This window comes from Ochotona princeps, chromosome 4 (genome assembly GCF_030435755.1).
Source record: "Ochotona princeps isolate mOchPri1 chromosome 4, mOchPri1.hap1, whole genome shotgun sequence".
NCBI lineage: Eukaryota > Metazoa > Chordata > Mammalia > Lagomorpha > Ochotonidae > Ochotona > Ochotona princeps.
In genome coordinates this window covers 82,358,472-82,430,560 of record NC_080835.1, presented here as the reverse complement: position 1 = coordinate 82,430,560, position 72,089 = coordinate 82,358,472, and the positions used below count along the sequence as shown (strand labels likewise).

The window sequence follows — 72,089 nt, the reverse complement described above, 5'->3', positions numbered from 1 at the left end:
ATGAAAAATCCCATTTCACTGCTTCTTAAATAAATAAATAAATATTTAAGGTTACTAATCAATGATCAATCTGATACTATGTCACACGATTCCTAGCTCTTGAAATGTATTATCTCAACTATGTCATACTTCAAGAGCTGTGTTCTGCTATTTAAAATAGCATTGTTCTTCCCTATCTTTGTTTTTTCCAAAGAATAGCAACTTCAGAAACAGGACACACACACACACAAAATACAAGAAAATATGTCTCTGTTTATCTTTTCCTAATTCCTCCTAATTCTTCCCATTTTGAAGAAAAATACTATGACATTTCTTAATTTAGACTTATTAAAAGTACTAGAAATTGTGTCACATAGTTTAGGCAATTTGTCTCTTCTCCTGGACTTAGAGTCGAGGGAACTGAGGCAGCACTTATAGCCTATGACTATTTTATGAGAAAAGGAAGAGACTTGCAAAAGTTAGTGTCTTGCTTAAGATAGGGTCGTAAGGAAGTGGCGAAACTTAATATCGTTCTGATTTTAGCCCCCATGCTTCATTGAGCATTGATGAATATGTTCTCTGTAAACAACTCTTCTAAATTGATGGAGATATATAACCTTCCAAAAGTCATTGGGGACTTATGAGTATGTAGCTGTTGGTAGCCGATGTAAAAAAAGTTGATATATTAGTAAGCCATGTAACACCAAAACACCTGTCTCAGGACTTTTGGCTTTACCCTCTTCCACATTTGCTTATTTAAAAAAATTTTTCCTATACTACCCCCTATCTCTACTGTGTTATAATACTAATTTTCCTTTTTAATATCTTTTTTCTTTGACCCCTCCTTATTACTTGCTCCCCAGCTATGCTTTCTAATCCCTACATATTCTAATAAAAAAATGTGAATCTGAAGTTGTGTTCCTACAACGGTGGGAACATATAATTTAGTAATAATATAAAAATTGGTAATATATTTAAAAGTGAATTAGTACATCATATGACATTTTACTAAATACAAAGGTTTTAAAAACTCCAAGAGACTTTAAAAAATAATTTTTGTGGATTTCTGGTTACCATTATTTTATTCTAGTATTGGATATTAGATTTTAAACTGTCATTAAACTATTTTACATGTATTTAAAATAAGTCTCATTTTTTAATAACAAAGAAATTACAATTGTTCTACTTTCTTGTTTTTCCCCTTTTTATTTTTCTACTTTTTGGATGTGTTTTTCAATGGTTAAAGTGCAGTTTGCTCACTGCATCTTGTACATTAAGACCACCGTCCTTCCACCCTGCTTGGGAGAAGAGTTTTATTTTAATAGAATTTGGAAATGGTGTCAGAATCCAGGCTTTCATTACTATAGCAACAGAGAATAATGGAAATACTAGATGTCAAACATAGTCAATGTTGCCATAGTGATGGGCAGTTACTTTACCAAATATGTTTACTGTTCCATTCTGGTCAGTTTTTTTCAAATGTGCTATCATTATGAGTATTCAAATGGAAGAAAATGTTCAAAATCATTTAAGAAACAACAACAACAACAACAAAAAAAAACCTTTAAGAGATGAAAGCAATTTGTTCCACTGTCTGTTATTTAATATGAAATGCATGGTACACCATACACACACACACACACACACACACACGCACGCACAGCTAAAAGGGAAATCAAAATTCTCATTTCTTTTCAAGTGACTATTCTTATTGACAGGCAGGGAAGCTGAAGCAGGTAGTCTCGGGCATGTGTGGATATTTTTATTTCACACAATTTCAAGCCACTTTCTCGGAGCTGAAAAGAAAGAATTTGGCCATATTGAAATGGGAAAGGCTTCCTTTCTAAGCGGTAACACTTCACCTGAGGATGCCTGCCCGTCAGGCAACCGGGCTGGTCCTTGACAAAACCCTGAAAGCAGGCTAGAGTTTGTATTTTGGTCCCTCCGATTGTCTTTCCTCCCCCGAGAAGATGCCTCCTCTTACTGACAAAACTTCTCATACATTAAGGCCTTCCCCACCACACAATTCGCTGGTGTCATTATTTTGTATCTGTCTCTTTCTCTTCCCATAATTATTTCCTCTGGAGTCATGTTCATTTTTTACACTTCAAAATTAAATCCCTAGTTAAATGGCCAGCATATTATGGGTTACAATAAATAATTGGTTGAATTAATAAAATTCCATCAAACAAAATTCTTTGTTTAATCTGAAATTCCTGACAAAAACTGAAATATGAAATTCAAGGTGATGTGTAAATTGATGGCACTTGACTAAGGGATCACTTTTAAAAGAGTACAGTTCACTTTTTAATAAATTTTATTATTAGTATTATCATTTTATGATAGTACAATTCACTTTTGAAATAACAAGTATTGTTAGTTCATTTGGGAAGTAGAATTTGGAAGATTAAAATGTGTTAAATCTGCAGTTACAATATGCCAAATGATGCATTAGATTCTGAGTTGAATATCATGCATACATATGATGCAAATTGTGCCTAGACTACAAAATTAATAGTAATACTTCCATATTTCGAAATTCCTTTCATAAACTATTTCAGTCACTCAAAATTAACTTCCATCTCCAATTTAGGGTTTCAGCAGCTTATCTGTATGAGTCAGTAATGGTAGCTCTGGCAAAAGGAATCAATGATACCGTTAACTGTGACTGTCTTGTGACGGTTAACGTAATATTCCTTTAATGATGCTGAAGTTTGTGACCAGCATGGTGGCTAAAGTCCTCACCTAGCACATTCTGGGGTCCCATATGGGAGTCCAGCAGCCCCACTTCCCATCCAGCTCCCTGCTTGTGGCCTGGGAAAGCAGTGGAGGATGGCCCAGGCCTTGGTACTCGGCATCCATGTGGGAGAACCAAAGAGGCTCCTGGCTTCTGGTCAGCTGAGCTCCTGCTGTTGCGTCCACTTGGGGAGTGAATCAGTGGATGGAAGATCCTCCTCACTGTCCTCCTCCTCTCCGTATATCTGACTTCCCAAGAAAATTAAATAAGTCTTTAATAAAATTATGCTGAAGTTCCAGTTTCCAAAAATGTATAACCACATTACCTCAAGTGGCAGTAGAGATTGTGGTTTGTGGTTAAGAAGCTTGAGATGGGAAAATTACCCTCGATTATTCAGTAGTGGCTCAACTTGATAATTAGGGTCTCTCTCAGTCAATGAAGTGTGATAAAAAGTGAATGTCAGAGGGATGTCAGCATGATAAAACTCGATCATCCATTGCTGGATTTGAAAAGAGCACAAGGAGCCAAGGAACTACAGAGGCGGGAACAGTAAGGAAACGAACACAGTGCACCAGATTTGGCATTCTGACCTCCACAAGTGTAAGACAACGCATGATGTCATTTTAAACCAGCAAGTTGGTGTTCTTTATTGCAACAGCAATGAGACACTAATTTAACTTCAATCACTAGACAGGTTCTGAACATTTTGATTAGTTCACTGAATTTCAAGTTAAAATAGGTGATCATGCAGAGTAGTGATAAAGCCACTGCTGCAACACTGGCATTTCATACTAGCGCCGATTTGAGTCCTGGTTGCTCCAGTTCCCACCTAGCTCCCTGCTAATGACTTGGAAAAGGCAACGGAACATGGCCCAAGTGCTTGATCCCCGGCACCATTGTAGGGAGACCTGAACAAAGCCCCTGGCTTCTGTCTGGCCTACCCTTTTCTGTTGCAACTATCTGAGGATTGAACCAGTGATTGGAAGATCTCTGTCTGTCTCTGTTAACTCTGACTTTCACACATATAAATAAGTAAATATATCTTAGAAGAAACAAAAAAAAACTAAGCTTGCCCAACCACTCACTTTCCTTAGTTTTAAGTGTACAAAAGAACACCAGTAGTGTTGAAGCAGAGCCAAATGCTAACAAGTCCTCTACCTGCAGAAGGCAGTGGAGGTTGGCTCGAGTGCTTGGGCTCTGTACCCACATGGGAGATCCAGAGGAAGTTCCTGCTCCCGACTTTGGATAGGCTTAACTCCAATTGTTGTGGCCACTTGTGGAGCAATCCAGCAGATCGAAGATCTTAGAGTACCTCTAAGACAAGTAGGAGAACAAATTTAAGGACAGTGCATAGTCATTCTCGTGCAAGCCCTGTATTTTGTAAATAAAATGAAAAAAAAAAACTAAGAAGGAACTGAAGAGAAGTAGAAAAAAAATCATTTGAAATTAGGATTCTCAGGTGATGATCCTATTTATTATGTGTGGATCACTAGAAAGTGATTATTTTTCTTGAGGTAGTTTGTTCTGAACTTGCAGTTTTCAGTCTTCAGTTTTTATTTTTAAATGTTTCAATATATGTCTGGGAGATGAGGGGAACCAATATTATCATAATGCTTTCTATAAAAAGTAACAGTTGTCACAATCTAATCTAGGTGTTAGATTACCAATCCAAGTAAATATAATGTAGCTTTGCTATAATTTATGCATTTTATTTTCTAAAAAGCTCCATAGGCAACTGAAAAGAGATGTCCCCACAATTAAGTTGGGAACCACTGGCTCACAGGAGAGAAAGTGTCGTTATAGGTGATCTAACTCAAATAATTGAGTGTTTGAATCCTACCTACATGCCACCACTAAGGATTTTTTCATCTAAATTTCCCCAATTGTTTTGATTAATCCTCATAATAGGAATTCAAGATTTCTCACAGTGTTCCTTCTAGTGTTCTCTTTATTTTATTTTTTAAAAGATTTATTTTATTTTTAAAAGTCAGATATACAAAGAGGAGGAGAGACAGAGAGGAAAATCTTACGTCCAGTGATTCACTCCCCAAGTGGTCGCAACAGCCAGAGCTGGGCTGATCTAAAGTCAGGAGCCAGGAGCCTCTTCCAGGTCTCCCAGGCAGGTGCAAGGTCCCAAGACTATGGGCCTTCCTTGTCTGCTTTTGCAGGCCCAAACAGGGAGCTGAAGGGGACATGGGGCTGCCAGGATTAGAACCCACGTCCATATGGGCTCCCAGTGTGTGCATGGCAAGGACCTTATCTGTTAGGCTACCATGCGGGGCCCTAGTGTTCTCTTTTTTAAAAAGTGAATGGGTGTTTTGGTATAGTGGGTTAACTGAGTACAACCCATAGGAGTGTCATTCCTCTAGTGATTGAATCCTGCCATTCCTCTAGTGATCCAGCCGCCTGGGATTTTTTGTTTTGTTTTGTTTTGTTTTTACTGTTTATTTATTTAGTTGAATCCATAGTTATAAAGAGACCAGTGCTGGATCCTGGAGCTTCACCCAGGCCTCCCATATGAGTACAGGGGATCAAACACAGTATATCTTCCGCAGATTTCAGGGCGCATTATTAGAAAATTGGATTGAAAATGGAGCAGCCAGAACATGAACCTCTCTTCTTATAAGATACCAGAATTAGAAAGGATTGCTTAACTCTCTGCATCACAATGCTGGCCCACAGCTTTCTATTAAGACATCCTGGGAAGGGGCCAGGGTGGTAGCCTAGCAGCTAAAGTCCTCACGTTGAATGCTCCAGAATTCCATGTGGGCACCGGTTCTAATCCTAGCAACCAGCTTCTCATCCAGCTCCCTGCCTATGCCTCGGAAAGCATTAGAGTATTGCCCAAAGCCTTAGGACCCTGCACCCTCATGGGAGACCTGGCAGAAACTCCTGGCTCTTGGTTTTGAATCGGCTCAGCCCTGGCCATTGCTGCCACTTGGGTAGTGAATCAGTGGACAGAAGATCTTTCTCTCTCTGCTTCTTTCGCTACGTCTTTCCAATAAAAAACAAAATACATCTTAAAAAAAAAAAGACATTCTGGGAGGCAGCAGATAACAACTCAAGTGTTGGGTTCCCTCCCTCTTATCCTCATGGTAGGCCTGGATCAAGTTCTGGGTTTCTGGTCTCAGCCCAGCCCAGATCCGACTGTTTTGGACATTTGGGGAGTAAACCAGTGGGTGCAGGATCTCTCTGTGTCTGTTTCTGTCAATCTGTCAGTTTCTGTGCCTTGTGAGTAGTTGGAAATAAATAAGAATTTAAAATATAATATGTAATATTCTAGATATGAAAGCAAAATCCTCAATGTAATCTTAAGGCCGAGCAGCCAAATCATCATTTTCTTTTTCCTAAATGTCACACTTCTTTTAGTGAAGTCTACAGTAAATAATCTGTTCTTTCTTTTGGTTGTCACTTCTATTCATTCAGGAAAAATGTATGAAAGGCTACTCTGTGAACAAAAATCTCTTTCTGATGGCGTTTACATTCTGTGACCTCTATCATTGACTTAAGAGCGTGTAAGCCTGAAACTTGTTTTGAATTTATCCTGAAAACAGATTAATGCAGATGTCTAATCCAGAGTCTTGCCAGACCTTATCCCATGTGTGTATAAGCGCTGCCTGTCCACAGGGTGTCTGCTTCCCCTGTGGTCTGAGAGCATTTCCAAAGGTTTTGTAGCTTCCTATGCGTAGGCATGCCAGGCTTGTAAAGATCGCTAAGTGGAACTATTTTACCTGTTTATTGTTCTTGTCATGTAACTCAAAATTATGTACTGTTTCCTTTCCTTCTCAAAAACTATAACAGATAAAAATAGGCAGAGCTATAGTGAGATATCTTAAAAAACAAAGCTCTAATAACAATTGTTTAAAAAAAAGGACTAAAAGATGTAACATTAGCACTTTGAGAAACAAAAACCGAAGAAGTTATGCAGAATTGCAGAAATGCAAACACTGCTTTGTAGCTAGTTGCCAAAATGCACTAATGTCCTGTGAGGACAATTACCAAGATGCTCATCACTTAGTGTTCTAGGTGGGCCATTTGATTACACCTGTTTCCATCAGTGCATGTAGACTCTGAACATTATTTTAAATTATGCCATGAAGAAATGTGATCATGTTATTTGGTTTGCACAGGGAACAAAATGATTCTTGCAGCATCACTGACTAACATAATGATTGTTATTTCAAGGCACTTTTTTTTTTTTTTAAAGATTTATTCATTTTATTACAGCCAGATATACACAGAGGAGAGACAGAGAGGAAGATCTTCCGTCCGATGATTCACTCCCCAAGTGAGCCGCAACGGGCCTATGCGCGCCGATCCGAAGCCGGGAACCTGGAACCTCTTCCGGGTCTCCCACGCGGGTGCAGGGTCCCAATGCATTGGGCCGTCCTCAACTGCTTTCCCAGGCCACAAGCAGGGAGCTGGATGGGAAGTGGAGCTGCCAGGATTAGAACCGGTGCCCATATGAGATCCCGGGGCTTTCAAGGCGAGGACTTTAGCCGCTAGGCCACGCTGCCGGGCCCTTCAAGGCACTTTTTAAAAGAAATTTTTATTTTTATTACAAAGGCAGATATGCAGAGAGGAGAGACAGAGAGGAAGATCTTCCGTCCGTCCGATGATTCACTCCCCAAGTGAGCCGCAACGGCTGGTGCTGCGCCGATCTGAAGCCGGGAGCCAGGAACCTCTTCCAGGTCTCCCACATGGGTGCAGAGTTCCAAAGCTTTGGGCCGTCCTCGGCTGCTTTCCCAGGCCACAAGCAGGGAGCTGGATGGGAAGTGGAGCTGCCAGGATTAGAACCGGCGCCCATATGGGATCCCGGTGCATTCAAGGCGAGGACTTTAGCCGCTAGGCTACTGCGCCAGGCCTTCAAGGCACTTTTAAAGATTTATTTTATTCTTATTGGAAACTCAGATACACAGAGAGGAAGATCTTCCGCCCACCGATTCACTGCCCAAGTGGCAGCAATGACCAGAGCTGAGCTGATCCGAAGCCAAGAGCCCAGAGCCTCTTCCAGATCGCCCATGCAGGTGCTGGGTACCAAGGCTTTGGGCCATCCTCGACTGCTTTTCCAGGCCATAAGCAGGGAGCTGGATGAGAAGCGGGATTGCTGGGATTAGAACTGGAGCCCATATGGGAACCCTTCATGTGCAAGACAAGGACTTTAGCTGCTAGGCTACCACGCCAGGCCCTCAAGGCACTTTTAAAAGGCAAAAGGTACTGCTTCTGGGATACAAGGGTATTTAAGGTGATTTGATTCAACCTAAAAGAATCCATAAGGAGTTTCTCATGATAACAAAAAGAAACAAAAAAGGTTCAACATTCTGATAGGACTCGTTGTACAATGTCTCCATTACCCCCCAGATTTAATCCAGTCTTTATTTTCCTTCTTGAGCGTGTGCTTTTAGACTCTCCCATCCCATCACGGTGTTCAGCTTCTCAACAGCTTCTGCCTCCGAACAATCTCCGTGCTCCAATCTGTCTTCTTCATGCTGCCCAAATGCTCGCTATCAAGCATAGGCCCTATTTTGTCCCCATCTCGTACCTTGCTTCCTATTGTTCTTCTTCCATTTCAAAGTCTCATTTACAGCTTGTAAGACCTCACTAGGTAATTTCTGTTTATGCCGTTACTCAACTCAGTTCTTTACACATCCTGTCCATCCCTTTTATATGGAATTTTATGAATGGGAGGGTTTTTTGGTCTCCAGTCCGCTTAGGGGAGAAACCAGAGGAATGTTGGTGGATCTTCTGGGTCTTCAGGCTGTGACACATTCTAAGGAATGAATGTGTTTTGTCTCCAAGGTAGGGTATAGTATCTATTCTAAGCATTGAGAGTTGATCAGGAGAGTAAAATAACAGTAGAATACCCGGCAAGCAAATGAAAGAAAATCCACCAGGGTTATTACAAGAGGAAGAGATTATATAGGGACTGGTTAAGGAAGAACAGGACGATAAATGGTGAGTAGTCAGCCGAGTCTGGTTAAGCATATACTGACAGATCATAATGACACAAGGATCTGTAACAGAAGTTTTACAAAAGTTTCATTCTGTTTCTCTAGTATAATTCTATTAACTTGAAAACAAAAACAGTTCAAGATATTCCCTAGTCGTGGCTGAATCATGGCTGAATTAGAAAGTTTATAATTTTAGACATTAATATACATGCCTAAAATCATACGCATTGATTGATTTTTTTTTAATTTGTGTTGAGATTAGGGCATGATGTTTGCTTTATACACTGAGCAGCAGCTTTCACATTTCGGTTTAGTGCCTTTTGCTAAAAGGAAATCATCAAATTATGTTATCCTATTAATCGTCTAAGAAACTGCCAACATTTTTCATCCTAATTATATTTTATATTTAAATTTTTTTAAAAAGAACTGTATTTACTTGAAAAGGAGATTCACAGAGAGAAGGGGAATCAGCAAGAGAAAGATCTTGAATCCATGGGTTCACTCCCCAAATGGCCACAGTGGCCAGAGCTGCGCTGATAGAACGCTGGGAACCAGAAGCTTCTTCCAGATATCCTACATGGGTGCAGGGTCCCAAAGCATTGGGCCATCCACCACTGCTTTCCCAAGGAAATAAGCAGTAAGACGGATGGAAAGGGGGGCAACCAGGACCTGAACCAGTGTCAATATGGGATGTTGGTGCTTCAGGTAGAGAATTAGCCTGTTGAGCTACCACTCTGACCCCTTACTTTAAATTCTCTGACTGGAGAGCAACACTATATTTTTTTAATTATGAAAATTATTTTTCAATCATTGAACAAATAAAAAAATATTTCAAGGAATTTCATGGCTTTTTTTTTAATTTTAAAGATTGATTTATTTTCATTTGAAAGGCTGAATTTTAGAAGAAAGAGAGAAAGGTCTTCCATAAGCTGGTTCCCTCCCCAAATGGCCACAACAGCTAGAACTGTACTGATCCAAAGTGGAACTCAAGAACTTCTTCTGGCTGCCCATTTGGGTGCAAGTGTACAAGGTCTTGGGCCATTGTCTATTGCTTGCCTAGCCCATAAGCAGAGAGCCAATAGTAGTGGAGCAGTTGGGACACAGACAGGTACTCATATGGCATGCTTCATGTGGAGGATTCGCTTGTTAGGCCATCACACAGCCCCAGTTGTCTTTAATAAGGTTCTTTGAAAGAGGGCATAAACATCAGTTCTGCTTTCTCTAAGTAATAGAAAAGCTAAGGAGACATTTTTAAAAAGCAGTGAAACCATACTGTATTTTTATTTTTATTGAACAAGTATATTTTAAATCTGGTCAGCTGAGAGACTCTTCATGTGCAAAATATGTTGATAATGCAGTTCAATCACTCTCAAATTTTGAGACATTCTAGTTAATGAAGAAAGGGCCTAGTTTTCCATTATAATCCCCGGTGATAATGACCTTGTATGGATGAACAAAATCTAACTATGTATTTTCCCACCAATAAAACAGAAAACATTGAACATATGACATTGCAAAATTGCAACTGCCAATTATTGTGTCTTGGAATCGAATATTCTAGTCAGTTTAATAATCTGGTTAATTAAAAAATTTCACAGAGGCAATGTCGTGTCAAAAATTGGTTTCTAGGATCTCTTCTAAGTTTATATTCTCACTAATCTTTGGGCAAGGTATTTAATCATCCAAATTTCAGTTATTCATCTGTTAACTCATAAAATGGAGATCATTATATCTGGATGATTAGTTACAATGGCTGAATTACAAATGTATGTGAAGCACCTATTATTATGCTTTCTATCACAGAATTATAATTGGATTTGTCACTTTAGTACCTATCTTGGAGGCAGAACTGGCCACCTTCCTATCTGTGTAGTGATAACAGCTGTCACTTCTATAATCCATGTTGTCAGCTTTACTCCCCTATCTGTTATTTCTCTTACTAGGTCAGCAGCAAGCCCTCTCTTCACCAGAGGTTCCAGAAGGAATGGCCTCATATTTCAGGATTTCTTATCATCTTTACTTTTTTTCTAAATATACGTTTCCCTTTAGCTTGGTTGGGAGAAACTTAAATCTTGACCCCAACCCATTTCATAACCTGCCAACCACCAGAGTACCATGAGAGATCTAAGTCCCAGGTGATTAGGGTAACCATGACTGTTTCCTCTACTTTACCCTACAATATTCTTTTTCGGACTAATTCTTAGCGTCTCTGGTTTGTGTCTGTGTCACTGGAGTACGTGGTTTCCTATCCTTCGTAATACTGAACTTGTCATTAGATGCAATCACTTTCTCAAAGCCTGTTGATACATTGCATCTAAAGATCTGGATGACTGATAAGCAATTTTCTATTGACAGTCTCACCTTTGTCACCTGCTGGTCTTTTACCAGGCTTACTTTGAGAGTATCATTTAGCCATGTGCTGACTTAAGCTAGGTTTAAAAAAAAAAGTATCTCTGATTTGCATAATGCTACTTAAAGGAATCAGGATGAAAATGGGAAAGAAAGAATAATCCCCTGAATTCTATTTCATTTGGAAAAAGATATTTCAGCAAGTAGGCCACAGATATTTGAATCTTTATGATTATATCAATACAGTAATCAAACAGAAATCCATTAAGCTACGAAACAACAGAACCACAAATCCATGTTGGTTTTAATGAATACATTTAATAGACAAGGGATAAAATGTTCAGAGGAAAGGCGAAATGAATCCTTGGTTTTAAATAGATCTTAACTTGCAAATGCCATTTGGACTCAGTTTCTGCTTATAAAATGAGAAGATAGTAAAAAATGCAACTTCCTCTACCGAAGACATAGAACAAAACATTAAATACTGTTTTTTTCAAATATTACCGTTAAACATTCATTCAGCATCCGTGGGATGGATTATGCTGTCTTAGATATTTTGGAACTTCTATAATTTTAGTTGGAGCAGTTGGTTTTAGAAACCTTAGAATTAAATATAGAGGTATTTAGGTATTAGGTATAAATAGGAAAACGATTTAGTTAATATTAAATAAAAATTTATTAGATCACTGAACCAAGACATTCTTTCAGAATTTTACCTCATACTATTCCATATGCTTTTTTTTAAAATTATTTATTATTTAACTTCATTAACTACATTGTATTATGTGACACAGTTACATAGATACTTGGGTTCTCCCCACCCCTCCCCAAACCCTCCCACCATGGGGATTCCTCCACCCTGTTGCACAACCACAGCTCAAGTTCAGTTGAGATTCCCCCATTGCAAGCGTATACCAAACATAGAGTCCAGCATCTTATTGTCCAGTCAAGTTCAACGGCTTCTTAGGTATACCCTCTCTGGTCTGAAGACAGAGCCAGCAGAGTATCATCCCTGTCAATTGAAAGCTCCAACATACCATCAGCAAAAATCTACATCATTATGGAATTAATTGACATAGTAATGAGTAACCAATATGTTAAAAGTAAATGCGAGTTCCCAGCCACCTTCTGTGACCACCTCACCTATACTTCAATTTTAGTTTATACACAACATATAACATTCAAAACATAACATGTTATACATAACATCATATCATCTTAAATTAAGGCAAACATGTGGTATTTAACCTTTTGGGATTGGCTCATTTCCCTTAGCATTATGGTTTCCAGTTTGGCCCATTTGGCCACAAAGAACTGCATTTTGTTTTTTTTAATAGCTGAGTAGTATTCCATGGAGTAGATGAACCATAGCTTTCTTATCCAATCCTCTGTTGATGGGCATTTTGGTTGCTTCCATGTTTTTGCAATTACTGATTGTGCTGCTATGAGCATAGGAGTGCATGTTGGTTTCTCATAAAACAATTGTTCTGGATATATTCCTAGGAGTGCTATTGCTGGATCATACGGTATGTTGAATTTGAGTTGTTTGAATATTCTCCATACTGATCTCCATAGAGGCTGTACCAGCCTGCAGCCCCACCAGCAGTGGAGTAGGGATCCCTTTTCCCCACAACCTCGCCAACAAGTGTTGTTGGTGCTTTTATTCATGTGGGCCAGTCTTACTGGCGTTAGGTGGTACCTCATTGATGTTTTAATTTGGATTTCCCTTATTGCCAGGGAACTTGAGCATTTTTTCATATGTTTATTTGCCATTTGGGTTTGTTCCTTTGAGAAGTGTTTTCCCATTTCCCGTGCCCATTTCTTGAGTGGCTTGTTTGTTTTGACATTTTGGTTGTTTTGTAGCTCTTTGTATATTCTGGAGATCAGCCCTCTATCACCTATGCTTTTAAATATGCAACCTAACAAACAAATAGATTAAAAACAAATCCTTTTGTTATATATGTGTATTAAAAATCTGGGCCAAGCGTGGTAGCCCAGTGGCTAAAGTCCTTGCCTTGCACATGCTAGGATCCCATATAAGCACCAGTTCTAACCCCAGCAACCCTACTTTAAATCCAGCTTCCTGCTTGTGGCCCAAGGTCTTTGGATCCTGCACCTGCGTGGGAGACTCAGAAGAAGCTTCTGGCTCCAGGATTCGGATCAGCACAGCTCCAGCCATTGTGGCTGCTTGGGGAGTGAATCAGTGGACAACGGATCTTCCTCTCTGTCTCTTCTCCTCTCTGTATATCTGACTATCCAATTAAAAACAAATAAATCTTTTTAAAAATCTGATCATTATGTGTTTTTATTATGGGCCTGGCAGTATCCCATGGCTCCTGTAGATGTATTTACACTGAATTCTCACATTGACCCTAGGATAGAGACACTAAAAATATTGTTAATTTTCAGGCAAAGAAATGTAATCACTAAAATGCTAAAACAGTTTTGAGGCTGAGCCATCTAGCTTCCTAAGCCAGATTCTTACAGGACAGAATGCAAAGTAAAGGAATATTGACTTGTTCAGATAAATTTTACATTCCAAAATTGATTTTTAAATTTCACGGGCCTGGCGCAGTGGCCTAGCGGCTAGAGCCTTTGCCTTGAACGCCCGGGATCCCTTATGGGCGCCGGTTCTAATCCCGGCAGCTCCACTTCCCATCCAGCTCCCTGCTTGTGGCCTGGTAAAGTAGCCGAGGGTAGCCCAAAGACTTGGGACTCTGCACCCACGTGGGAGACCTAGAAGAGGTTCCTGGCTCCTGGCTTCAGATTGGCATAGCACCGGCCGTTGCGGCTCACTTGGGGAGTGAATCATCAGACGGAAGATCTTCCTCTCTGTCTCTCCTCCTCTCTGTATATCTGATTTTCCCATAAAAATAAAATAAATCTTTAAAAATAATAAATTTCACAAGTATTCGTAAGTATAGGACAATGATAGTACAAGACAGAAAAACTCATTGAAAGGAAAGTTTTGAAAATAAAATTTCTGTTAACAACATTTTCCTTGTGAAGTACCTACATTAAGCCATTATGGACTAGTGCTTTACAGCAGTTAGTTTATATAGCACAAAAAGAGGGAAGGCAGGTAGAAGGGGGAAAGGGTAACTAATGGACAACATGAAGATTAGTTTTGCTTGGCACTTTCACAATCTGGCCTAGAATTTGCATTAAATAAGAAATGAATTATCTTCAGGTCACCAGACAAAAGCTAATCTCATTACCTGGAACAGTTCATATTGGCTGTCAACCTGCTTTATAATGCATTGAAATTGGTTTTGGCATGGAGCCTGAAACAGATAAAATACGTACGTTTCTAAAACCTCTGTCATCCAGTTATTCAACAAATATATGTTAGGATCTTTTGCTATTCCAATCACAAGGTACTTGAGGTGTAACTGTGAAATGAATACAATCTCTTCCTCCATATGAGCATGAAACAAAAAATGAATTTATGAAGTATGTGATAGAAGATGAACAGTGCCATGGATAAAGAAAGCAAAAAGAATGTGAGAGGTTGGGCGTTTTTAAATAGGATTATCAAAATAAGAATCATTGGAAGGTGATGTTTAGATTGAGCTTTGTGGGAAGGGCAAGAGGAAGGGTATCAATGTGAGTAACTGGCGGAAGAACATTTCAAGCAAAGGGACTATCTAGTGCAGACATTGGGAGGGGCTGCCTGTACTGGGTGAAAGAGCAGGAGTGTAGTAAGAGAGGGTTGAGGGAGAAGAAGAAACAGGTTCTCTTCAGTGACTTTGGCTGTTCTTTCACAACTTTGGAGGCACTGGAAAGTATGGAGCATAAGAGTGACATGATTGGACCCATGCAATGTGGCTATTGTGTTGGTGACAGACTATAGACGTGTTCCAGTGTGGAAGCAGGGATAAGCAAGAAGCTGTTGCAGAGTGTGAGAGAGATCATGCCAGATAAGTCTAGGATGTATTAAGGAATCTTTATTAACCAAAATGGGTGATAACAGGGCCCACTAGAAATTAGCAAATGACAAGTCCATGTGACAATCCAGTCTGAATTAAAACTCTGATAGGAACAAATGGTCATTACCATGAAACCCATTCATTAAACTTAAGAATATGTCTCAGCTTCCCCAATAATATAAATCATCCTAAGAAACATGCAGCAAACAACCTGGACACATAAAGCTACAAACATTCACCTTTTGCTGCCTTCTCTGTCCATTTTCTATTACTGCTAGGCCTCACCTCTCATGGAACTCTTGAGAGTACACAAATTAGAAATATAAAGCATATTAGCATTTGCGTCTTCACTGGCTAGCCCAAGCAGTGAACAGAGGGTGAGGAATACAGACATACAGGTGCATTCTTAGGGGTTACCTGTCCTTGGCATCTTTTCATAAGCACCGGGGAGGCCAAGAGTCAGAATGCAAGAACCACGGAAGCATGTGACCAGTGAGAAAGCCCCTCCCTGTCATAGGCCTTTATGGAAGCTTGTGAGGGGAGTGGTTACTCAACAATGCAATAGCATCCCCTCTCAGATTCCAGGTGATGATAGGTGAGCATCACAGGAGAGCAGAAAGGACCACTCAGACAGGGGAAGTGTGGCTTTCAAACTCATAACCCTGAACCACAGGGCCTAAGACCACAACAAAGCAAGAAGGTTGTGACAAGAATCCAAATAACAAATGATGATATTTGAGGTGAGGGCAAAGGAGGTGAATATTCTGATCATTTTTATGACTTGGAAATCTATAGGTATTCCTGAGAAATAAAAATAGTATGAGCAGGAGATGTTAAGGATGTCTACAAATTCTTTGGCCTGAGAAACCAGAAAGATGAAAATACTGTTCAATAGTGTCTGGGATGTAAGAGAGTCAACTAGGAGATTAACACTGGGTAATGTAAGCTTTTGATATTTATTACATATTCAACTAAAGATGACACATAGGAATTTTGATATATAAGATTACAAAGTATGGATGAATCAGCTGTCTGTTTGGAGGGCTAGAACTGTGGCATGGAGGGTTGAACCACACAGCCTGCTAGGCTGGTATACCATATTCAAGCAACAGTTTGAATCCAGGCTGCTCTGCTTCCAATTTAGCTCCACACTAATGTTCCTTGGAAGGCAGGAGAAGATGGGCCACGTATTTGTGCCCATGCCATCCACATGGGGAACCCAGATGGAATCCCAGGCTTTGTCCTGGCTCAGCCCTAATCATTGTGGCCATTTGGGGGAATGAATCAGTGGATGGAGAATCACTCTCTCTGTCTCTCTGTCTTTCAAATAAATTTTTGTTAAAAAATTATATATATAAATAATATCAGTAGATACATGGCATCTAAGCCCTTGAAGTTGAATGAGATCTCCCAAGAAATTGGTATAGATGGAGAAAATAAGATCCAACTGAATCTTGGATCACTTTAACATTAGGAGTTTGGGAATAGAAAAGGAACCAGCATTGGAGACTGAGAAGGAATGAGGCAGAAAAAAAAACAGACTTACTTGCTGGTATGATCTCACAGTTTAACTGCCTTGTGTTGGTGTCAACTACGTGATTGTCATTCTACAAGCACTTGACTGAACTTATTCCCACCTTAAGAAATCAAGAGAATAGTAGTAGTAGGTGTCTGAAATGAAATCTACTTCCATTTATTAAGGCTCAGGTTCTTTGTGTGCAGGCTTCTCATCTCTGCTCAAAGGGAAATGATGAGAATGGAAATTCGTAGCCAGGAAGCCTCTGAGGCCCTGCTGCAAGTGTGTTTCTTGTTTGGACTCAGCACACCCTTTCATTCTGGATGCTTTCTATTCCTAATATCTATGTCCCAAGATATAACTTTCCGTTAACCCTTGGCCATATGCAACCGTAACACACTCAAGACCAGAAGTGTCAGCTGAGATGCAAAGGGCTGATGAATTCTAGTCTGCAGCAGCTGTTGTTCCAACTACTGTTATGGAATTGCCAATTGATTTCCCTTTGATGTCCTCTTTTACTGAGGTTCTAACTGATGTGTACAAATTCTCATGATGGTTTTGGTCACATGGAATTTGTATTACTTCTATCTCTTTTTTCTCCTTCAATGCACATTAATTATATTACCAAGATCAAAAAAGACTCTTAAATTATTAATGAAATGGATCACTGTACATGTCAACTATTCCATGGCTAGCAACCTCATTTTTTTCTAAATATCAATAAGATGACCTCTGCTTGCTGTTTCACATCTATATTATTTTGATGAGGATTTATGATGGGAAACTCATGAGAAATGGTATTCAATATCATGTGAAATCATGCTAAAGAGATGCTTGACATAGTATATGAAGCTTCAATAATTAAACACATTATTTGGGTTGAATGCATAATTGGTGTAGGAGACAGTTGAGAAAAAAATTTCTTTTGAATTTTATTCACTTAAAATTGTATACATTTCTTCTGCATTGCAGTTTGTAAAAATAAATTATCGAGGAGATTCAAAATTACCTGCAGACTGCTTAGATTTACCCATGTTTTGAAGATTTCTTTTTATTGGAAAGTCAGATATACAGAAAGGAAGAAAGACAGGAAGATCTTCCATCCACTGATTCACTCCCCAGGAAGCCTCAATGGCCAGAGCTGAGCTGATCCGAAGTCAGGAGCCTCTTTGGGTCTCCCAGCCAGGTGCAGGATTCCAAGGCTTTGGGCCACCCTCGACTGCTTTCCCAGGCCCCGAGGAGGGAGCTGGATTTGAAGCAGGGCTTCTGGGATTAGAAGTGGTGCCCATACGGGATCCCAGTGTGTGCAAGGTGAGGACTTTAGCCGCTAGGCCACCGTGCTGAACCAGATTTGCCCATTTTACAAGACTCTCCAGGTCTGTGACTTGGTTTTGTGACTCCTTTGCTCACAGGAATGTAGGTAATCTGGGAGTCATTCTTCATCTGGACTAATGATATCTGTACCTTTGGAGCTTGAGAGCTGGGGTTAAGGAATACCAGGGATGTGCATTCGGACATGGCAAATGTGAAAGCTTAGGAATTTTCTAAGGTCCATGGCCTTGTGAGAGCATGGAAAACAAAATGGAGCCAGTCTGAAAGTGTCAGCAATAGAACTGAGGCAAAACCAAGAGGGTGATGGAAGCAGCAGATGCTCAGTGATTCAAACGGAACAAGGTTTTCTTGTTATACCTTCAAACCTTATACAGTAACAAGACTTAGTGGGAGATCAAGAAATGCTGGTTGAATCGATACATGAACAAATGAGAAACTCTTGGCTCGCATCTACTATGGGAAATGAGAAGTTGTGGCAGCATTTGGAGGAGCTAGAGCACAACGGTGTAGCATTTGGAGGCGCTTGAGGACAAAGGTGTTTTTCAAACATACAAGGAAAACAAGGAGGAGACAGAGACGTTTGTTGAACCTTTCTCATCGGCTAAGCCCTGTGTCAAGCATGTAACACACCTTTTGAATTGTCCTAAAGGCTTCTTAGAAGGTGCACTAGTGGCCATTGTGGTGCTCATTAGACCAATCCTTCATCCTGTAACCAGCATCCAGTATGGGAGCCACTTCCCATCCAGCTCCCTGCTTATGGCCTGGGAAAACAGCAGAGGCTAGGCTAAGTCCTAGAACCCCTGCACACATGTGGGAGATGTGGAAGAAGCTCCTGGCTCCCAGCTTCATATCAGCTCAGCTCTGGCCATTGGGGCCATTTGGGAAGTGAACTAGAGGATAGGTGATCTTCTCTGTCTCCTCCCTTTGTATAATCTGCCTTTGAAAAACACTTAAAAAAAAGAAAAAGAAAAAGAAAAAAAAACTTGCATGGCTTGAAAAGATAGGGGTTCCAAGCTCTGCAATTTAGAATTTATTAAAGTCAAAATCTCCAAGGTCCGGATCCTAGATTTAGAACTTTTAACGAGACACTCCTTGTGTGATTACTTTAGCTTTGAATCAACTTTGAGAACCACTGATTGACATGGGCATTAATGAATGACAGCCTGTCACAAAAATACTGGTTAGACAGTTAGACCTTCAGTATTTTACCTACTTAAAAAAGTAAATGCTTTATTTTAAATATTGCATTTTTTTCCTAAAAATCTTAGAAGCAAGAGCGCGTATTAATTTGTGCTTATAAGAGAAATGTGAACTGTACTTCAGTGGAAGAATGTTGTGATAACATTTTGTTCCTTTAGGAATAGATTGAAAGTGAATAGTATTTGTATAAGAAATAAAAAATTGCTGATTCATTAAAGGATTATTTTAGAAAAGTTATAAATGGTTTGAATTCCAATTAATGTTTCATAACATAAACATAAAAGGGTGGTTAATCTCTAAAAGGAAAAACACTAAAGCTAATTGGATTTTAAAATCTGGAAAGCCCATAGGGATACGCTTTCTTGATTAAAAAATTTAAACTCATTTTGCAGCATACATTTTTGTGTGAGTTAGGGAAGAGTAATTAACTTCATGTGGAAGATCTACTAATTATTAACAGAGTAAAATTAGTTAAACTAGCCCTGAATAAAAGCAAAATATTTATCAGGTGTAGCAGGATAGCAGGATCTAGCCTTATAAATAATAGGAGGATCTTTTTAATATTTATGTTTATCTTGAGATAGCTTCCGCAAATTTCCAAGGTTTTCATTAACATTATTAAGTTGCCTGTCTTTGGTTTTACACTCATTATGCCTTATGAATTACATTGTTTAGTTATAAAACAAGCCACTCAAGAAATGGGCACGGGAAATGGGCAAACACTTCACAAAGGAACAAACCCAAATGGCAAATAAACATATGAAAACATGCTCAAGTTCCCTGGCAATAAGGGAAATCCAAATTAAAACATCAATGAGGTACCACCTAATGCCAGTAAGACTGGCCCACATGAATAAAAGCACCAACAACACTTGTTGGCGAGGTTGCGGGGAAAAGGGATCCCTACTCCACTGCTGGTGGGGCTGCAGGCTGGTACAGCCTCTATGGAGATCAGTATGGAGAATATTCAAACAACTCAAATTCAACATACCGTATGATCCAGCAATAGCACTCCTAGGAATATATCCAGAACAATTGTTTTATGAGAAACCAACATGCACTCCTATGCTCATAGCAGCACAATCAGTAATTGCAAAAACATGGAAGCAACCAAAATGCCCATCAACAGAGGATTGGATAAGAAAGCTATGGTTCATCTACTCCATGGAATACTACTCAGCTATTAAAAAAAACAAAATGCAGTTCTTTGTGGCCAAATGGGCCAAACTGGAAACCATAATGCTAAGGGAAATGAGCCAATCCCAAAAGGTTAAATACCACATGTTTGCCTTAATTTAAGATGATGTGATGTTATGTATAACATGTTATGTTTTGAATGTTATATGTTGTGTATAAACTAAAATTGAAGTATAGGTGAGGTGGTCACAGAAGGTGGCTGGGAACTCGCATTTACTTTTAGCATATTGGTTGCTCATTGCTATGTCAATTAATTCCATAATGATGTAGATTTTTGCTGATGGTATGTTGGAGCTTTCAATTGACTGGGATGGTACTCTGCTGGCTCTGTCTTCAGACCAGAGAGGGTATACCTAAGAAGCCGTTGAACTTGACTGGACAATGGGATGCTGGACTCTATGTTTGGTATAGGCTTGCAATGGGGGAATCTCAACTGAACTTGAGCTGTGGTTATGCAACTAGGTGGAGGAATCCACCATGGTGGGGGGGTTTGGGGAGGGGTGGGGAGAACCCAAGTATCTATGTAACTGTGTCACATAATACAATGTAATTACTGAAGTTAAATAATAAAAAATTAAAAAAAAAAACTTAATAAACACAAAACTACTTCATCTCACAACCATGGGTTTTATATAAAACTTGATAATTAAATTAATAGTTTTAAGTAATTAATGTTTATTAAATAGACTTTTCTAGTGCCCATATTAAAATTAGTATTTTATATTGGTTAAAAGTTTTTCAAAATACTTAATAAACATTTGGAAACTTTCTGGACCCAAAGTAGAAAGAATCTTCCTTTCTAAATATTTCCTCCTTTGAAAAACGTGTATATATAAATATGACAGTTAAAATGTGTAAACTGGGGCCCAGCGCAGTGGCCTGGCAGCTAAAGTCCTCCTCTTCCACATGCCAGGATCCCATATGGGTGCCAGTTCTAATCCCGGGGGACCCACTTCCCATCCGGCTCCCTGCTTGTGGCCTGGGAAAGCAGTCGAGGACAGCCCAAAGCTTGGGACCCTGCACCCACGTGGGAGACCTGGAAGAATTTCCTGGCTCCTTGCTTCAGATCGGCACAGCACCTGCTGTTGCAGACAGATCTTCCTCTCTGTCTCTCCTCCTCTCTATATATCTGACTTTGCAATAAAAATATAAAAAATGTGTAAGCTGGCTAACTTTTTATGAAAAATTTTTGACATGATATATTTTGTAATTTATACATAAAAGCTTGTAGCCCAGTGTTACATAACTCGTACTTAAAGTCTTTTTCAGTTTATTTTCTAAAATGGATATTGAAATTTATCCATGAAAGGCTACTGTCCTTTTTTGCTTCCTTTTTTTTTAAGATTTATTTTACTTTTTATTGTAAAGTCAGATATACAGACAGGAGAAAAGACAGAGAGGAAGATCTTCCATCTGTTGATACACTCCTTAAGCAGCCACAATGGCCAGAGCTGAGCTGATCTGAAGACAGGAGCCTGGAGCCTCTTCCAGGTCTCCCATGCTGGTGCAAGTTCCCAAGGTTCTAGGCTGTCCTCCACTGCTTTCCCAGGCCCGAAGCAGGGAGCTGGATTTGAAATAGGGCTGCTGGGATTAGAACCAATACTCATATGGGATCCCGGTGCATGCATGGGGCCCTTAACCATTAGGTTACTGTGCTGGGCCCCCTTTTTGATTCTACTGTTGGAAGAATGTGGCTGATTCAGGTGGGTTCTGAATTTAGGCAAAGAACTTCCATATATCAGATTGTGATGATTAACCATCCGGCTTGTTGACTTAGAAGGGAAGCTGCACTTGGTAGGGGTGTGATTGTTAAATGTTGACGGAGAGGAGACCTCTGATTTCAGAGAAGCATGCCTAACCACCTGGTGACTGGTCTTTTCCCTATGAGACCCTTAGGATTATAATGACTCCGTTAAAGGCATCTGTGTATATATGGTTAAAAGGAAGGGAATGGGTCAATGTTTGAAGGCAAAGTGAACTATACAAAGCCAGAGAAAAAAGCGAAATAGGAGGTGATAAGGAAAGAACTGTGGAGCAATAAATTCAGGCTAAGATTAATGAGTGAACATTAGAAACTTTCAGAAATTCAGGGAAGTCAGTTGGCTTTATGTAAGCATAATGGATGGAGGCATCCTTCATTTTTCAAAGATTGTGTTTCTACAAAGTATCTATGTTTCAGTGTAGACCACTGCCGGTAAGGACTTGGGACTCCAGGACATTTAGTAAGTAAATCACAACTCTTCACATAGGAACATGGGAAACTTGGGAGAAATTCATCCATTCCATAAAGAAGAAAAATTACAAGAACCTGGGACAAAGGTGGCATCTGTCCAAACACTGAAAAAGACCTTGCATGGTAGTGCCTTGTCAGTTACAGTTTAGGTGCCTTTGTTAGCTCAGAATTTTGTAGTTTAATTATGACACGGAGCACCCGGCGATGTCAACTGCAGGAAAGCGTGCAAACTCTGACAGCTTTGTGCTTGGTGTCCTGTGAAGGAAGCTGTCCCTTTCTGGGCTTTGGACGTTCTATTAGTTCCACTGCTGTCTTCTTAAGGTCATGTGTATAAATGTTCTTTCTTAGGTCAGTCATGGGAGGTGTCTCCATATCTATCACTTCCTGGAAGACTGTAGCTGTCGCTCTAATAATATCAGAGCATGCTGTCCAGCATAAAGTCTTAATTGCTGATTGCATCCCAGCTACGGAATCCCCTCCTGGCAATCTCCCCACTCCCACCATCATACTATCAGAAGTTCTGAAACCCAACAAAGCCATTCAAGAACTGAGAATAACTGAGAAGGAAAAGGCAAGAAAAACGAGAACCCTAGACTCCATCTCTCTCACTGCTTTTATTTCTAATAATAGCAAGTACAGAAAATATATATCTTTTCTGATATACATTTTAATAAATTATTTCATGGGTGGAAATGTTTTACTATGTTAGTTGGTTGCTATGGACCTGCAGAAAAATGCTAACTTTATAGTTCATAGCATATGGCACAAATCCAAATTCCATTAGTGGAGGTGATGTATGTAACACGTGGACCCTCTGCCCTCACCTCCCCCTTCCAAGTGGGAGAACAGTCATAGAAGTAATGAGGCTATATAGGAGAAATGAGGCTGTGTGTATACCAATGAAACTTAGAGTCATAATCTTATCCATTACTGTTTTTCAAAAAAAGAAACCAAAACATTATAACCAAAATTCATTTAAAACAAATGATTCCCAAGCTCTTAAAGACTGGGTAAAGAATTTCAAACTTATAATTTTACTTTCAGTAAGCAACTATATATATACACTATACAATCAATTGCATATGCTCTCCAAAGATGGATACTATATCATATAATGCAATTTCACTCTTAAAAGTGTTTCTGGTTAGCGTTTACATTGCTAAAATAAACCCCTGAAAACAATTTTCTTAGAGACTTTGAAAATAAGCATGTTATAAAATATTGCCAAAATAATCAACGCATATATTAATACATAACTACTGTACAACATGGTGACTTTCTAAAATGTAAAATTCTAAAATAAGATAATTTTCATGTACTTGAAAAATTTGCAAATGTACAGATGTATTATATCTAAACCCATTTGGTAGCAACATATATATTTTGCTTCACACATTGGCTTGGTAGAATATAGATTTATTGGATGTCTAATTATATGACAGACACTGTTACAACTGCTGCATCTAGAAATCATGAATATAGATCCTAGCCTTAAGCCTTTTCTGTGAAATGAGGAAGACACACATGAAAAGAAATATTCATACAACAATGTGGTAATCATTAACAGAAGGTGACATGTTATGTCTTTTCAGCAGATGTTACCCTTGAGACCAAGAATAATAACTTGCCTTGAGACCAAAAATAATAAGCTTTGTGATTGCAGTGTTGTCAAAGTTGATGAAATGAGCAAAGCTGCCTGATTCATGGTTATTTAGCTATAGCCTTTTTAGAAATTTGGAAATTTACTGTAAATAACTGTATTCAGATGAATATTTAAATTTATTTTTACCACAAATTTTTTTACCATAAAATTTGATTTGTCGATCTGTGAGAAAATTATTTTCCCATTAACCACCAAGGACTGTTCTTTCTTCCTCCCTCCCCCTCTCTTTCTTTCTTCCTCTTCCTTTCCTTCCTTCCTTTCTCTTTCTTTTTCTCTCTCCCTCTCTCTGCTTTCTTTCTTTTCTTTTTTTTTTTTTTACTTTTTGGATTCTAGAAAGTAAAATTCTGAAAAACATATCCAATAAGCAACTTATTAAATTTTAGCTTTTCTCCCCCAAAATAATACTTGTCATTGAGGGGGCTGGGGAGTGGCCTACATGGGATTTATAAAGCTAGAGTGCTGGATGGTGGGACTAGATGTATTTAAGTTATTAAGTACACTGAGAATGGATAATGCAGCAAGGTTCCTACATAAAACTGATTGCAATGCTGGGCAGACTCAATGCCCTCCAAGATGACAGAACTGAGCCAGATTTTCTGTAGTAATTATGTAAGTACAAAGCCTCTAATTCCAGTCGTTGTGGAAGATGTTGAAATACTCAGCATTTAAATGTGAAGGAAAATGAGGTCTTAGTTTTGAAGGAATAGGTGATATATTCCTGTATCAAAAGGCTGAATGACTGGCATGTAGCGATGGTAAACTAGGACTTAGAATAGGAAGTTATTCAAGGAGGCTAAGTTGTGTTCAATGTTAAGACGTTTCTAATAGAACTGCTAAAAATTAGACAGTGATTTTTTTTACCTCTGAAGTAGAAATCAAAACTAAAAATACAACATTTAACAAAGAAATGTATTAAAACTTAGAGACTTCCTATAAGAGGCTGGAAGCTGCATTATATTCCAATTTTGTTTTCAAAATTGCCTATGAACATAGGATTTAGAACAGTTATTTTGGGTAAGTGTATCAAATAGCTTATGATCCAATCATCCTTTGTTATTTAATTTGACCAGGTATCATAGTGGTATCTACTGTGGTTTATCAGTATATGTACTACCGGTAAGTGTTGAAACTGGAGGTTGTGGCATCTGCATCCCATACAGATGCCTGGGCTTGATTTCTGGCTCCGACTCCTGACTGTACCTTCTGCTAATGCAGACCCTGGCAGGCAGCAGGAATCACTGAAACATTGGGTTCCAACCACCCACGTGGGAGACCTCCCTGGATTGTGTTCCTGCTTTCCTGGTTTCCAGGTATTTGGGAAATGAAGAAGCAAATGGGAGCTCTCTTGAAAACAAAAAACAAAAAACCAAGCAAAATAACCCTATATCTAGATTTTCAAGATATATATTCTTGCCAATTAAATGGCTAAAATTTCTACATTTGGCTATATAATGACATTTGCCAGGGAATACAGATAATAATGCAGGAGAAAAATTTAGCACTTTAGATTTTATTTACTAAAAAAGAAACATGTACCCATGGCAGACAGAAGGAAAAAACAAGGCCCAATTAGCAGCCCATTTGAAATGTCAGCACCATTTAAGACTTCCTGAGTGATTTAAAAAATCCCTTTCAATGAAAATGTCCTAAATTGATGCAGTTTCAAAACTCAAGTGCTATTAAAAATGTTTGAGTATGCAGAAATATTCAAGTTAAGTTATGTAGAATGCCTAAAATGTTAAATAACTTGGAAGAGGAAGCAATTAACAATATATCAGAAAATGGTTGAGATAAAAAGTATAAATAGAATGCAAAATTCTTTGGTTGTGCATCCTGTGAGGGAAATTATTAGGATAATAATAATCTGCCACATGCCAGTATTTAATAGGTAGTCTTATTTTAATGCACGACTTTCATAAATGTTGCAAGGTCTTTCTTATGCTGAACAGACATTTGCTTTCCTGTATATTTCAGCCCTTGTTTCTAGATTTTTTTTTCCTAGAGCTATCTGTCCCTTAGAGGGAATTTTTGAAACATATACTTTAAATCTAAATACATGAGTTTCCAGAACACTAAATAGAATGTTCTTAAAGTAACATATATATGTGTATATACATACATAATATGTAGATATATTTATGCATGTATTTGATCATAATAGTATTTATTCCCTCCAAATACCAAAATGTAAACAAATATATCTTTCTGTGCTTGACTGATTTTCAAAGGCATTCCTTTGTGCTATGAATACTGTACATGTAATTCAATTGATCATCTTTGTATCAGGGAAAGATTGAATCATTACAGTATACAGTAACTGTCAAGTAATATTCTAACTCTCAAGGGGAGCATGTAATGAGTATTGCTGTGATACAGCTTACATTCTCTCCCAGTGTAAGAGTACCAGAGTATTATGGGGATAATAATTTTGATTAGACAGATATTCTTCATCCTACTTAGTATCAGAGGCTGTAGATGAAAAAAAAGGTGCTTCACAATTTAACTCAAGTTTGTGGGCCACTCAAGAGGTGTACATTAACTTTGGATTAACCTTATGATAATCACTTTACATTTAATAATACCATATATTTACTTTGAATTTTAGAATACATTGCAATATTCAAATAATTTGCATACATTAATCCCTATGTAGTAGAGCAAGAAAAATAATGATCGACTTAGAAATATTAAACAGGGGTAACATCAACGCTACACAGTGGTGCATCCAGTAAAGCTGCGACCTGCAGTGCCAGCATCCCATATGAGTCGCACATGGCTCTACTACCAGTCCAGCTCCCTACTAATGCATTGGGGAAAGCAGCGAAGTTGGCCCAATGCCTTGGCACCCTGCACCTACATGGGAAACCTAGAAGAAGATCCTGGCTCCCGGCTTTGGACAGGTCCAGCTGCAGCTGCTGTTACCATGTGGAGAGTGAACCAGCAGATGGAAGACTCTGTCTCTATTTCCATGTGTTCTGCCCTCAAATAAATAAGTCTTTAAAACAGAAATATTAACAATTTTTTCCAAATGAATGACAGCAAGAAGAATAATGAACACGATTATCTTGTCTGTTATACTGTAGCATTGGCTAAAGGATTTAATGAAATGAAAACAGACTTTAATTAAGAAAACTAACAGGCCTAAAGGGAGCTTATTTTCTCTTACCTAATCTTTCAGACAGGAAAGCAGCTTCTTCTATAGGCACTGAGTGTGGTGGAGCTCAGGGATCCCTGAGATTTGCAAGTCAGAAATCCAGAATGGAGTACGAATCTAGAATGATGTATAGGATTAAATAGCAAAGCCACAGTGATGGGCAAGACCAGAAGATATAACCTCTGTTAGTCTGTTTTGTTGAGTTCCTTGAAGACAATACTATTTCTCAATACAACAGACAAAACAAATGAAAACACCACCTATATAAGGAGATGCAAAATTGGAGAGATTAGTTAATGGAATCAAGCCCAGAACAGACAACTACTGAAACAAGGAAATAAGGAAACAATAACAACAGCAAAAAATTCATTTAAAAGTAAATATGGAGCTTTCTGACTCCTACAGAAACTTTTTTTTGAACTGTTGACAGGTGAAGAACATAAAGGTGCAGATGGCAAAGGCAATATGTGAAAGTCATTGAACAGGTCACAGGCTGTAGGAACTTAGAAACTCTTGCCTTCTAAGAGATATTTACTCAAGTGCACCCATCCTTGTTATCATCTCCAAATATTGCCATAAATCAATGATCAATCAGAATAATGCAGGAAATCAGGAGGATGAAACAGGTTTAGGAAGGGATTAGAGTTTTAGTTTCTAGTTTTGGAACATATAAACAATTCCTAGAGCCAGTGATTAAAAAATTTATTGAAAATAAAGTCTATTTACATCTGCTTAGCATTTCAGTAAATGCACATGTAAGTCACTCCCTGTATTATTCTCATATAATTTTCTTCCAATGTTATATACACATAAAAGCCTCCACAAATTTTTCTTTCTTTTTAAATACACAACACACAGAGGAGAAAAGGTGATTCAACTAATTATGTGCTTTTTTTAAGGCCACCAATTCTACACAGTAAGCTTTATGCTGCTGTCATTTGATCTGGGATGATTCCTGATTCTGGAATGCACGAATATGTACTCTAATATTCCATTTAATTTTGAAAAATAAGACTTATGATTGCATAATTTATATAGTAAGATAAAACAATCTTCATTGAAATGCATGAGGGTGCTTCCAAAAGTTCATGGAAAATGGAATTAGAAGGTAAATTTATTTTGATGCAATAATCTTAAAAACCATGCATAGATATTTTAATAATATGCATTTTCTTGAACTTGGTGAAGACCCTTCAATTTTTCACTTAGAAACACACTTCTACAGATTCAATACATTCACATACATTTGCTACAGATTAACACTTACTAGGGAGTGCAGGGAAGTACTTTTGGTTCCAGAGAAACACAATTATGCATTACCTGATATATAAATCAGGAATCTTAAAACACCGACATAGTTCAGATTGTATAAAGAAACATACCATTTTGCCGACAGAATCATCTAGCTGAGAACAAGGATAATTTATATTCTTTTATTGTTTGGGTTTAAGATTAAACATGTAAACAAATGCAAGTATTGAATACTGTCAATACTAAGCCTAGTCATTTTTTTAGAAAGTAGCTCATGAATAATTTAACTGTAGTAAACTAAAATGATGCCTTATAATTGGTACATATCATTATTGAACACTGATGACAGTAAATACCTTACAAATTTTGCCGTAGCTCAAATTAGGACAAGTTTAGGAAATATACCAATGATGGGCCACCTGTACAGAAGTCAAATTTTTCTACAAGCCCTATTATATCGGAGCCTGAAAAGGATACGAAGAAAGTATTTGACTACCTTCCCAGAATCCAAAAATGTCACTCAGGGGTTTACTTATGATAGAATTCAAGCCAGACTTAATACAGAACTACTCATCAAATCAGGAATGTTAATTTGCTAGGCTTGAGTCAGAAAATAGATGATTTTGCTAGAAATTTAAACCAATGGATACTAAAAACTAACAGAATCAGCAATTTTATGCAAAGCGTTTAAGTAAGTTCCACTGGCATTTTACATTATGCTCTTAAGAGGGCAATCTTCAAAAAAAGAAAATTACATTTACTGTGCTGTTGAGAAGACTGAAGAAGTACACACACTGCATTTTAGAAAATTTGTTAACCCCCAAATGGTACAAATAATCAGAAAGGATATGAATTCAGCAACTCTTCCCCTCAAGTAACAAGTTGGAATTCTCACCTATTTTATAATTGATTTTTTCACTTCTTGTATATTCATTTTTACTCCAAGAGATTTCCCCCATCTAGATAGAACAAATGTGACATTTTGATGTTTTTAATATTCTTTCATGGATAAAGTATGTCAAAAACAGTGTCTAAAGCTAATGACTGACTTTTACTTACACATTAGAACACCAAGTATTCTGGATTTTCCAAGACTAAATTATATTCAATATAGTTTTTGGTAAAATGCATTTCCTATTTTAAAGTTTCTGGGAACTGTTTATTCATCTACCGTGTACATACATAGTGATTCTCTAAGAGCAGTAACACTTTATTACTCTGTAAAGAACTTCTAATTCTATGGTAAACAAATTTACTGTAGGTTACTAGAACTGGTATATTATAGAATGTCTAAACACATTCTGACGTGCTAATTTTAGAAATGATTAGAAAACCAAGGATCCCTGTATTTGTTAAACTGAATCACTTGGCAGTAAAATTCAGTTAAGGCTCTTGGCATCGGCGAAACTTCTTCCCACTCAGACCTGCTGCTGTGGTAGACCTGAACTTCATCTGTGATTTCATCTGGTGCATAATCACCACCTAATATATAAATTTTATCTTCAATTCCAATTGCACCCGCATTAAAGCCTGCACATTCAAAAGACCCCTCCCCCTTCCAAACACAAGTATCTGGACAAAAACTGTAAACTTTATAGGTCGATAGGTCACATATATATAGTGTGCAGTTTACTGGGACAGCTTTAATTAATGTTGCATGGAAAAACTGCCCAAACTCTGCTACTAGTTCAGACCACTGGTCAGTTACAGCGTTGTATTTGAAGAAGCAATCGAGTGATGGGTTAAAGGCATCTGTAATCTCTACCTCTGATCCAAGAACATAAATCACATTTTGACATGCACTTGCTTCTGGATAATATATGCCTCTGGGTAATGGGCTAACAGATATCCATTCTTTGGAAAGAGGGTTATAAGATTCAACATCTAAGAGACTTTTAATGTCCTGAGATCCTCTGGTCTTTCCACCTATGACAAATAATCTATTGAGAGCCATAACCGAGGTGTGCATGGTTCTTGGTGTTTTCATAGTTGATACCAAGAAGAAATCATTTTTGACTGGACAGTAGCACCAGGTCTGATCGGTGGCATCATGATAGGACTCAGCAATATGAAGTCGAACCTTTCTACAGCACTTGCCTTTGCAACCCCCTGTCAAAAATATTTTCTCTCCATAGCTAGATAGGCTAGATCCTGGCAAATCAATTAAGTGTGACTGTGGCAGTATTTTCCACGAATCAGTTTTGATATTATAGCAAAACGTATATTGGTTTTCTCCATTCTCTTCAGTTTTATGTATAAAAATGTATTTTTCAGTTGTGGATGGTCGAGCATCAGGAAAAAGTCCACTAGAACCTTGCACACACTTAATTGCATCCATGATTATGTCAAAACAGTTTGTACTTTTGAGTAAACACTCTTCATTGAGAAGATAATCTTGAAGTGTCTCCTCAGATAACTGGTGCAATCTTACTTTTTTAATTAAGTGAGGCAGGTGCTTTTGCCTTGATTCTAAGTTATGTTTAGTCCAATTAAGGACAACCTTCAGAACCGTTTCTTCTTCAGGAACATTTAACTCATCTGATTCCAGACATTTTTGCAGTACTCCAAAATTCATCTCTAGGAAATCACTGGATTTAAATAATAAAGAAAAGTGATGTTGTACAAAGTACAGTGCATGATCAAACAGACGGGTAGAGCCATAGCTATCTGATATAGATAATAACTGTAAACAATTGACAAGATTAATATTTTTTATTAAAAAGTCACTGCAAGCTTTGGATAGAAAGGAAACTTGAAGAAATGACGACAGCTGGAAGAACATTTCCACATTATCATCTGTTATTTTTGCTTTTCCAGTATAGGCATAATCAAGAAATGCTTTTACTGCTTTGGAGGATAAATTAGTAATGGTAACACTTCCATCATCTCTTTCTTTCATGTTTACTTCAAACATAGCCCTGCAAAAATAAAGAACATGAACAAGTAAACAGGAATACTTTATTCCACACTTATTTTCAATATACCCTAACACAGTTTCGTTAGCCTTAATTTAAGAATATAATCATAAAACATATTTAATAGCATTCTAGTAAGTTATCCAAATGTGTACAATAACATACCGTGTTACTTTCTGCCAACAGTAACCTCCATTATAGCTGAGATACAGTGATTAATCTAAAACAGGACAATAAAAGTGTTCAAATTTATATACTGATCTGTTCTTACATATTACTCATAAAATTAGGAAAAGCTTTCGCTATTGGCAGAATTTCTTTAAGGGTTCATTAGTATAAACTATGCTGCTAACTAAATGTACATAAAATATGATGGTTTGGGGTTTAGGATTTAGAATGATTTTCAAATTAATCTTAGATTTGACACTTATGTAACACGAAAGGTGGAGCACAGTGAAATGTCAGATCCACCGAGTAAGAAACACATGTAAAAAAGCACATTGATCCAGCATCTTGGGGAAAACAGAATGTAATTTCTTGAAACTAAATAGGTGCAGCGCATCACACCAAGACAAAATGCCAAAACATGAGTAACAGCTGTTGACAGAGATATAGCCTCAATTTTGAAAAATGAGGCCAGCTTGAAAGTTTGTCACAGTAAATTCTCTTTTATTCCCACATAGTAAGATTGGAGTCTAAAAAAAATTGGACATTTCTTTGGCTGAGTTTAACATGGAAAGACAGATTATTTGGAAACTGTGTGGGTAAGGATTAAAATGTATTTTGCTGTTGTTTCTGGTTAATAATAGTTTATATTTGTGCCAGTATTATATAAGCCATGTTTGTGAGAAAGGTCACCAAGTGCCCAAGTACTTTGGGTGAAAACCAATTTACCTAATAGAGTCTAATTCAGAAGGCAACTAGATGGGTTAAAGCAGCACAGATCAACTGAATAATATGAGGTGCCTGCCAAATAAAGAATACTTTCTCAAGAAAAGAAAGGGCGAAAAGGTACCTTCACACAATAACTCAGTTGTGACACATAACCAAACATACATTGTTATGAAAATTATGACTTGTGATACATAATGCAAGGCTTTTCAGATTTGTGTATCAATTTATAAATGTTAACCTGTCATGGTAGTTCTATTCATTATCAAAACACCTACAATCAGTTTAGTATAATATTAAGCGTATGGCTGCCAGAACTAGCCACTTGGCAGGGTATCTAGTCTCTGCTACTTATTAATTGTGTGCAAGTAGGGAGAGAACTTAATTGCATTGTACTTCAAATTCTTCACTTGAAAATGGGAATACCAGTAATATCTTTCCCAATGGATTATTGGGAGGAACAAATATTAGCTGTTAGTGTCATTATCTCAAGAAATCAAATGTTTTCTATCAGATTCCATGTTTCAATTTATCTTTTGAGAAGGCACATATAAGATTTATTTCTATACTTCATCTTCAAAGTATTCAGTCAGAACTCATTTTAAATTTATCTTATCAAAGTTGTTTCTATAACATATGTTTGATATCTTTTTCATTTTATCTCCATTTTTATGATGGACTATACATAGCTATCATAATTTTCAGTGCCCCAAAAATGTTTCATAAATTGTGTATGTTTTTTAAACATTGTCCTTCTAATTTTCCTAACACAAATATGAATTAGTGGTCTTTAATAAATGTATGCATGTTGTTAAATTCCTATCTATTTTTATACATATTTTTATGTGAACTCTATATTCATTTGCCAAATACCAAATATAACAAAGGACTTAATATTTTTGGTATTTAGAAAGTAGATATTTTGTTTTGTCAGTTTTAACAGTAATTTTAAAAATTAAAAGCAAACCATTAAAAATGAGAATGTTGAACAAATTGTGACAGGCAAAAATTAGCTATAGATACACTCAATAAAAACAACCTCATCAAGAAGGCTATAAATTCAAATGCTTATATGAAACTCTTTTTAGCAGGAAAACATGACAGAAAAATCAAGCTATCTGTTCACATGCGATATTTTCATTTAGCTAGATTTGAAAGTGAGAATAAAGCCCATAATAGATATTAATTAAATATAGTAGGCATTGTGCTAATCATTACTTAAAGAAACTGAACCCTGAAGAGGTTAAGCAACTGAACTAAGGTCACATGCCTATTTGAGGGTTGTAACTGAGATTAGGGTATATGCATTAAGAGATTAAGCACTTAACCATTAGAATGTTTTGCTTGCAATGATGAATAGGTAACATGAAGGAAAAATGAATAGAAAGGAGTTAAACATGGAAGAAAAACTGGTTTAGAAGAGAAGAGGAAAGACATAAGTAGAACCTGATTGTGGTAGGGTATAAAAACACTTGGGAAGGCTTTGTGCTGTAGCCTAGCTACTAACGTCCTCGCCTTAGAAACACAGAGTTCTCATATGGGTACTGGTTTTAATCTTAGCGGCTCTGCTTCACATCCAGCTCCCTGCTTGTGGCCTGGGAAAGCAGTGGAGGATGGCCCATAGCCTTGGAACCCTGCACCCATGTGGGAGACCCAGAAGAGGCTCCTGGCTCCTGGCTTTGGATTGGTTCAGCTCCAGGCGTTGCGCCCACTTGGGGAGTGAATCAGTGGATGGAAGTTCTTCTTCTCTGTCTCTCCTCCTCTCTGTATCTGATTTTCTAATAAAAATTTAAAAATGAATCTAAAAGAATGCATTTAAAAATACTTGGAAATTCAAAGGAATTGAAAGTAGAATAACTTCAAACTATCTGACAAGACAGACAAAGTCCAATTACACAAACAACCAGTTCAAGACGGTTGTAGCTGACCTGTTTCCAGTAAAGTATGGTGTGAAAATTGAGCAAACGTTTCCACATTCAGTCCAGAAATCCTATAGATTTGGAGTATATAGTAAACATCAATAAATGTTAGTTGATTGAAATCCAACTTGTAAGGAAAATAGAAAAAATCCAACTTGGTAGGAAAATAGAAAAAAAAAATCCAACTTGGTAGGAAAACAGAGGTTAAATTATAAATTAAAACAGTATAAATACTGTATTTATATCTCTGTTTTTATCAAGTAAATTACTGGAGATTTTAAACAATTTTCCTTAACTTAAAATTGTTATAATATTGAATCTAAACTAAAATATTGAAGGCCTGGGTGATACCAAGACAGGCTTAGTCTGTGGCTTGTCAGTTTATTAAGAGTCCTCACAGGATGGTACCAGCTTGGCAAAATTATCATAGCACTAGTCTTGTTATCAAACACACAGTATTGTATTTGAGCTTTAAACTGTGGAATTGGAAACAAGCTTGATCATCGTGCATTCTTGCAGTGTCATGACCAGGAAATTTACTCTAGGGTGATCTATAAGAGAAACTAAATTATATTTAGAAAGTTGTTTAATTTCAGAACAAGTTGAAAGCGCTAAAGAAATGCTTTTTAGCTACAAGAACTTTCCCTAACATAGGAATATATTTGACAAAGAGCAAATTAAAAATTCTATCCTGTGTATTAAGATACAGCACATGACTGATATTCGTCTCCTCTGTGACTCATTTTCTTTTAAACGTATCTGTTTGCCCAACTTGTTCTTCTTCTTCTAAAGTGATGCAGCACAGAAATCCCTCAAACAAAGGTGATCCGGAGCCTGGAGCAGTAGCCTAGCAGCTAAAGTCCTTGCCTTCCATGCAGCAGGATTCCATATGCGTGCCGGTTCTAATTCCGGCAGCTCCACTTCCCATCTAGCTCCCTGCTTGTGGCCTGGGAAGCAGTCGAGGATGGCCCAAAGCCTTGGGACTCTGCACCCAGTGAGGGAGACCTGGAGGAGGCTCCTGGCTCCTGGCTTTGGATTGGCTCAGCTGAGGCCATTGTGGCCACTTGGGGAGTGAATCAAAGGACAGAAGATCTTCCTCTTTGTCTTTCCTCCTCTCTGTATATCTGTCTTTCCAATAAAAATAAATACATCCCCCCCACAAAAAAGGTGATCCGACATCAAAAGTAGTATTTCCCACTGGAATATTTCAATGACTAATGCTCCCAGGACACTGTGAAATGCTGCTGGTGTTGAGAAACTCATGATTTGTTTTTTGTTGTTGTTGTTTTTTTAAGATTTATTTATTTTTATTGGAAAGTCAGATATACAGAGAGGAGGAGAGACAGAGAGGAAGATCATCCATTCACTGATTCACTCCCCAAGTGGGCGCAATGCCTGGAGCTGAGCCAATCCAAAGCCAGGAGCCAGGAGCCTCTTCCTGATCTCCCACGTGGGTGCAGGGTTCCAAGGCTATGGGCCATCCTCCACTGTTTTTCCAGGCCACAAGCAGGGAGCTGGATGTGAAGTGGGGCAGCCAGGATTAAAACTGGCCCCTACATGGGATCCTGGTGCGCCAAGGTGAGGACTTTATCCACTAGACTACTGCGCTTGGACCGGGAGACTCATGCTTTGAAAAATGCTGTTTTAAATTATGTGGCTCAACGTTACTATTATTGTTTCTAGTATATTTTTCTTTAAGACATAAAAATCACATTTGAAAACTCCTGTGGTGTAAACTGTGAACTAAAACAATAAGAACATTATAAAATGGTGTAGTTTACTGATAACATGTCATATAATCTGAGGCATATACAAGGTAAAGTACCTGAAAAAGTCGCTGCATGCTGCTAACACACAGCGATGACAAGGGACTACTTCATCCTTCAGGATTATTTTGAAATCATAGAAGATATTTTGCTCTCTAAAATTCTGTAGTACACTTAAGATTTTCTGACCATGGTCTTCTGACACAAGGAAGTTGTTTTTCTTCTCATTTGGAATTCCATTGCATGAGTTTCGCTGACTGACGTCATACGAATTCTCCATAGCCAGTTTCATCTGTTCTTAGAACTAGAGGGGGAAAAATCACCAATATAGTAGAGAGCTAATGAAAATGTCAAACTCCAAAATCTGTCATTAGTGTCAGTTATACAAAAATATTGCGAATAATCATAATACAGTAAATCTAGTTTTTAAAGACTTGTTTTACATGACATTGAATAATAAATCTCTTCACATGAAAGTTGACCTCATTAGAATAAAAACCATATTATGAAGGTCTAACACTCAAGGCTATAGAATCGTGCTAAACCACCAACTTCTTAAATTGTACAAACACACTGCTCACTAAAAGATTTCACTACAAGATCTTGTCACACATAAGAAATAATATTTCTGTAGTTAGTATTTAAGTATATATCCCAGAGTCCCATTCCCTTGTAATCCATTTCTTTTGGTAACAGACCAACTGTTACTCTGCCGATCTAGAAGCACAGCCTACATGCTTCACAAAGGAATTAGCTGAAAAAGATCCGAGTTATGTTGAATTAGGTAGTCATGGCTTTCAGTAAGGAAGAAGGCAGCAAGCATTGGTACCAGCTGGCCTGTTTGAACGCAGGAAGGAAAATAGCACAGAACTTCATGAAGAAAAACTTTTAAAATATGAGGTTAATCATGATTCAGATAATCAAGAGTTTTTCAAACTGCAAATTTCAGCTATAAACACAAAAGCAAGTAAGTTGGGAACAGAAACGATGACCGGAGAACGAGGGGGAGCCAGGGTAACAGGGGACATTGATTCATCTCTATCCTGCTGTTTACTGCTTTGACGCCATCCCCAAAACTTAATGGCTTAAGAATTTGCTAAAGGTTCTGGTATGGGGATTTTCATATGGCCACAATCAGATGACACCTGTGGCTGCAGTAATCTGAAGGCCCACTGGGTTAGATGCATAACATGGTTTCTTCATCACACTGCACTGAAAGATTAGGTAAGGTAACGGCTGAAAAGAAGTCACTGATGATTTATGGTTAAGTTCAGGAGGAAATTGATTATAGATTAAAGAGGGCATAGCAGGCACAATTTGCATAAATCATTCCTTTAAGAAGTTCATCAAGCTGGGGGCTTAAGGAGAACATTGATATGGGAAACATGCTTTGCTTTAAGGGAAAACTTAAGCATGTTAATATACTGAGGAAGAAAACTGGGGAATTCTGACAGTTACTACACAATCTAAATTTTGCATGTACAGAGCAGGCATTTGGATTAACAGTTAGGATACAAGTTAAGATACCCACACCCCATAAGAAGATGTGTGGGTTTGAGGTCTGCTTCTACCTCCTGAATTTCCTGTTAGTAAGACTGGGAGTCATGGCTCAAATAGGAATGGTTCATGTAATTGGACCCTTGCCGCCCTATGTGGGAGATCTGGGATGGGTTCTTAGCTCCCAACTTCTAATCTGATCTAGTCCTGGCTGTTTCAGGCATTTGGAGTGAGCCAACATATACGGCATTTTCTGTGGATATGTCTCTCTGCCTCTCAAATAAATTTCAAGAAATACATCTGTGTGTGTGTGTGTGTGTGTGTGTCTATTCACATCACAAAGTAGGGGGTTTTGCTTTGCAGTTTTTTAAACTTTTAAATCAATAAATTGAAAAACAATGCTACAAAGTAAGACTTCCAACTGGTAAACTGGTGAACAAATGGATGGAGACTCTGAACATTTAAAGTTATTTCATAAGATAATAAGCCTGAATGTAACAGAATTTATAAAGAGTAACTTATACAGTGATCTTATCTAATGCTTATAATAATTCCTAAAGATTAGTATTGCTTATGACTTTTTCAATACAGCAATGGAGACTCATAGGTTCAATAATGTGCCTAGGAACACAGAACTGGTAAACACATGCTTATTTCACTCAATGTGCAATTTTCATTAACACTACATTACTTGACAGACTGGACTGTATTAGTCTGCTGTACACACTGGCATGCACAGGAACCAGGGCTGGGGGCAGGGCTGGTGGGGGTTACCCCAAGTAGGCTGCAGTTCCCACTGGTGCGTGAGGGCCAAGTGTGTGGTAGCAGGTATGAGCTGGGCTGCAGCATCTATTAGTTTATGTATGAGATGGTGCTGGGGACAAAACCCTCCCCATCCTAATCAGTGATTCACATGGGCATGCATCCATCTTAACTAAATAAACATCATCAAAAATAAAATAGATTTATTATTGGAGAATTGTCACAGAGAAGTAGCATCTGATGTAGTGGCAAAAGGCGAAGTAGTGAAGTTGAGTTTCTGACAACAACTTGTGTTCTGTGAGGATAAAAATGGTGACAGTGCTCGCTTCAGCAGCACGTATACTAAAACTGGAATGATACAGAGATTAGCATGCCCCTGCGCAAGGATGACATGCAAATCTGTGAAGTGTTCCAGGTTTTTCCACGGGGATGGGGGTGTACAGGCCGCACACCAGGTGAAGAACCAAAGCTCAGTACTGGCTGGATGTGTCACACTGTGTGCTCTGCTGCTGCTGCTCACAACTTTTTTTTTCTATTAAAATGATTTAATTGTGAATTTTAAAAAAGGAGCACAAAAGAAGGAATAAATAGGGGACTTAAGTAAGGATGTCGATACTTGCACTAAATGTAAGTGGCCTATACAAATCTATTAAAAGAAATTATGAAAGTAGATAAATAACATGACCTAACTTTATGCTTCATTTCAAATACGATATAAGTGTTAAAGGCAAAATGATGAAAAAAATGTACTATGTAAACATTAACTGAAAAGAAGCTAATTTTAATAAAAGTGGCAATTTTAATAAAAGACAAAGTACATTTTATCAGGGAAAGTAATCAGGGACAGAAAGGAATATTACATAAATTCAACCCACCAAGAAGACTAGCAATCCTAAATGTGTACACAACCAAATAACTAAAGGATACTTGAAGCAAAAACACATAAAACTGAAAAGAAAAAAGATAGACCCACTATAACAACTGGAGATTTAAATAGCCTTTTCTCAAAATCAATCAAGCTAGATAACAAAAATTGTCAAGGATACAGAGGAATTCAACACGACTGAACAGCAGAGTCTAATAAATATTTATACAAAACTCCTCCTAAAAACAACAGAAAACAAACTGTTTTCACGTCCTCATGAAACATCTAAGACTGATAATATCTCACCCCCAAAACAAACTTCAAATGACTTAAAAGAACTTTACTCACACAGACTATGTGCTTGGATCATAATGGAATATAAAAGGAAATCAATAACAAAAAGATAACACGGCCATCTTCATGCACTTGCAGACTAAATAACACATTTACAAATAGTCAATGCACCAAAGTGAAAATTTCAAAAACTAGTTTAAAATATACACTGAAATAAAATGAAAATAAAAGATGATCCAACTGTGATATTCAGTTAAGCAATTCTGACAGGAAAATTTATAACACTAAGCATTTTATTACCATAGCTCATCACGAAAGATTTTGAAATCTGTATAATTACTATCAAATTTAAAAGGATAACATTTCTGTAGAGGTTCTCCAGAAAATACAAAAACCCCACCATTTTCCAGTTGATTTTAAGCTGGTATTAGGTAATATTAGCATGCACGTACGAATGAGCCACAACAACAGCAAACGCTACAGTCACACAGCAAGAGCACCCATAAGTAGAGATAACAAGAATTTCTAAAAAGATTGGCAAAAGAGAATTCAGCATTATCTAAAAAGAATTATACACTAGGATCAAGTAAGTTTGTTCAAGATGTAAGACTAGTTCAATGTCAGAATATGAATTACCTGTGTTAGGCAAACTAAGGCAGAAAAATCACAGGATCATAACAGGATCATCACACACACACACACCCCCTCAGGCAGAATCTAAAAGCCATTTTTCAGAAAACAAGGGAAAAGTTCCTCCTCCATTTGGTAAAGAGTATGCACAGGAAAATGATGGATAAAATTATGAGAAAGGATTCAATAGATGCTTTTTTCTTAAATGGAACAAAACGACAAGGAGTTTGTTGATTTCTAAAAATTTAGTTTCATTTTTTTTTTCAAAATGGAGAGAGAAAAAGAGAGACAGAAGGAATGAGAGTGAGATTTCCCATGTGCCAGCTCACCCCCCACCCCCATGGCCATAATTGCCAGTGCTGGGCCAAACTTGAGATCAGGAACCTAAAACTTGATCCAGGAAAAAGGCAAGAAATATCATACCAAATAGAATAATGGCAAAAAAAAAAAAAAACCCACATGAAAAGATGTGTGTCATTATTAATTAAGATCACAAATATCACCACTCATCTCTAAGAAGGACCAAAACTTTAAAAACAAACAAAAAAACCTGACATCAAAGGTTGGAAAAGATACAGCGATACTGGATGATCTATCCAAAGATGGTGGCAACAGTTGGGCAATTTATACATTTTATATTTTTACTTCAATATAAAGCTTCCATCTGTTGTTTCACTCCCCAAATGTCCACAACAGACAGGGTCAGCCAGGCCCTAGCCAGGAGCCCAGAGTTCATTCCAGGTCTTCCAAATGGGTGGCAGGGACCTAAATTCTTGAGCTATAACAAACTGTCTCCAATGGTAGCACTAGCAGGAAGCTAGATTTTAATTGGAGTTGCTAGGATTTGAACGAGGCACTCAGATATGGGATTCAGACAAGCAAAAAGCCTTTCAAATTCTGCATCAATGATTACCCAGGCAGTTTCTTAAAAATAAATGCACCTTGGGGCCTGGCATAACAGCCTAGTGGCTAAATCCTCACCCTGCCTGAGTGCCAGTTTGTGTCCCTGCTGCTCCACTTCCCGTCGGCTTCCTACTTGTGGCCTAGGAAAGCAGTCAAGGATGGCCCAAGGCCTTTAACCCTGTGCCTGCGTGGGGAGCCAGGAGAAAGCTCTTGGCTCTTGGCTTTGGATTAGTTCAGTTCTGGCCGTTGTGGCCACTTGTGGAGTAAACCATCGGATGGAGGAACTTTCTGTTTCTCCTTCTCTCTGTAAAATCTGACTTTCCAATAAAAATAAATACATCCTTAATAAATACATACATATATACACTGGGTGGCACAGCATGCTAATCTTCTACCTACAGTGCTGGTATCTCATTTGGGTGCCAGTTCTAGTCCCAGCTGCCCCATTTCTAATTCAGCTGCCTGCTTATGGACTGGGAAAGCAGTAGAGAATAGCTCAGATCCTTGGGCCTTGTAGGGTATCTGGGAGAAGTTCCTGGCACCTGGCTTTGGATTGGTTCAGCTCTGGCTGTTTGGGGGCCATTTGGGGTGGTGAACCAGTGGATGAAAGATCTGCCTGTCTCTCCTTTCTCTAAATGTATCTTTCAAATAAAAATAAATAAATCTTAAAAAGAAATAAGTGCTTACTACCTTATCCAACAGTCACACTCCTGGGCATTTATCCTACAGAATTAAAAACTTCAGTATGAACAAAATTTTGTTTCATAATAGCTTCATTCGTGTTATCAAAGCTGAAAACCAAAATGTCTCTTAGTAGGTGATTGGGGCACATCCATCATATGAAATGCTACTCACTATTATAAAGGAACAGACTAGTAATAGATGCAACAACCTAGAGGACTTTCAAGGATATTGTGATGAGAGAGAGAGGGAAAAAAAAAGTCATATATTATATGGTCCCATCTATGTAATATTCTTAAAATATCAGAATTATAGACATACAGAACAGGTTACTGTTTTCCAGGGATGGAAGGTGCTGGAGGATGGGGAAGAGGAGCAGTTATACGCACAAGGGAGGCATTTTTATTGACCTATTGCATCTTGATTTTGGTGAGACTACAGGAATCCACATCTGTGAGAAAATGACACAGGGCTACATACACTTCACCGGCCCACCAACAGCCCTGATTTTGTAATATAATTATGTAGGAAGGCACCACTGGGGAAACTGGGTAAAATGATAAGGAAGTTCTTCATAATATCTGGCAACTGTGTATCTATATATAATTATAAATAAAAACAAAAAATCAATTTCAGTCAAAAATTATTGTGATAATCTATTTTGTTCTTGCTAAAAATGCTTAGGAAATACAATGAAAGTATCATTTCATTTTTTCATGAAGTGGTTCCTCAGTGTTTTAAATTAAGTGGAAAGTAAGGGACAAGTGACGTGGCAGGCTAAGTTACCAGTTGGGGAGCCTGCATGGTAAATCAGAGTGCCTGGGATGGAGTTCCTGTCCCACTGCCGGTTCTGCTTCCTGCTAATGAGCACCCTGGAAGGTAACAGGAGAGGGCTCAAGTATATGGATATGGGGCCCTGACACCCATGTAGGAGACCTGGACTGACTGACTTCATGGGGCTTTGACCCAGTCTGCTATTATCATAGGTGTTCTAGGTATTCGGGGAGTAAAGCAGCACACTGGAATGGGAGTTCTTTCAGTCTGTCTATATAGCAGTTTCTACTTCACAAATAAAAAATTAAACATAGAAAAAGAGCAAAAAGAATGAAAATGTACCCAAACCAGAGGCTCTCCAGAGGATTAAAAACCATAGTTTTACAATGATGTTGGTATTCAAAATAACCATTTTTGATCACTCAACCCAAACCACTGATTTATTTTCATTAAGACACAATTTAGGTCTTGTGCTGTATTATGTCAATTACTGAGATTGACAATTTATGAATAGGAATTGAATCCAGTGATGTAAGCATAAAATAATTTTTCTTTCTTTGAACAATAATGAACAAACTTTACTAGAACATTTCAAGAATTGCAAACTGTGTTGAAGATGATGGATTTACTTCTTTTATTTTACACACTTGCTCTTTTATAAAGTAATTAAAAAATAAAATCCGACATGTATACTTTATACAGCGTAAGTAAGCTGAAAGTTTCTATTTCTTCTATTTGTTTTTTTAATCTATTTTTTTTTTATTTTTAGGGGGTGGAGGGGAGAGGATGGCGGGCGGGGGGCACCTTGTGTATACATGGGGAGAAACTGGGGAGGGGGGGAGGGTGGAAAAACAAGCACTGCTGAATGCTGATCAACTTTCACTTGGTTTTAGTAACGCCGTAGTTGTACAAGTGCACTGTGCAAGTAACAAAGGAAGAGGGTTCTAAATAGCCCATCACTTACCAGTGACTCATAGTTCACCTTTCAGAGGCTGCTTTGGCTTCCCAGAGTGAACACAGCTCACTCACGGGGTTATTATGATATTTGATGATATCATGCATTTTTAATATTGTCAAGTGGTACGTAAATAGTAACAGTTGAAATCAGTGTTATGAAATGATTCTTAGTCCTTGGCAGAAGATCTGTAATCTTTTTTTTTTTTTTTACAAATACTCTCTAAATTCGATTATGATATTTCACACAAGTTAAGACAAAGTTTTGCACACATACCTGAAAATGACAGGTGTCTTATAATTACTTTGGTTGGGTACAATTGTGACAAATCTATCATTGTATGATCAGTAAATCTGAAGCAGGAATATCAGGATCATGGAAGAAAACCCTAGAGGTACCAATGCAAACTTGTTTCAGAAATGATATGTCATTAATGCTCTAAACAGAGAATGATATTTTATGGATACAAAAAGGATTGGAAAACGGAACTGAGTTACATTTTTCTACCCAGAACACTGAACTGTCATAACCATTTTTTTTCACTTTTATGTCTCCCCCTAGAAGATGCTACAAATGTTTAAATCAACAAAAGTATAAGAATCAAGCTTGATATAAAACAATACAAAGAAAAGCCTATTCCACTTATCAGAATTAGAATCTGAAACTTCTGTTGTGACTGACTTGGTTGTTGATTTCATTGGGTCATGGGAACAGGAGTTTGGTCACTGACATTAGCACATACCATGACTTGTGACCTATTCTACATATGTTAGAGTGTTACATACACATATGTAGGAATGTTACGTATTATGAGTGTTAACTATGGCAGGCCCTGATGGACAGTGGAGAAAAGAAGCAGATATGACCTCTGCTTTTTTAGCTCTTTAGCATCTAGTAAGGAAGACTAGAAATTGTACAAGTAATTCTAAGCTGCTATAAATACAAGCGGGAAACAGAAATAAAATCAGTAGGCATTCAACTTCAGGTAACAACGGCTAACAGTGAATGCTTGCTCGCTGTGTGCTGGGTTTTGTCCCAAATGCTACAAATACTCTTTTCATCTTCAAAGCAATGGTATAAAGCAGAGCCTATTATTATCTCTAAGTGACAGACAGGGAGACTTCAGTTCTGAGAATCTAATTTGCCTCAGGCCACTCAGCAAGTAAGTGGGGAGCTGGGATTTAAACTCAGGTAGTCTAGCTTAAGAGCCCTTTCTGTCATCTACCACATTTGGGAAAGCTTTTCCCAGGTGACATTTGAGACCTGAATCACGGGGAGTGGTTTTTGGTGGGTGCCATCATACACAACAGGGCTTCCAAAAGTTCATGGAATCTCAGGATTTCCTCATCCTTGGAGCAGCACTATCGGCAGCATCTCAGAACTATCCAAAACACGCGAACAGAACCCTCAGAAATTGCTCCACAAGGTGGACCCTGGGGGGACATCGGGCGGCAATTCCCCATCTCCCGGCAGTCAGTGCGGCGGCTGGGAGGCTGGGCGTTTCTCCTCTTGCATCCCCGTTACCCGATGTAAAAGAAGAAAAAGAAAACGTGTAAACCATGCTCTCATCCACTATCCCCTGACCCTCAACCCTTCTCACCCTGACCAACTATGTAAACATCATCACTAATAAAATTAAAAAAAAATTCATGGAAAAGGTGAAGTTAAAATATTACAAAATTGTCTTGAACTTTTAAAGTCCTGTTGTATAAAGTCCTAAAATGAGAAAGGAGTCCCTCAGTATCAGGAAATTAAAGGCAGCCATTGTGGCTGCAGTATAATTCATGAGGGCAAGTGTCAGGAGCTGGCTGCAACTGTACCACCTCAGGCAGAATCTGTGAGTCCACAGAGCTGGAATTTTTTCCCTGAGAGTAACAGGAACTACCGATGACGTGAAATTGGACAGTGACATGTTCTGACATTTCAGAAAACTATCAGATACAGGAATACTGCATTAGAAGAGTAAAGTTCAAGCCTTTTTAAAAAATGATTATTTAGCAAATGTTTAATGAAAAAGAATTAAGAACAGGAAGAGATTATTCTAGATACTAGGAGAAGAGCTAAACATAATACATACCAGGTCCTTTGTCCTGAAGTACATTTTAGAGTGATACACACACACAGATATATATAAAACTATCCCCCTCACATACACATATTGAAGAACCTGTGTTTTCTGCTTTTGTGATTTCTGCCTTACTTGCCTGGCTGGGTGCTGTGTGAACTCCAGGCCTGACAGTCCACGTGACACGTAGTGTTAGATAAGACTCCTCACTGCCCTACAGCCCACTAGTTTGTACTATCTGAAAGTTGCTTGCTTCAAACCCACCAATAGAAGCCTGCCAACTTGCTCTTTTTAAAAGTTAACAGATAAACTGATCAATCATGACTGTATAATTATATGGAATTGGCCTGAAATGTAGAAAAACCCTGTGCTGTTCAACCTAGCTCTCTTCTACCTCTTCTGCTGCAGCTTTTCCTGCTTTGGCCACCGTGGCTGCTGCTGCTCCCCAGTCCTGCTGGGCTGGGCTGGCGGCTGGGGGCCTAGGTTAGTGTGAGTAAACTGCCTTTAGGCACTTGCATCGATTTTAGACTCTTGATGATTTTGGGGGGATCGCAAAATCTGGGCACAACAATATCAATAATTTGGGCATTTCACATCACCATACAAATTCTAGCATCTTTTTCAAGTTTAAACAAGCTTTAAACAAAAAGTCTTCCCTTTGAGCTATGCTCCTCTTTCTACCAGAAAAAAAAAAAAAGACATTTAAAGAACATTCTGGCAGTACTATGTTATCATCCTGACCCACTACAATAGAGCTCTTTTATCCTACTAAAAATACCCCGTCAGTGTCACCACATTACTGTCACATGCTCACTTCTCTCTCATTGTTTTAACCCCTGAGGAATATTTAGCTAAATAGCTCCCAATTCTTGAAACACTCAGCTCTTAATTTCCATGTTATACAACTCTTCAGCCCATCTCAACTTCTCAGTCCAACTTGGAAGCAATAGAGCAGAGTGTTTAGGGCAGTGAATTTACAGACCGCTCAGAAGACAGGTTGCAGCACTGTACTTAAGCACGCAGGAAAGAAAACACTCCTCTATTTGCCAAGGTTAGGAAACTATTTAGTATTTCAGATGCAGAAAGGTGGTGATTAAATGAGAGTGTCAACAATGGTGGCAAAGAGCAATAGGTGAGTTTATTTGTGTTTTAGAAGCAGAATCAAAAGGACTCGGAGACAGACTGGACATAGGGAATAAAGGAGAAGAACCTTTAGCAGGTGGGAGAATTATTAAGTTACATAATGAAGTCATGGGAGGAAATAAAGATTCGAGATAGAATAAAATTTGTGGCCCAGTGGAAAGCTAGTAAACATTATCTAAAAATCACTTAAAGATGACTTCACTGGATGACTTTGTATTGAAATTAATACTTAAGAGAGATTATGTGATTTAGCCAAAGTCACAAAAAACTGGAAACAGAAATCGCTGAGAATCCTGACAAGAATCCACAGGTTAGGATCCAGCAGACCATTGCTCACTAGCTGGGTGAACCTCTGTGTTAAGCTTCTGGCCCTGGATAGAGCAATACAAATATTTCAAGAACTTTTTTGCTTATTGAATATAGTTACACATTTATAATTTTTTAAAAGTCAGGACAGAAGCATAAACAAAATGTTTTTAAAAAATCTGTTAAATGGTGAGAATAAAGTCTATTACAGAAGCCATTTTATAGTATTTACTCATATTCTGTTTACATATAAAAATTTTATATAAGTATATAGTATACATCAAAATATGTACTATATATATAGAAATAAAAACTATTCATACAGTTATAGTCTACACGAAACTCCTTCTCAGGCAGTTTGCAATCTAACAAGATAACACACACCTGTGTAATTCTGTATGATAAGATGTCATGTGTGAGTTAAATGGGTGGGACAGACTGGACAAGCCTACAGTACATACTGGCAAGCATGGGAACCAGGGTAGGGGGCAGAACTGGTAGGGGTTATGGGGAGTCGCCCCAACTAGGCTGCAGCTCCAACTGGTTTGCGTGAGGACCGAGTATGAAGTGGGCAGGATCGAACTGGACTACAACACCCATTGGTTCACGAGGAAGACAGGGCGGGAAACAGAACGCACCCAGCAATCCCAACGACCAGCATGTGCATAAGCTGATTGGTGTGACGGACGGTGTTAGAGTCTGTACTAGCAAACTCACGCAAGAACCAGGTCTGGGATCATCTCAGGTGAAGTATGTTTGGAGATCCCTCCACCTGAACTGCTGATCTTAGAACCCCAACCATGAAGAGACTCTCAGCCAGTGGACTCTGAATAGGTTTCATTGCGATTGGAATGGCAAGACTGGCAGCAATCCACAACTGATGAACTATCAAAACTGTTTGAGCAGGACCCTTGGAGCGCGCCTCCCGTTGGGGATCTGAGATGGGTGGGAAGCTGGGTGGGGCTTTTCCCTTTGTTACTCCCGTAACCCCAGATACAGGGAAAAATTATAATATTAGTGTGGAAACAATGGTATTACTCACTTTCATCCTGTAGCCCTTGGCCCTTTGTACCCTAATCAACTAAGTAAGATTATTAAAAAATAATGATTAAAAATAAATAATGATAAAAAAGATGTCATAAAGCAGTACTAGAATTGCCCAGTGAATTGTATAAACAATATTGTTTACAAGGTGCATTATAGTAGGCCTTGAGAGAAGGTAAGCTAGAAGTTAAACCTTGAGGTGAAGGAAGGTGATTACACAAAGCTATTCAGAGTACTGACTAGTGTCCTAGGCTTTGAGTTGAGGCTGTGGAGCAGGGATGTTGAGCTGTTTGGGTAGGCAGGGATGCCATCTGAGCCTGACACAGATAACCACATAAATATGATAATGGAAGGAAAGAGTATTCCAGCCAGACTGGACAGAGAAATCACAACACTGCCCGAGGAAGATTAGCCTTAATAAAGCTAATGCTGAAAGGTTAGTTCAATGGTGAGAGAGAAGAACAAAAATCCCTTAGTCTGCACTCAAACAAATGCATAAATGCTTTTCTGATCTCAGATTCTCCATAAATAATAATCACCACTCAGAATCCTGTTTAAGATAATGTACCTAGCTATGTTTTAGAAACAGAAAGTACACGAAATTGAACACTGGAAAAGTAAAAGTTAGGATACAATGCTTAGACGCATAAAGTTGAAAGTGGAAAACAGAGTGACACTTATCACTGACACATGTATGTAGCAGAGTATCATAATCTCACAAGATCTTTACATTTTGTGTTACTGTAGGTTTAGGATGTGTTTCCTTTACCTGCCTTGGAGATTGTAAGCTCCCTGCAGATCCTAAACATGGTACCTGACACAAGCTTATGTAAGTATTAGCTAAACTGATGTATCAAATAATTCTGTGTATGTGGGGGCAAGAATTCAAAAATCGCATCAACTTGAAAAGATTCCAATGGATAACGGGGAAACATAATAGGAAAATGTGTAGAGAAAAAAATGTAACAGAACCCATCTTAAAGATGGAAATAAGTCATTGTGTCGATTACTTCTGCTGACCTTCCTCTGATACTTCCTGGCAGCCAAAGGAAGCCGAGAATCGGATGAATCGCACCTTAGAGCATCTAATCTACTACCACGTTAGGCATCTAACTCCACATTCACTGCAAAGACCAACTTTTCCATGGACCAAGGCGTTGTTCCCGCGGGGTTTGTGCCACCAGAAGTGTACACAGAACTACAGGAACACCGACATAGGTCGTTATGACCCCTGCATAAACTCTGAGAAAGCGTGCCAAGGCACAGGGTCTGAAGGGCCACCTTCTATGCACTCTGTTCTGTAGTCCTAAACAATAGAATTTTGCTTTCTCACTAACGCTCTAACCCAGGTTTGGACACCGCAGAGCCTCACCCAGTCCAGGGGCAGCCTCGCCTTCGGGGGTGGGTGGGTGGGGTCGGAGACCCGCATGGGAGGTGGGTTATGTATCAGGGTGGATGACTGCTAGGGGCAGAGAGTGGCGAGGGTCGGGAGTGGGTCCTGAACCCACAGGAACGGCGGAGAGGAGCCAACTCAAGGCCGCAGCACTGCACAACTCCAGGGGACACCGCGGGAGTCTCTTCCTAGCTGCGGAAGCCTCCCCCCACCCTCCGCTCCGCGCCCAGAAACGAAGACCCCACAAAAGCGGCTGCAGCCCAAGGGAATCCTCTTTTCTACGGAATCCTACAAGCCAACCACAGCATCAAGTAATAAGGCGCCGCCATCCCACTCCTCCCTCAGACCCCGGAGCTCACCCACCTGCAACTGCAGTCTCTCAAGTCTCCACCCCAAGTCTCCTTGACTCCAAAGGCTTCCCTGCGATTGGCTCGCCCCGCTGTCCCGTTAGCGCGTCCCCGAGTGTGAGTGGAGTAACGGTGAGGCTCGCAGCCTCGGCCCCGCCCCTGGCGCGACCCTCCCCCGAGGCCACGCCCACGCGACGCCCGGATGCCGCAGGACGCAGAGGCGGGTCTCCATCCTGGTCCTCGCCAGCCGCTGGCTCTGACTGGCTGGGCGGCGCGCGATGACGTATACGGCGCCACGCCCCCTGCCCAGGACGCCGACAAGAAAAGGGTGGCTCCGCTTTAGCGTCCGCGCCATCAGGCAGACCCGAGGTGGCGGCCAGGTCCTTTCTTAACAGTATATGGTTTTCCCCGCCAAGCGGTTGTGTTTGGTGCCGTCCATGGAGGGCGTCCGCTGGGCCTTTTCCTGTGGCACCTGGCTGCCCAGTCGAGCCGACTGGCTGCTCGCGGTGCGGTCGATCCAGCCCGAGGAGAAGGAGCGCATTGGCCAGTTCGTCTTTGCCCGGGACGCTAAGGCAGCCATGGTACTCCAGGTCTTGGGGGGCGTTTAGAGCCGAGGAAGCCGGTGTCGGGGGAGGTGGGACGGGCTGTGGAGACCTCGGGCTCCCTGGGGTCCGCGAGCTCGCGGCCTGTCCCCAGCGGGCTTTGTGGCCTCCCGGGAGGCCTCCTTCGCGCCTGCTCCTTGGAATCCAAAATAGGAGACCCAACTGAACCAGAGAATCAGTGAAGGGAGGCTTACCAAGTCGATTTTTTCCCTCATAATGTCTTACACTTTATTTTTTTTAAAATGTCTGGAATGTTCAAGGCCGCCCCCCCCTTCCCGCCTTTTGGTTGGTTGGTTGTTTTTGCATCACCCTTGCTTAGGCTGCCTGTTAAATATTCCACGGCTGTCCAAGGCACCTTGCGCGTGGTAGGCCCCAGGAAGAGTTTATTGGGTTGTGCACCCTTGGAAAACCCAAAGCCAGGTTCCCATGAGGCCGAGGCCCAGGTGGCTGCAATCCTCAGCTTCACCTTCCTGACAGGAAAGCATGGAAATCAGTATTTTAAAGTAGACATTTAGATATTAGTCGCGTGTTTTTTTGTGCAACAAATGGCAAATTGGATTTGAAAACAAATGCCATATAATTCAGTTTGAAGCGAGTACCCATTCAGACAGTCCTTCCCATATTGAAACAACTTTCCATTTTAAATATAGGCGCAGTTGGGAATATTTTGAAAGTATGTGTTTATAAGTCAGCATTTGATTTGAAGGAAAAAAAAATGATGAAACATTGTAAGGGTTATTGGCTGTTCAGCCTCTGGAATTCTTGTATATTTTTAGTAATTTTGTAATTATGAGGTGAGAGTGGGACAAGGTTATGCATTGTCAGTTGTAAGTGCTGAGGGATCATTGGAGAATGTAGGATCTAGAAGAATCCCCCGCATGTAGGTACAGATGTATGTTCAGTAGGTCTGTATCGTAAGGCAGCCTGACGTGTCCAATAACAGCAGTCATCATTACTTTTCTTGTAGTTGTCCCTCAGGGCCCTTACAGGTAGGTCACTCAGAGCCAGGGATGTGATGTGAGAAATGTGCAAACATTGTAGGGGGTTAGGACATCACAAGGTGGTAGTTGTCTCATTGAGAGTTCTGGGTGTGGGATTATTTCTATACTGTATAAATTTAAAGTCTAATATATAATAGGCTACTATAAATGGTATCATCTCCTATCTGCTTCTCTATACAGTTAGTGAACCTTTCGGCAAATGCACATGGACTCAGAGAAACAACCAGAAGGATGCCTGCTGGGAGGATTGCTAAATAAATCTTTAATGTTATGTCTACTCAAACATTACTTAAGTCCTAATGCGGTAGTTATAATGATTTGTACTTTCAAAACTTGGAAGTAGCAAAAATGATTGTCTGTTATAAGCAGTGCATCTCTATTTTTCATAGACATCAGTACATACTAAATGTTTTATATATTTAACAGGCTGGTCGTCTGATGATAAGAAAATTAGTTGCCGAGAAATTGAATATCCCTTGGAATCATATTCGTTTACAAAGAACTGCAAAAGGAAAACCCGTTCTTGCCAAGGACTCATTGAATCCTTACCCCAATTTCAACTTTAATGTCTCTCATCAAGGAGACTTTGCAGTGCTGGCTGCGGAGCCTGAGCTACAAGTGGGAGTTGATGTCATGAAAACAAGTTTTCCCGGTAATACTGCTTTTTTTGCAGTACAGAAGTTTTGTGTCTTGATTTCTCAATCCTTACCTGTTCAGTACTCTGAGTTAGGTAATGTGTTACAGCTATTCAAGTTTAGGTAGTTTTGCTTAAAACTCAAAGCATTGTATCCAAGAGATTGTATTTGCAAAAGAGACACATTTCCTTAACTATGTAGGAGACATCTACATAGCTGGTAGTTCTCCATTACTAGAGGTATATACAGTGCTATTGGAAGTAAAGCGCAATGTGAAGATTTCCTTTTTGAATGGTATCTTGATATGTACATTCACTTAATTGTTTACCACAGTTTATGTGTGAATTGTTGGATTATTTTTTTAAAATGTCAGTGGTATGATATCACAGTTCTTAGAGATACATGTGTTTGTGCTATTTTAAAATATAGCTTATTTAGCGCATTTATGTAGGATGAAAAGCAAACCTTCCTAAAATATTTTAACTGAACATATATTAGCTTAGAAATTTAATACTCGTGACTTTGGAAATTCTAACATTTAGTGTGGAATTGAATTCCTTCGGTAAATTTTAGTATTATTCACTTAACACAGTTCTCTTGATTATTCTAGAATTGTCATAGTCACCAGCTTTTAGTGAGCATGTGCTATGTATATTAAGTGCTTTACTGTTTTTTGATTTACTTTTCTCAAACTCCCCTATAGTGATTGTGTTGTTATTTTTACCAAAAGTAATTCATAGGAGAAACCGTGTTCTCTTGATCTCACAGCACAGTTTGTCGCCCAGCCTCACCACAGGTGTTTGGGTTTATGTGATTCTCTCTGGAGGACTGGTATTAGCTTTGTCTCCAGCCCCGTTTCTGTAGAGACAGTTCTGCATTTACTGGTGGGATTTCACCTCAGTCTTACTTTATGAGATGCTGTTGTGAAACTTCACTCTAGGTTCTTGGCACTTGTACTTCCTTTATCCTAACCAAATTATTTCAGTTTATAATTATTCCTAATGATGAGGGTGGATTGTCTTTTGCTTGGTTCTTGTGAGCTACTTGAGAGCAGGATCTGTGTTGGCCTCGTCAGAGTTTGAGTACTGTAGTGTCTTAGTGCCTTGTCTAATGCATTATGGTGCTTAGTGTTTGTTGAGTGAGTGCGTGCTGTGCAGCTATAGTACAGGCTTCTGCATATTCATAAACCTTTCCTGACAACTCCTTACCGAGTTTGCTCTTTAGAAGATTTCAGTGATTTCAGAAATGTTAAAGGTACTTGACCTTGACTGCATTGAAACTTTTATATATTTTTATATGCATGTACATTTTTTAAGGAAAAATTCTGCTCAACTGGTTCTATACGTTTAATATAGCTTTGCTGTTCTATAAGAACTCTTCCTAAAATCAGAAAATAGTGGAAATGCCACTACTGTTTAGAGTCATACTGCTGTGTAGTAAGGTTGGCCCAGTGGGTTGCCCTCTAACTGAAAAAGATGCCCCTTGAAGCAGGTTTAATTACTGTTTGACTTCATGAGCGTTGTTGGTTTATAGAAAGCAGTAAACAAGTAATTAGAGTTCCTTTCCTATTAAATGTCTTATTAGACCTTTCAGCCCTTCCTGTTGCCTTTTTCATCTATCTTACTTGGCCAGTGGCACCATCCAGGTCTTTTCTTTGTCTTTATTTGAAAATCAGACTTAGAGAGAAAGGAGAGGCAGAGAGGAGATCTGTCTATCTGCTGGGTTCATTACCCGAATGGTTGCACTTACTCAAGCTGTGACAGACCAAAGCTAGTTTTTTCCCACACACATGGCGGGGACCCAAACGCTTGGGCCATCCTCCACTGCTCTTTCTAAGGCCACTAACAGCTGGAAATGAAGTGGAGACCAGACATGAATTGACACCCATATGGGATGCCGGTGTCATGGGTAGCTTTAACCAGTATGCCACAATGCTGGCTGCCGTTTCTTTTTCTTGATTGCTTCATTGCCAAGAAACTTGATTTGCCCACAACCTAAGGTGAAGACATATTTTCCAGTCAGCATTGAAGTTGTTACCATGCCCCTGATTTCTGAAGTACGATTGTACACAGCATAACTTCTTGATGAGAATGCATTTGAATTATTTTATTTAACACAAATAGATGAGGAAATTGTGCTAGGAATATTTTTAAGTGTCTTGCTAAGTGGTGGAAAGTAAAACTTCGAATGACAGTAAGGAACTACAATTTCCATGGGTGTTGTTAATTGTCGGCTGTTCAGAGGGCTAAGGTGGGCTGCTGGGGGAGATGTTTGCATCCTTAGTGTTTTGACAGACTGTTGCCATTATTGCCAGCATTTGGGTGCAGTTTGGTTTCTGTTTCTGCGACCAGCCACCCAAGGCTAAGTAGCTTAGGAAGAGGTTCATGTAGCTCACAGCGCTAAAGGTCAGAAGCACGGCTCCAGCATCTGCTCAGCTTCTTGGGAGGGCCCACCTGCCCGAAGCATGGTGGAGCAGTGGGTATGTGAGGCAAGGCACCTGCGCCAGAGAAAGACAGAGGGGGAGGTTGATGGTGCTTCTTACATAGCAGCCCACTTGTCTTGTGATTAAACCCTCAGCCCCATGGGAGACCCCTCACTCCCATGAGCTCTAACATAGCCGCAGTAGAATTAACCCAGACTCAAGGGTGAGGTGTTGCTCTGCTACCAGTGAGTACAGTTCTCACTGTGGGAAGAATAGGCTGCCCTGATCATCACCCTATTTTGTCAACCTCAATTGGGAACTTCTGGTTGATTTTTCCTCATTTTCTGATTTGCGTCTACCGTTAAAGGTGCAAATATATAGAAAGCATAGTTTAATGAATTGTTAAGTCATTTTGCCAAATGTACAAAATAGAGCAAAGTTGGTTAGCTAACGTAGAGTGTGTGAATATAGCCTAAAGTTTTGGAAATACTTAAGTTCTTTATGGCTTTGATTCACTTTTTTTTAAACTTATTCGAAACACCGACAGACACATACACATCCATCTGTTCACTGGTCCACTACCCAAAGGCCTGCAACAGCCAGTGTGGACTAGGCTGAAGCCAGCAGCCCAGAGCTCAGCCAGGTGTCCCTCTTAGCAGAGACCCAGGTATGTAAGCTATGACCTGCTGCCTCTCAGGGTGCACATTATTAGCAGGTAGTTGGATTTGGTACAGAGGAAGTGGGACAGCCAGGTGCCCCAACGTGGGATGACTCTGTCGAAATTTATTCTCTGGTGTTTCTTGAGAGAAGTCACTCAGTTTTTGCCAGGTTCTGCTTTCTCTGAAGATTTCTGGGAAGAATTCTTGCCTCTTGGTTTCTGCTGCTACTAGCAGTCTCCTCAGTCCAGTTTCTGCCTCTCCCTTCACGTGGCTTTCCCTGCCTCATCTCTGTGTTTGTGTGTTCCTCATAACTACACCGGCCCTCTAATCTTACCTTGATTGCATCTATGGACACTCGGAAGTGCTAGGAGGTTCCAGATGGTCATGAGTTTTGGAAGACACTCCTCAGCCTAGTCTAATCCATCTGCTGTCAGTCACCCATAATTGACAGACTAAATGTTTCAACCCGTAGTCAGTATCCCCAAGTCTACTCATCCCACAGTTATCTCCTTGTCTAAATTCTCATCAAATGCTGACTTTTAAAAGTAGCAGATCTCATGTGAATTGCTGTAAATAAGCTATGGTCTGTCTGGGACAAAATTTCTCTTCCTCTGCGGTGAAACTAGAAAACAAAACATCCTAGAAACTATAAGGGTACTTGAAAGAGTTGGTGGAACAGTGCGGTCAAATGTTCGATGCAAAGAAATTTTGAAATACATAGTTTCTTACTTATATTTTCTCTGTTTTGTAGTTACCTCATACAGTGGTGAGAAAAGCAGATAGACGTTCTTATTCCAAAAGGAAGTTGGAAAGGAATAGAAAATCGTGGTTCACAAACCCAGCAGGGGCCGATGTTGTGTTCAGACACCTTGAGAGTAGCATCTCCGTCTTTGCTACGTCGAGTCCTTCTTTGATGGATAGTATTTTCAGCCAGGTAGCTGTAGCTTCACAGGCCTGATTATTACCTGTTTATTAATGCCTCTATATGTTGATGTATATCCATTTTAACAACGGATATACAGTAAGGGACTGGTTTTGTGGAGTGGTGGATTACGCTGCCGCCTCAGACACTGGCATTCCATATCGTTCTGGCTGCTCCACCTTCTCTCCAGCTTCCTGCTGATGTGCCTGGCATAGCAGTGGAGGATTGCCCAAGTTCTTGAGTCTTTACATCCAGGTGGGAAATGGGAAGAAACTCCAACTCCTTGCATTAGCCAGGCACAACCTTGGGGCAAAATTGGCCATTTGGGAAGTGAACCAGAGGATGGAAGATCTCTCTCCCTTTTTGTCTGTTAACTCTGCCTTTCAAATAAATAAAAATTATGATTCTTTTCAGAAAAAGCCCACCAAGAGCAGTTGATATTTAAGACTGTGCAGTCTCAAGCTTAGATTGTCATAACTCAATCTTGTGGGTTTTTTTTTCTGTTATACTGATTAAAAACTTGTAGATAACCTTTGTCAGTCACTTACAAGAGGTTTTGTATATGTGGCTTATGAATATTTTGGCCGCTCAGACTGCCATACTGGGTTTATATTTTGATAAAGTGAAGGCTGAATGGGCTGATAAGTCAGACTTACTAGATAGATATTAACTCAGTTCCCTTATAGGCAGAACTATATACAATCTGGCTTATGAAATCAAATACTTAGGAAATTAAATTTTAGATTTCAAAAGTGATGTTTTATTACATACTAGCTAGAGCTAACTTTTGATACTTTCACAATGAGACAGACATTGCTCACCTACACCCACAAATAAACAAACAAAACACTTTTCTTTAGGAGAAGTATTAAACTAGCTGAGGTGCCATTCTGCATGCACACATTGGTGACCTAGGGACAGAGAGATTCAGATGAACTGTGAGGGTCTGGCACCAGTGGGATTTTTTTCATAGGTCTGCTTAGTATTGGCTCTAGAAAGTTTTGTTGTAGATAACTGGTACGTTGAACATGAACTTTTTTAGTTTCTGCATGGGCTTGATTAATTGATATTGTAGAATACTTTGTTAATGTCTAATGCTGCTTTACTTAAAAATTAAGCTATAAGATGGAGAGTCAAATTTCTCTAAACTTGGCTAGTCATTCTGTGTTTTGCAGTAATTTTTGTTTTTATGTGTATATGTAGTTGTTTAAGTTTTGCAGTGTTAAATGGGATGCTTAAATAGGAGATAACAATAAATGGGATTGATGACATTATTAGGAGAATTTGCCATATTATGTGCCCAGTAGTTGTACAGTCTTCCAATAGTTGGAGGAACAATTTTTTATTCTGACTTTTAGTGTAATTTCCTGCCTGGTAAACTATGTACTAAACATAGTATATAATCACTGTATTTTCACCATTTGGCCACAGTGTGGCAGTGTTGTGCTTTGGTTGAGTATTCACAAACTAACCTCTGTTGAAATTGTTTTGTGGATGACAAAAAAAAAAAAATTGTAGTTTGCTTTTACTTGGAAACATCATATTACAAAATATGCAGAAAATACTTATTTTGGGGTGGGCATTTGGTAGTGTAAGACACCACGGGGGATGTCCTCATCTCAGGAATCTAATTCGGGTCTCACCTTTAGTCCTAGTCATAGCTTCATGCTAATGTGTACCCAGTGACACCACAGGGGATGGCAGCAGTGGTTGAGTCCCTGCACCCACATGAGCTCATTTCCATTTATAAGCATCTGGGGAGTGAAGCAGGGGATCAGGGTCTCTCTCAAATTATATCAAATATAATGAACTTTCAAAAAACTATTGAAGGAAATGTATGGAAACTTTCTAATTACAACAGCCTCTTAAAAAGAAATTTTTTTTTAACTTTCTACCAGTTTCCACAAAACTATAACAAATTGTTCTATTTTCTCTTTTGTACACATATAGCACAGCAAGAAATTTAAACCCTAAAACAGTATAGCTGTGTTTAGGAATATTTGGTATGGATTCTTGATAAGTGTTATATCATGTATAAAAAGCTTCCTTTTAATTATTAAAAATTCATGAACAGATGTGGGTGCAAAATTTCATGAGGATTTTTTGGAGACCATCTTGGTAAAGTTGTGTTTTTCTGCATCATTATAGTAAATTATCCTCTTTCTGAGCTAATGCCTTTTTTATATGTTAATTCCCAGTTTATGTTGATTTGATATTTATTGTTACTGTTTATTAAAAAGTAAGTTAACTTATAGCTATCTTCTTATGCTGTCTTTAATAAACTTAGCAACAGGAAAACTGTTTTCTATTAGAGGAACTGGTTTTAATTATTTTATTGCATCAATTGACAGGTCGTGGTTCAATTCCAGAATTCTTTCATATTATGAAAAGGAAGTTCACAAACAAAGAATGGGAAACGATCAGAAGCTTTAAAGATGAATGGACTCAGCTGGATATGTTTTATAGGAATTGGGTATAATTTTGGAATTCTCATGATAAAAGTCTGTGGTGATTCTGTGTCTTAGAAGGGCTGTGTGACTGGTTCTCAGGCGCATGTAATGCTTGAAGCAGAGGTGATGACGTAAGACTTAGGATTTCTGTTCATGCAGTGTAAGAATGACATTTTAAGAAAATTTAACCTATATTTAATGCTCAGAAGGTACTGTTTTTTTAAGAAGGTGCTCATTAAAGCTAAAACGAAACATCTCATTTGCCAACATTTACAACTAATGTTTTCCGTCTTAAAGGAACTTATATACATGAACCTTACTTGATAAACATTTATGTAATACTTAGTATATACCAGACGACATTATTTCAAGCTCTTCATAAGTTTATTTCTCATACCTACCTTATGGGAAAAGTTCTGTTATTATTGCAGGTTACTTTTGTGGGAATGGAGGTGCAGAAAACTTAATTGATTTTCCCCCTTAATGGTCACATTGTTTCCATGTTGTATTAAGGGTCAAAAAAATTACAATATAATATAAAGTGATAAATGCAGATATTAATCCTGTTTATTTTATGACAACTTTTACTTTCTGAATAAGAGAAAATTGTCTATTTTAGGCATTGAAAGAAAGCTACATAAAAGCCATTGGTGTTGGACTGGGATTTGAATTACAACGTCTTGAATTTGAAATATCTCCATTAAACTTGGAGATAGGCCAAGTTTATAAAGAAACACGTTTGTTCCTGGATGGTGAGGAAGAAAAAGAATGGGCATTTGAGGTAAGATTATAGAATTAGTAGAACAAGAATTTGCATATACATATGTATATATATATGAGATTAATTTAAGGAGACTTATTAAGTTGACATAACTGGGATGCAGTCTTTGTACACTGAATGTTAAGTCAAGAATGCTTCAGGAGTGTGCTACAGTTCAACTCATGCTAGAAAGATGAATCATTTGAATCATTTGAATCATTGTAGTTAAGAATGGGAAAGGGAAAGAGGCTCTGAAAAAGAAAGAGCTGCTTTTAAAAAATTTATTCATTTATTTGAAAAGCAGGATTTCAGAGAGAAAGGAATCAGAGAGTTCTCTTCCATCCACTGGTTCACTCCTCTGATGGCTGTGTTGGACTATGCCAGGCTGAAGCCAGGATTCCAAAGCTTCTTTTAGGTCTCCAAAGCCACTGCTGCTTTCCCAGGTGCATTGGCAGGGAGCTGGGTTGGAAGTGGAGCAGTGAGAACTTGAATTGCTACCCATATGGGATGCCAACAGTATAGGTGGTGATTTTTACCCATGACACCACAGTGCCAGCCCCAGGAGAACTACTTTGTATGTAAATAGCTCAAAGTTAGCTGTTTGGTTAGATTGTTTCGCAATTGGAAAGGGGAGAATCACTGGGGAGAGAACTGATTGTATTACAGATTTTGATCTTTCTGTTTTTGGTTTTAGCAGTTCTTGGGTTGTGGTGAGAAAAACCCAACACTAACTATTTTAAATAAAAACGGAGGTTGTTATAAACTACTAGAATAGTTTATACTACTAGTGTGACTGGTAAGACTAGCCGAGTCTGAGGTTTGCTTGCCTCGGAATGAGAAATGAAGAACTCAGAGCTTGATTGTGTTTACTTTGCCTTTGTGCGTGTCTCAGGTTCATTGCTCTCATTTATTCAGTTGTCTGTCTCTTCATCTGTCCATATTTCTGTGAGAAACTGAGAGTATCGATGGTCGACTCATTCCACACTTACCTGTCTGAATGAGAGACCTGACAGAGAGCTCAACTTTGCTGATTCATTCCCCAGATACCCAGAACGGCTGGGGCTGAGAACTCAATCCAGGCTCATGTGGGGGTTAGGGACATAGCTCCTAGACCTATGACCTGTGGCTTCCCAAGTTTTGCTCTTGAAGGAAGTTGCAATAAGGAGTCACAGCCAGGTATTAAACCCAGGCGTTCTTTGGTATGGGACATAGGCTTTTCTTTTTTAAAAGATTTATTTATTCTTATTGGAAAAGGAGATTTTTGCAGAGAGAAGGAGACAGAAAGATCTTCCACCCACTGGATCACTCCCCAAGTGGCTGCAACAGCCGGAACTGAGCAGATCTGAAGCTAGGAGCTTCCAGGCCTCCCACATGGATGCAGCGTCCCAGAGCTTTGGGTCACCCTCTACTGCTTTCCCAGGCCACAATCAGGGAGCTGGATGGAAGTGGAGCAGCCGGGACACGACCCTGTGCACATAGGGGATCCCGCCATGTGCAAGGCAGGGATTTAGCCACTGAGCCATCGTGCCAGGCCTGGGACATGGGCATCTTAAATAGCTTTGCAGATGAGGTGAGAAGAGTCAGCAAATAGATCAGCTTCACTTCCATGGATAACAAAGGTGTTTGAGTTCTTAAGGCTTGAAAAAGTACTCTACAACAAGGCCATCAGCCATACCAAAGTGTCAGTTTAAAAATTAATGTGCTGTAAAGTTATTGAATTTCGAGTTCTAATGCAGTTGCCTTGGCAAGGCTGTATCATCTGATTTTTGTGGGTGTTATGGCCCCAAATTGAATGTTGCCCACCCTTGCTCTAGAACCTGATAACTCGTGGGTTTAAAGTGTTTGGAAAGACTCCAGCTGAGAGAAATTCCCTCCCATCACAAAGGCAGTGGAGGTTCTGTGTATTATTTACCAAGAACAGAGACTGTGAGAGAAGTCAGCTATTAAGTGTACTGCTAGTTGCAGGCAGTGATGCGGGACTGAAGAATTGGAAATGACTTTGGTGGAACTCTTGGCTCCTGGCTTCGACCTGGCCCAGGCTGGACCGTTGTAGTCACTTGAGGAGGATGATTGTATCCTCCTGTATAAAGGAACATCATGTTTAGAAAGCACATTTTAGGAAAATTAATGTCATTCAGTTCTGTCCTCTGCATATAGACAATTTCCCCAAGTATCTGCCCTTTCTTGCCATTGATCACTTTCAAGCTTGCAGTGTCAAGGAGCTCATCTTTTTGTGTATATATTACTACCTGATCTTTAGCTCAGTTATTTTCACTCTTCAAACCCACTTTGAATCAAGACACTCCTCAGATTCCACAAATAGGCCGAAATTGTAATTGTAATTGAAATTGTAATTGTAATTGAAATTGAAATTGTAATTGTAATTGTAATTGTTTTCTTCTTTAGCTTTGTGTTTCTTTTATCCAGTCATCCAACATGAAAAACATTAAGCTCTATGTTTGGTTCTTCTTTCTTTATGCTTTGTCATATTGATCGGTCTAGGACCAATTAACAGTGACACATTCCTTTCTGAAATCTCTGTTCCCTGCAGTTCCTAGGATTGGTCTTCTTTATATTTGCCTTGACCAATGCAGATTACTAGAAACCAATTAGAATAAATGAATTTATTTTTCATTGTTCAGCTTCAGCCAGCTTTTTTAGTCTTTAGCTGCCATTTCCCCCGTGTGCTCTACATTGCAGCCAAATCAAAATTTGCTATTCTTTGACCATTCCTGTTTGCTTTTTCTAATTCTGCGACTTCCCTAGTCTGTACTTGCCCTCTCCTTTAAGAAAAAAAAAATGGAAAGGCATAAGACACTTAGATCTTCCCCCACTGGCTGCATTGGTTAGAGGTGGGCTGATTGAAAACCAGGAGCTAAGAACTTCTGGATCTCCTATTATCGGTGCAAGTGCCAAAGGATTTGAGCCATCCTCTGCTGCTTTCCCAGGCCATAAGCAAGGATCAGAAATGGAGCAGCTGGAATTTGAACCAATGCCCATTTGGGATTCTAACGTTGTAGATGGAGGCTTAAGCTACTACACCATGGCATTGACCCCTGCCCTCTTTAATAACTTTGTTCCTTTTCTAAGACCATGCTAATAATCCATTATTGTAAACTCAAAGTGTTTTCCACACCAGCATATCTGGAAAAATGAAAATGCAAGTCTAATATTTTTATAGGCTGCAGTTAATTTGAGAGAGAGAGAGAAAGAAGCATAGGAAGAGAGCTCCTACTTGTTTCACTGCCCGCGTGCTCACAACTGCTGGGACTGGGTGCGCTGAAAGCCAGAAGTCAGAAGGCGGAGTACAGTCCAGGTCTCCTGCATGGGTGATAGGGACTGCAGTGCTCGAGCAGGCCCTGCTGCTTCCTGCATCTGCCCCGGCAGGTGTCTTCAACACTTGGACTAGCTTTTTCTAATACCTGTTTGAAAAGGCCACTAAAATGTTTCAGCTGATGAGATAAATTAGAGATTCTTGGCTTTTACAAGGCAATGACTTTATCAACTAGGACTGAAATTTATGGCTAGCATTCTTAATCTACAATTGGAAGAATAGTTACAGCTTAAAATTTTACTATACTTCATTTGTACGATGGAATGCCTACTAAAGTCTGATGTGCAGTGTTGCTGAAGAAAATCATTTTTTAAATCTAATGATAAAAACTTTTTCCTAGGTAAAATATTCTTGCTCCCTTTGGACTTGGTGGTGATCATAAAGAATTTTTATATTCACATTAATCTTATGGACGAAAAATTACAAGACTAGATAATTCCTAGAAATCTAGAAAATTTTGAAGAGTCAGTAAGTTCAACTCAATGCATTAAATAATTGGATGAATTACCTTAACGGCAAGTGTAACTGGCTGCCTTAGACTTTTTAAAAAACGTAATATTTGTTATATAAAGTGTCCTAAGTAAAAGGGATTTCATAGTACTTTTGTTGTAATGAACATTGAATATTAATAGTTAACATAGTTGTAAGACATGATATAGTAACAGAGATTATTGACCAGTTTGAAAACTACTTCTCTAATTTCATTGTGTCAAATTTCACTGAAATAATACTTGTAGGGTAGGAGTAAACATGATGAAACTTCATTTTGAAGTGAATCTAATTGAATATTGGATTGTTTCAAGATCAGTGGCTAATTGAACAGGACATCTGGCATGTTAGCCAAAAACTGAATGAAAACTGATTGTTGCCACAACTGATCTCTGGTATCTTTTGATATAGGGACTAAAGAACTGTTGTTAAGAGTGATTTTCCAAAAATAATTAGTCAAAATTAATTATAAATTCTTGTTAACATAGCCAGTGTAAATAATAGAAGCCCCTGCCTCATAGAGAGTAACTTCATTTATGATAATGTATATTATGGACTAGGCTCAGTGCGATAGTCCGGTGGCTAAATACTTGTCTTGCATGCACCAGGATCCCATATGGGTGCCAGTTTGTGTCCCAGCTGCTCCATTTTGCATCCAGCGCCCTGCTTGTGGCCTGGGAAAGCAGTAGAAGATAGCTCAAAGCCTTAGGAACCTGTACCCATTTGGGAGACCCAGAAGAAGCTCCTGGTTCCTGCTTTGAATTGGCTCAGTTCCGGCTATTGTGGCCATTTGGGGAGTAAATCAGCAGATGGAAGATCTTTCTCTCTCCTTTTCTCTGTCAAATCTGCCTTTCCAAGATAGATAGATAGATAGATAGATAAATAAATGAATAAATATTTATGAATAAATAAATATTGTGGGCTTTGTGTTTGACTTAAGGGAAAATACTTTTTTTTGTTTGTTTCGAGCAGTGTAAGAAGTGACAGTATCGGGCTTGGCAGCGTGGCCTAGTGGCTAAGGTCCTTGCCTTGATCCCATATGGCCGCTGGTTCTAATCCCGGCAGCTCCACTTCCTCTCTGTCTCTCCTCCTCTCAGTATATCTGACTTTGTAATAAAAATAAAATAAATCTTTAAAAAAAAAAAAAAAAAAAAAAAAAAAAAAAAAAGAAGTGACAGTATCTGTTATAGAAATGCTCAAATAGTATATCAGTGAGTCGTCTTTGGTGCCTTAACATGTATGTACACATGATTTGTGCTTCTTGTCACATTCCATGCATATAGAAATGTATGCTGTGTGCTCAGCTTTTGAAAAACACTGTAGGTATTTTTGCGTCTGTGTATTCAAGATGTTTACTGTGTGTGTAAAGATAAGTTTTACCTTTTAAATCTAATTGTTATTTTATTTCATTTCCTCTTTATATTGTCTTAAATTTGTCCTTATCGAAATTTATTAAAAATTTTTTTTTAATTGGAAAGTCAGATTTGCAGAGAAGGGGGTACAAAGAGAAAGATCTTCCACCCACTGAGTCACTTCCCAAGTGGCGGTAACTGTCAGAGCTGAGCTGATCTGAAGCCAGGAATCAGGAACTTCTCTGGGTCTCCCTCACGGGTGCAGGATCCCAAAGCTTTGGCTCGCCTTCCACTGCTTTCCAGGCCACAAGCAGGCATCTGGATGGGAAGCGGGGCCGCCAGGATTAGAACCGGCATCTATATGGGATCCTGGTGTGTTGAAAGTGAGGACTTAGCTGCTAGGGTACTGCTCCGGGCCCATGCATTTTATGTTTTGCTAATGTGAGTATCCTAAGGTGTCAAAATGTGAGGAAAAATACAAAGTTTCTGTAAAAGGTTCTTAAGTACTAAATATTGAAATTTTCTGTCTTAGCTGGTGTTTTTTTGAAGACTGCCTTGGTAGAGTGGCTTTTCAGTTAAAATTTTGCTCATTAACTCCTGAGGGGTGTGTAAAATTTTGCTTGTTACTTAACTCCTAGGAAGTGTGTATTTGTGTGGGCATGTGTATGGGGAGATTTAGAAAATGTCCCCCTAGCTGTGTTGAAATTTATGTCGTAGTAAGCAGTATTCTTCTCTTCCAGGAGAGCAAAATAGACGAGCACCACTTTGTTGCAGTAGCTCTCAGGAAACCCGATGGAGCCACACATCAGGATGTAAGATTTTAGGATTTCTCTCTTTCTAAAAAAGCCTAAATTGATGTTCTCCATTGATTAGAATAAAAGTTATTTGCCTTATGTCAGGTTGGAAAGGTTTTTTTTTTATTAAGTTATAGATGCAGAAGGATGTCTATAAATCCTCCCTGTATCCTATGAAGCACCAAATCAAACATGTGAGAGACATAATAAAATGTCAGTATCAGTTTGCTTCTTTCAATCTCTGCTGTTTAAAAGTAGAACAGTTTAGCATCAGAAACTGTCAGTCTGCGCGTAGTTGTGATTGTTTGGAAGTAATTAAAGAATGCACCTATATACTTACGTTATTTTAGGAATCCATGTGAGAGAACGTGTCTTGGTCAATGTATATGCAGTGTTCTAGGAAAATGGAATGTCTTTCATAAGTTCTTCAAGAATTAAAATTCTTTGTAAGATTGTTTCTTAAAAAGTGATGGTGTATTATATTGATGTCCTTTATCTGAAGTTGTTCTGACCCAGTTTATCTGTTTTCAAGTATTAGCTTCATGCTCAGTACCACAGATTTGTTGTAGAGGTGTGTAGTTTTCTATGCGTTAGCCCATTCAGTAGTACTTTTTATTTCCCTGGCTGGACTCTATTGGGCAGTAGTATCATAGTGGAAAGACTGGGCTTCAGATCCATGTCTGCCATTTGCCTTATGTGGGGGCTGGAGCACATTGGATCATTTGACATCCCCCTGTTTAAAACTGACATAACCGTAACACAGCAGAATCACAAGACATAAATCAGATAAAATAAATACTGGACCACAAGCGTTTCAAATTTTGATTTTAAAATGGATAATGAGGTATCTTGTGGGTTAAAGCCCACATCTAAGCACATAATTCGTTTATCTTTCATGGACGTCTTATTTATACAGCCTGAAGGTAATTTTCTACATTATTTTTTCCTGTACTTACGTTTTGACTGAGTCATGACATGAGGACAGGTCTGGAATTTTTTGCTGTAGCGCATGTCCACACCAGAAATTTTGAATTTTATAGCAGTGTATGTTTCAAATTAGAAGTGCTCAGTCTGTGCTTGAATGTGTAGGAACTTAAGATTACGAACACGGTCTCTACTTCAAGGTAGACAATGCAGTTAAAGTTCCTGTTCAATAATTTCCTGAAAAGGTGTTCCCTGTTTTTACAGTCCTGGCACTTTACCAGGTCCACCCTATAGATGGACTCAGGCTAGTATGTCTCAAACATTTGCATTTATGGGACAAATCTATGAAAAAAACCTCACTTGCTTTCAAAAATTATGCATTTTGGGATGGCTTTGAACTCTTATCTACTGAATCATGTTTTGCAGTCCAGTAAATCTACATTTTATGCAAATGTCACTAGACAAAAAATTTAAGAACACGATTTTCTATTTCGTCTATTTATTTGTTACATTGACAACACTAAGAAGTAAAAGCAGTATTCCAGAAATCCTACAATGTTAATACTGCTGGAATATATTTTGTACTTACTTTCGTAATTATAAAATTGATTGTGACAGTAATATATTGTTATGATAATGGCATAATTTTTTCCCCTTTTAGGTTTCATCTCAAGATGATTCTAAACCATCTCAGAGGCAATTTACTATCCTCACTTTTAATGATTTAATATCATCTGCTGTTCCCATGACACCTGAAGATCCTTCATTTTGGGACTGTTTTTGTTTCACGGAAGAAATTCCAATACGAAATGGTACACAATCATGATTTCCTAATAAGAGGAAATAAAAAGTATAGTTTTCCATATTCACAGAAAAATAGATGCCTGGTAGTAGAAAATTTGAATTCAAAAAATGATCTAGAAAAACTCAGCACTTTTCCTCTTAAAAAGCAAACTTCAATTGCAGTAGCTCACTAAATCTCTTTTTCGAAATTAAATTGAATTGCTAGAAACAGGGTGGCAGAATCTAAGAATGTTAGATACTCATTACAGAAGACATAGAAAACACGAATTTGTAAAAAAAGAATGTTTAAATTCTATTATTTAGAGATTACTGCTCGTACACCTGGAATATCTTTCCAGAGATTTTTTTGGGCAGGTTAATCCATATTCATAGAAAATAAGAACATTGCTGTTTTATAATTTGGGTTTTTTTTTTAAGCACAACTACTATGATAACTTGATTCTAAAGTACTCATCTGCTCATACACCTGATATCAGGTTGCTCTTAATCAGAAGTAAGAAACAGTGTACAAAAACAGTACAATTTATTATTTCAAGTAGCATATACAACTGCCAAGGAACTGTCATTGAGAACACATTGTTTTGTCTGGTTTTTTTGGCCCCAGTTCACTTTTTTTTTTAACCTTGATTCCGCCCCCCCTTCCCAGTTATAAAAGCTGCTGTTGTAATTTCCAGGTTTAAGTTTTCACGAAACTGCATCTATAAGTCAGAAATGCCATTCTCTCACATTTGTTTATTACGAGGGAAACTTCTTCCAAAAGACCTTAGGTTTCCCCCGACTCCGATCAGGTTGAAGAGAAAGCCAATGTTTAACATTTGTAATCTATTCAAAGTAGACTCTGAAAGAGGCTATGGCAGGTTTGGCAGGAATGGAAAGTGGTAAGAAAAATGGGCCCTAGCATAACCACTTTCCTCTGGATCGGACATTTTGAGCGTTGTGGTTTATTGCTGTTAGCAGTGGTGAATGTCCTAGTACATTTTGAGATATTTGCTTAATCATATCTTTAAGGAAGGTTTTAAACGTGGAGTAATTGGCTCAAAGTGTATAAATAATTTTAGAACTTTGGTAGGCATTGCCATAATCCTCTTCAAAAGGTCGTACAATTTATGCTCACAGTTATTAGTATGTGGGTGGCCTAATTACTCCTGGTCAACTATTTTTCAGTTATAGTGGTAAAGACTAAATACAGAAGAAAAGATTAGTATTTCATTACAAACAAGGTTGGCGTATTATTGTTGTTGGCTGTATCTTTTTTATGAACCTCCCATTCATGGTCTTTCTCTGTTTCTGTTTGTATATTCGTTTTAGTGAATAGGATTTAATTTAAAATGGGAACATAATATATAATATGACAAAACTATCATATTGATGACAGTCTATTAAATGGTTGTAGTGCATTAAAGTCTTGTAAATAGAAAGAATAAATAATTGCATCATTTGTATTACTGACATTAAAATTTTTGTGTGAATTATACAAAATTAGGTATACTTCACTTAGTGGAAATATTGGAATGTCTTACACTTTTTTAATGTAATTAAGCATGTTTCTTTTAACTAAGCATGCTTAATTTTAATCGTAATATGTGATTTGAAAAGTTCAATTACATTTATAAGAGAGGCATTTTGTTATCCCTAGCATGAGGGTAATGGTGATATGAAAAACCATTTTGTCATTGTACTAATAAAATGATTTAACACTTATTATGAAATTTTTATGAGCCAGTCACTGTGCTGCATTCTGTCCTTTAGGTTTTTCTATCTATTCTTTGTTAAAGCCCCACATATGCACAGTTTCAAAAGTCAAGGAGCCCTGTAAGTTTGTGTGTATGTGTGTTTGTGTGTGTTTTCCTACAGGAAAGCACTAGTATTTTGATATCTCTCATCATTTCCTGTCCTCAAGACAGGTACTTTTATTATAATTCACTATTGTTATTGCCAGATCTTCAAATGCTGTGCTTGTATTGCATTTACTAATTTGAATTTTAGGCATTGTTTCATGGATTCCTAATATAAATCTTTCTTGTCATTCTTTTGTTGTTGCCCTTCCTCTGTTCCCAACATAATTATATCATAATTGAAAGTTTACATCATTGACTGTGACAACTTGTCTACGTTGTTAAGGTTATGTAGCCACTGTTTGTAGCTGATAGGTTATCCTCATTCTTTAGTCTATCCTTATTTTCTTGAACATCTCCAGTGGTTGTTCAGCTGTTTAGACACTCCAGGAATTCTGTGAGTCTCACTGACCTGGAGAAAATGGCTTCTACAGTAGTGTGCTCCATGCAGTCTGCATTTTCTTCCTGCTGTCATCCTGGAACCCCCATTACTGTCATCCTGAGGATTGCTTACCTTTCCCTTTTGTCGAATTCCCTGTTTTCCCACTTTCTTTATCTTTCTTAGATATGCTGTTTTATTTGCGTGCAGCACATCTTTAAGTACCTTCCTGAGAAGGGAGAGACTGGGGAATGGGAGGGTTGGCATTATCCAAGAAGGCCAGTTCCTTATAGAGTGGTATAAAAGAATCTAGCAATTTCTTACTCTGTTGATCATCCCCTTATCTTTTCCCCCATAAACACCCTCTCTTTGTTAACTCTGTGTTTTTCAAATAGTTGGTGTTGTCAAATGCCAAGTGCTGAGCTGAGCCTCGACCAGTGTTTTTGATTTCCATAGCTGCTGAATTTACAGTTATTGTTTGCAATGTACCATACTACTCAATATAGGACATTATTGGTCATGCTAAGTTTTCTACATCAGAACACTGGTGGATTGGCGTTAAAAAAAATGGATATTTGTGTATGTCCCTTGATATACAAATTCAGAAATCAAATACACTTAAATGTATTTTGAGTTAGATGTTTCACTATAAAATTCTGTATTCAGTATCTGAAATTCATACATGAATTAGATTTCAGTAACTTAGCCTGTAACTAGTTGAAATGTTGTCATTTGTATTTGAGGACAAAATTGATTTAACAAAAATGTATGTACATATATCTTTCATAAATACCAACTATTGAAACTCTTAGATGATAATGAAAACTAACAGTGGTTTTCATTTTTATGGAGAAAATATGTATCACATTGTAGTATTTGTGTGGGAATTGGCAAGCGTGTGTGTTCATATCTTCAGTCACTAATGTCAAATGGATGTTTCATCAGCTAAACAGAATATATACTTTGTGTATACACACAAACACACACACACATATAGTACTCCAGGTAAAGTTTGTTAAATTTATTCAAGTAACCATTCTCTTCAATAAACTTCTGAAGGAAGTGTAAAACTTTATAACTGGACATGTGTCCATATTTTTGTTTATTTAATGTCCCAAATGATCCATTTCCTTTGCTACTGCACCTCTATCACTCATATAAGCATAGCTATCATACAGTATAATAACAGAGAAGAAATCAGAGTTGAAAGTTCTTACCCATCACAGATTAAGAATAAATGTGGAGTATTGATTTTTATATGTGAAAAATTGAGAGAAACCTGACATGCTATTTCTTAAAAAATTAGTTATGAAAAACTTACTTGTAGATGTTGAACATATTTTGGTTAAATCCTCGAATAAAATCATATTTCTACAATTGTAAAATCTAAAGCATACTTTTTCTTTTTTCAGAATTTCGCTATGTAAATCCCTGATTGTCAAAAGAGAATGGCTGAAAGTAAATGTTCAAGGCAAGCAGCTCTTTCCTTACCCAATGAATTCATCCTTAATGAGATCAGGAAAATATTCAGCTGCAAAAGGAATTACATGACATTCTTGCAAATAGAATCATGAAAAGCAACTATAAGAATATTATACTTGGGCCTACCACAGCTGAACCAACTGATCCTCCACCTCAGGCACCGGGATCCCATGTGGGCATTGGTTTCTGTCAAGGCTGCTCTACTTCCCATCCAGCTCCCCGATTGTGGTCTGGGAAAGCAGCAGAGGATGGGGACCCACACCCATGTGGGCGACCCGGAGGAAGCTCCTGGTTCCTGACTTCAGATTGGCTCTCATCTCTGGCTGTTGGCAACCACTTGGGGAATGAGCCAGCAGATGGAGGATCTTTGTGTTTGTCCTTCTCTCTGTAGATTTACCTTTACAATAAAAATAAACAATCTTAAAGAAAAAGAATATTATGTATTTTGTATTAAGTTTTACACTAATTTTTTTTCTCATTATTTTATGATACTATTCCATAAGTCCTGGGGTTTCCTTCCCCCCGCCCCCAAAACCTCTTTCCCTGCTTAGTTCCCCTATAAACAGTCATAAATCCATCATTGTGGGCATGGGCAATGGCAGAGAACCCATCCTATTGTCAAGATATAGTAAACAGTTTCATTGGGAGTCCATCTTTGTCTGGAAGTAGAGATGCATACTGCAGTGTATCTTCACATCTGGATGTGATAGTCTCCATTACACAGTTACTGTACATCTGCTTAAATGAAATGCCACAAAATAAGAGGAAGAAAAAATGCCATGAAGTTAAATAACATGCTGCTGAATGACTAATGTGTCCTCAAGAAGTGAAAAAGGAAATCTAGAACCTTGAAAAAAATTATGCTTTATGATCTATGAGTCACTGAAGAATTTAATGAGAAAGTGTTTTGAAGAGATGAAACTAAAAAACATCAAAATCCATGAGATATTATCTGCTGATCTTGGTGAGATGTATCTTCAGTAGCAAAAAACAAAAGTTTTTTTTATCCAGTTTACTAATCTATGAGGTTTGATGAGTTTAAGCCATTTACGTTCAGGATTAACATTAATAGGTGGTAATTTGATCCTGTCATTCTAGCAGTGGGTTGTTCATTGATTTAGTCTTCTGTTGTTACTTTACTGGGATGTTCTTCACTGTTGGTTTTGGGGGGTGCTGTTCCTTCTCTCTGTCAAGAGAACATCTATCATTTGTAGGGTAGGTATGGAAGAGGCATATTCTTTACTGTGGAAAAATTTTATTTTGTTTTCAAAGACAAAGCTTTGCTGGGTACTTTATTGTGGGCCGACAATTTTTGGTTTTAGCATCTGGAATATGTTGCTCCATTCTGTTCTGTCGAGTTTCCTGTGAGAGGTCTCCTATGAGTTAATTGGCATTCCTCTATATGTCAATTGATCTTTTTCATGTGCACATTTAAGGATATTTTCCTTACATTTGATTGAAGAGAACTTGATTTTCATGTATCTTGGTGAAGATTGCTTTTGGTCAACCCTGTTGGGAGTTCTGTTCCCCTCCTGGATCTTGTTTCCCAATTCTTTCTCCAGTTTAGGGAAATTTTCCTTTATTATTTCATTGAATACACCTTT

The 72,089-nt window shown here is 38.5% G+C and overlaps 2 protein-coding genes and 1 non-coding gene across 9 annotated transcripts; 2 read left to right on the top strand and 1 right to left on the bottom strand.

The window, feature by feature from the left end:
* Positions 1–29,297: 29,297 nt before the first annotated feature.
* Positions 29,298–49,891, bottom strand: KBTBD3 (kelch repeat and BTB domain containing 3). 6 transcript variants are annotated; one of them, XM_058663971.1, is made up of 4 exons: positions 36,042–36,095; positions 34,226–34,287; positions 32,301–32,372; positions 29,298–31,409 (listed from the first exon to the last, which is right to left on the bottom strand). In XM_058663971.1, exon 4 carries the CDS (start codon positions 31,403–31,405, stop codon positions 29,807–29,809), a length of 1,599 nt encoding a protein of 532 aa, XP_058519954.1. In that variant the 5' UTR covers positions 31,406–31,409; positions 32,301–32,372; positions 34,226–34,287; positions 36,042–36,095; the 3' UTR covers positions 29,298–29,806. The 6 variants fall into 6 exon arrangements, with proteins under 6 accessions (XP_058519954.1, XP_058519950.1, XP_004585086.2 ...); XM_058663967.1 differs by lacking the exons at positions 32,301–32,372; positions 34,226–34,287 and adding an exon at positions 49,773–49,891 and having other exon boundaries at positions 36,042–36,286; XM_004585029.4 differs by lacking the exons at positions 32,301–32,372; positions 34,226–34,287 and adding an exon at positions 49,658–49,784 and having other exon boundaries at positions 36,042–36,286.
* Positions 38,560–38,662, top strand: LOC118759564 (U6 spliceosomal RNA). Its single transcript, XR_004996264.1, has one exon. It is a non-coding gene; the product is annotated as a U6 spliceosomal RNA (small nuclear RNA).
* A 5-nt stretch (positions 49,892–49,896) lies between the features above and the next one.
* On the top strand, positions 49,897–70,726 carry AASDHPPT (aminoadipate-semialdehyde dehydrogenase-phosphopantetheinyl transferase). Of its 2 annotated transcripts, XM_012926962.2 has the most exons (7): positions 49,897–50,222; positions 51,671–51,896; positions 58,234–58,355; positions 58,952–59,113; positions 65,008–65,079; positions 66,647–66,797; positions 70,416–70,726. In XM_012926962.2, the coding sequence occupies exons 1-7, from the start codon at positions 50,040–50,042 to the stop codon at positions 70,436–70,438; spliced, it is 939 nt and encodes a 312-aa protein (XP_012782416.2). In that variant the 5' UTR covers positions 49,897–50,039; the 3' UTR covers positions 70,439–70,726. The 2 variants fall into 2 exon arrangements, with proteins under 2 accessions (XP_012782416.2, XP_004585087.2); XM_004585030.2 differs by lacking the exon at positions 70,416–70,726 and having other exon boundaries at positions 66,647–66,925.
* The last annotated feature ends 1,363 nt before the right edge of the window (positions 70,727–72,089 follow it).

What these genes read in the sequence shown, in the direction of transcription:
- AASDHPPT (XM_012926962.2), top strand. Translation starts at nt 50,040, where the DNA reads ATGGTTTTCCCCGCCAAGCGGTTGTGTTTGGTGCCGTCCATGGAGGGC. An exon ending in CATGAAAACAAGTTTTCCCG is followed by an intron (nt 51,897 to 58,233) that starts GTAATACTGCTT and finishes ATCAATTGACAG; the next exon opens with GTCGTGGTTCAATTCCAGAA. An exon ending in ATATGTTTTATAGGAATTGG is followed by an intron (nt 58,356 to 58,951) that starts GTATAATTTTGG and finishes TGTCTATTTTAG; the next exon opens with GCATTGAAAGAAAGCTACAT.
- KBTBD3 (XM_058663967.1), bottom strand. Translation starts at nt 36,274, where the DNA reads ATGAAACTGGCTATGGAGAATTCGTATGACGTCAGTCAGCGAAACTCA. An exon ending in GCATGCAGCGACTTTTTCAG is followed by an intron (nt 31,410 to 36,041) that starts GTACTTTACCTT and finishes TTATTTTTGCAG; the next exon opens with GGCTATGTTTGAAGTAAACA.